The following is a 72,089-nucleotide window of genomic DNA, read 5'->3' on the forward strand; positions in this document are numbered from 1 at the left end:
GGCATAAAAACATCTTTGCTGTAAGTTTCACTAGGCATCCATTATTAGCAATTACACTCTAATATTCTGATGGAATAGTCAAGTAAATACTCAGAGTTTATGTCATTTTCTTTAAGCCTGTATGAGTTTTAGAGAGATACAACGTCAGCTGTGCTCTACACCATTACAGTTGTCCATCCAAGTAGTCAATGACACTCCATGTTTACACAAACCTTAGTGATGTTTTCCTGGTGAAGCTATAAATATATTGACTTCTTTGAGTCATCACTGCAAGTCTGTGATTACTTGGCTTAAAGCACACTAACATGGTCAACCTATCATGATTTCAGACTGAATTTCACTGTAAGTAGAGCATCTTTACTGATTTTTGGAGTGAGCTAGCAGTGGTCCATTGATAAAAATCCTTTGCTTTCAAAAAAAAAAAAAAAAGACAGTTAAAATGGAATTAATAACATGACTTAAAATACCATTTGATTCTTAATAAAACCTTCAAATATTTTTGATTTTAAAAAGTAATGTCTTCAATTACAATATGAAACAATAGCTTAAAAGATCACCTGTCTAATCCTTTGTAAATTTTTAAGAATTATTTTAAGCTGTCTCATAGCCTAGTGGGTGGAAAAACTCTCACTTTTTTTTTTCTTTTTAAATAAGGCAGAAAAAAGCACTGAAGTGATAGAGGACCAAGACTTGTTTTTTTCAATTCAGTGTTGAAATTTCCAAAGCAACTGAATTTTTTTAAAATTAAAAAGTATATGTGTTAAAGAGCAGCAATAGTCACCTCAAACAAAACATAAGCATGTACAGGTGCTACACACAGATGTGTGGATTGCTTTGAATTGCTGTAACAGTGATCTCTAACTTTCCATTAAAGACTGAGTGCTCACCCTTCCAGATGGCACCGAGGCCCACAGTAGCTAAACCTATGGCTGCTGGCATGATAAACGCTCCTAGCAATGTTCAGTAAAGCATGCAATAAGAGTCCCAAATGACATCACAGTTCATTGTAACTCTTAGCATTATACTTTGTAATGATGGTTTTAACTTGTTCTTGTTTTTCCTCCTTCATGACTATCAGCTCAGCTTTCAGTCTTTGCTTGTTTGCCTCATTTCTTTTGTTTATTTTTCCTTTCCTCACTAACTCTTACACCATTAGGACATTTTTTTTCCTTGTGCATCAAATTATTCCCTCTTTTCAACTGTGTACTTCTGTGAATCCCATCCATTCAGCACCCCTCTTTGCACCTCACTCTTGGTGTCTCACTTCATAAGCAGCTCAAGTTAGGAAGGCTAAAATGGAACTTTCTTTACAGAAACTGGGGTTTTAAAAGAGAGGTAGGCAGGAGTATTTCTAAATCTTATATGCCCAACTTTCTGATGTCAGTCACAGAGGGGAACCCTAAAGTATCTGCCAAGTCCTCAATTGATTTACCTCTTTCCCTTTTCCGCAAGTTGTGGGTATTTCTGGATGCACAGTGGCAATGCTCTCTAAGGCAAGCAATGGGGCCTCAATCTCAGTTACTCTTCATATTTCTCTAGAATTTGAGAGTTGTGAGTGTATAATTGACTGACATTAAATTGAGCTTACTGTGCCTCTTATCAGTTACAGCCTAAGGCCAAGCAGTAATCAGAGCTGAAGGTCCACCCTCCTGCCTGAGCATAACAAAGCCTTCCCCTCAGGCTGAGGCACCTGTGTCCAGGGATGCAGATAAGCATCTAAGCCAGGGGAGAGGCACAATTTCAGCTCCCTTCCTTACCTGGTCAAAGGCTGTGCTCCCTTTACAACTTTGCTAAATAACCTTCCCAAGAGCTTTACTGCTCCAAATCACAGGAAACCTGGATGGCTTTGCTATGCTCACAGAATAGCTGCATTTATGGCCCTGAGACATGTCAACACTGTTCCCAGCCTGAGACTAGGTCCCAGAAGTTAGTGAATGTCTCAAGGGCACACAGTTTCTGAAATCTATGCTAATACTGGTGTATTAGGTGCATAAGTTCAGCTGTGTTATTAACCACAGCTGAACTTACTGCACGGTAAATTTCTCAGTTTCTGAGCAAACACATGGTTAAAAAGCCTCAAAACAAAACTACTTTGTTCCCTTTTTCCAGACTGTGATTTCTGAAGAGCAAATAGTCACGCCAGAAAGTACTCAAACTATAAAATACTTACCTTGCTAAAAATAATCCATTTAGTCTGTTTTCTGCTATAGTAAATGAGATTCACCAAGTCACCATCTGTTATCAGGTACCGATGCTTTCCTGTCGTAACAACCTCCATTGCAGCCAACCTGTGCCTGATCTTAACTAAGAATTTGTAACCCCAAATTAAAAGGAATTGTCAAGTGTCTTCTGTTTTGATGGAGTTGATAGGGTGGGAAGCATTCAGCACCCTGCAGGATTAACCCTTAGAAACCAAGGACTAATTCCATCAGTAGACCATATCTAATTTATACTGCAGACTGTGGGGTAGTGATCTCTGATCAAATTCTAAATGAGAGGCTGAAGAAGAAGGAAGATTAGCATATGCAGTGTTTTGTGATGCTGCAGCTATACTCTTTCCTGTACCAAAGCAAAGTCAGATAGTGTTTGGTCAACTACTGCTGCACAACCATGCTTAACTTCACAGACATAATTAGATTTGGGTGCCTGCATTTGTCCCCTTCAAAAGATTGGAACTGGGAGTTAATGCAATGTTCAGTCAGTCTTCTTAAACCAAGGCACTCTTTAATCTTAAGGAACTAAACATAAAAGAAAGTGACATTTACAACAATTAATGAGCGTATGCAACTGTCTCATCTAACTCTGACCAAAAGCATCCCAAGCTTGTATACAACGGCCAAACTTTCAGACTCCATAAGGGTGTCTTCCTTAGTGACTTTCCCACAGTCTCCCATCCAGTGCTTCTACAGCTAAGGTATTTATCTTTTTAACTGTTTACAAGCCATCTCTTGTGGTTGTTTCTCATCTGGTAGAACATTTTTGTTATGTGGCAGGAGCTAGAGTAGCTTTTTGTCTTTAAAAATAATAGCTCAGACATAGTATTTAACATGAAAATCATAGAAGGAAGTACATTGTGTGGAGTTTTGCTTAGTTCTGTAGCTGTCAGGAAACGTACAGTTTTTGTCCCATCGACCATGTTTTTTGGGAGGTATCCAGACAATTTTTTGCAAGCCATGTTCATGATTGCCACAAGTCAAACCCATGTGCTAACTTCCCTGTTATCTTAACTCTGAAGTACAGTGTGAGCCAAGAGCACCCAGAAAGCTGAAGTCACTGTTAAATAACACCATAATCTAAACAAATAAAAATGTTCAGTCTCTGTTATAAGCCAGAGAGATTGGAACCATTAAAAAAATCTTAGGCAGAAAGTCTGTGGAGTTATAAATCAAAACCACTGAAGAATTTGGAAAAAGAAATCCATCCCCTTCTATATATTTCTGCATTTTGAATGAAATCATGCTTACCACATATCAAGTAGATGCCTTCCCTTTCAAAACCATGTGCTAACTTCAGAAGGCTTTTCAGTAGATGACCAGCTTCAGATGACCAGCTTCAGATGTCTGCTGGCTGTCTACAAGATAGCAAATAGGGAAACTGAAGAAATGGCAATGAAAGAAAACCTGAGCGCCCTCCAGCACACATATATCAAATGTAAAAGAAAGTGTGCAATATTTAAAACAAAAATATCTGTCCCAGGCACATGTACAATGTGACTGGGAATGAGAAGAAGGGGAGGAAAAAAATAACAAAGATTTCAGAAATAACTGGATAAAAATGAGTGAGATTACTTTTAGAGATAAGAAATATTGGAAGAAATATTTAGGTACTTAATTTTTTTAAAAGGGCATAATGTCAGTATTTTTGCTTCTAATTAAAAAAAATAATGTCCATGGGCATTAACAATTAATGAACACCTTGATTTTGTAAAGCACATCTAAGCTTTCAGTATGAGTAGTCCCACTGATGCAAGGCAAGTTATGAATTACAATTAAATTATTAATTAGGTTTTTAACAAAAGTTTTAGTTGTGCCATATCCATACTTTGTTTTTTTACACAGCTTTTAAAAGAAGGATAGCATTTTTTGTAAATCTAGTGACACTTTGCCTATTCCAGTAATATTAGATATATATAGATCTGTTTATCTATCTATCTTACATTAATAATAAAAGCAAGCCTCCATAAATACAACATACTATTGAAAAGGATTGCAAAGTAATTCACTGACTTTGTTGTAAAGATTCATCAATATCTTTGGAAAGGAAGTTGGGATATGAAGGATTTCAGGTGCTGGTGCATGAAAAGCTGGACATGCCCTGGCCATGAGCACTCACAGCCCAGAGAGCCAAACGTGTCCTGGGCTGCATCCAGAGCCCTGTGGGCAGCAGGGGAGGGAGGGGATTCTGTCCCTCTGCTCTGCTCTGGTGAGACCCACCTGGAGCACTGCATCAGCTCTGGGGTCCCTGCACAGGAGGGACAGTGATCTGCTGGAGCAAGTCCATAGAAAGGACGCAGACATGGCTGAAGGGATGGAGCTCCTCTCTTGTGAGGAAAAGCTGAGAGAATTGGGAATGTTCAGCCTGAACATGACAAGATGACTTAATTGTGTCCTTCCAGTACCAGACAGGAGTCTACAGGAAAGATGGAGAGAGACTATTTACAAGAGCAGGTAGTGACAGGACAAAGAGTGTAGGTTTATGTTAGATATTAGGAAGAAATTCTTTACAGTAAGGGTGGTGAGGCATTGGTGCAGGCTGCCAAGAGAAGCTGTGGATGCCCCATTCCTGGAAGTGTTCAAAGCCAGGGTGGATAGGGCTCTGAGCTACTTAGTCTAGTGAAAGATGTCCCATGGCAGGGAGTTTGGAACTGGATGATCATTCAGGTCTTCCAACCCAAACCATTGTGATTCTATGGTATAACCATTACTGAAGCAAAGCCTGTAGCAGTGTATGGGTTCAGCAGCCACAGTATTATCTACCTTCTCTGTTACTTCCCTGATACACAAAACATGCAGTAAGACCAAGGTTATATCCCAGAAGTAAAGAGATCTTCTTGTAAGCAGTTTCTCTATCTTAGCTCAGAAAGATGTCATATTAATTCAAAACCACAAAAGTATTGAGGAAACCATGCAAAAAAAGTTTCTGGATTAAGTGTGTTTCAGATCTTCTATGTGACCTTTTCAGTTTTCATTTTTTTTCTCAATTCTGCTTTGATTCTTTCTCTAAAATGAGATCTAGGCTGCCAGCAGTGAAGTAACCCATTTTACAAATCCTTTTGGAGCTCCATCTGTTTTGGTTGAACTTTGTCTTTACTTTGTCCCATCTAAAACCCATAAGCACTAATTAAATATATTACAAAATGTAGATGAGCTGTCTTGTGACTGATAAGGTTGTCTTACGAAGCTTACAGTGTATTTATAGCTTGTGTAAAATGAGACCAATTTCTTTTAACATTCACAACATAAAGTATATATTTATCTAAACAGACAAACTCAATTATTCAACCGTCCTCACTCTGTGGGAGTAGTATAGAAAAGCAGCCATAATTGATACTAGGTCATTATTAATGATTTCTAGGTGTAAACTTTAGTTATTTTATATTTTTACATAGGATTTTATGTTTTTTCTTTCAAATCTTGAAAATATACACATTTGTAAAACATTTTGAGGGTGAAAATAATCAGCTGATAATGTGTCAGCAAATTTTCTTCATACATTTGCAATCCCCTAAATCAATTACTAATATGCTCATCATTGTCTTGATTTCAGTTTTATAAATGTGCTGTATGAGGTTTGGTGTGCAAAAGAGTGATAAAATGTTACATAAGGAGATTTACCTTAGTGTTCTTGTCTTTGTGACTTTTTTTATGCCAATACAGACATTTTTGTAGTATCAACTCTTTTTTCTCTCCTTATTAAATTAGTTTTTCATCTTCCTACATAATCATCTAAATTCTGTAAACTACACAGATGTAGCTCTTGGCGCAGTATTTCATACCGACGAGAGAATGCTAAAAGAGAAATACAGATGGATAGACCTCTAAAATACTCATCTCTGATATATGCATTTCATTAAACATGGTCACAAGAGCAGAGCTGAGTAAATAGTAGGGAACAATCTTCATGGAGACATTTACAAATCCCTCCCTTGGCGATAATCCTACCCCTTATACTTGCTTATCTTAGAAAATATTCAGCAGGATTGTTGTATTGGATGATATAAATATGCAGACATGGTAATTCTGGTACCAGTATTAGCATTTACATTTAGCCAGAAAATTATTTTTTATTGTTTACATGGAAAGACACGGTATTATGTAACATAATCACAAAATGTACCATAAATAAATGATTAAAAATATTGGAGTGGACTATTTTCAAACAATATAGTACTCAATAGACATCCACAGAAAGGTATTTAAATAATGAAGAAGTGATACATATGTTCATCAAAATGGCAGGGCAATGGTCTTTGGCATTCTGAGGTCCTTTCAACTGAGACATATGCTGTTGAATCAACAAAAAAGGAAAATTATATTTGGGTTGTATCAACCTGAAATTATTTTTGTCAACTCTTTTTGAGACTGAAATAGGACATAGAGAAGTTCTGGTCCATTTAATACAAAATTGATCTTTTAAGTCTGAAACAGGAAGTTTCATTTTGGGACACTCATTTGAGGAAAAACAAGAAACCATAAAAATGCACTATGAAGAAACATCCTTTTATCCAGACTTACAAAGCCTGAGGAGACCTCATGTCGATGCCTCATATTTATGAAATGCCTCTTGGAAGCATTTCAGAGAAGGTGAAGAGCTTCAACAAAGGCCCCCCACTCTAGAACTGCTATCTCCTAGTTAGAATACCTGGCACAAGCCAGATTTGGTTTTCTTTCTGCCTTGACTGGAACAGAGACGTAATGAACCTTCAGCTCCACTGTTTGAAATCCCTCAGGAGGATCCCAGGCCCTTGTTCAATGTTTTGGTTTAGACAGAGAGAATGAACTTTACAAGCACAGGGCAAGAGCACTCACCTGAGAGCTGGGTATGTATGGCACTCTGTTCAGAAGCGTAAGATCTGTCTCCTGAAGAGGAAGGAACTCAGTTCAACTTTCCCATATCTGGAGTGAATGCACAAGCCACATTATTCAATGAACGAGAAGATTATGTTCTGCTGGGAAAAAAATAACCTATTCATGCATTTAACCAGAATAAAAAATACAAAATCTCCCTTAGAATGCATTTCTGTTACTTGATAAAAAGAGCAATTGTTCATGCACCACTCTGATACTCTCCTAGAAACAAATAAGTAAGAAGAACATCCAGGAAAATGAGGCATAATTTGAGCACCTTTGGAGTTTGCAAATCCTTAGCTTTCAGAAACTTGTTGATTGACATAGTCATTAGCAGTCTCAAGCCATGTTTCTTGAACTAGAACATCAAGAGGGCCAAAATATGATCATTGAAAGTGGCTGTAAAATACAAGATTTTTAAGCATGCAAAAATGAAAAAAAGAATAAAGAGATTAAAAAAAAAAAACAAACAAAAACCAACCAAGCAAAAAACAAACAAAAAAACCCAAACAACCAAGACTAAACTTTGAATGTAATTTTTTATGTGAATGTCAACAACAGCCACTACAACATACCACAGAAGATAGTTTCTTCATTCCCCTTCCCACTCCCTCCCCTAAAACAATGATGAAATTCCGTGAGTTCAATTCAAGCTTCCACAGTCCACTTACCTTCTGCCTTTGCCTGTGTGTTTTAAACCCCTTTGCCACGGTACCATTTGAGCTCATGCAAACAGTGAGCTGATGCAAGGAACAAAACCAAAAGTCAGGTATACATAAAAAGCAATTTTCAACAAGATCAGCTCTTGAAATGGCTTATTGCAAAACTGCACACTAAGAAACATGCTGATTCAAGAGAGGGCACAGGACCAGGGCAAACTGCACCAGTCAGTTGTAGCTACTGTGAGAAGTTTCTCAAGTCCAAATGTCATTGTGCATACACTCATTGGAGCCAAGCAGTCTACTTACCCCTTGCACAGGCAAGAACATAAACTTCATAGTCTAAAACATAAACCTTCCACTGAAGTACAGAATATGTCACTTCACATCAGGAGTCCTAAAAAATGCCAGCTGAGGTGTGCTGCTGAAACATTTGATGTGACCACAATGTAACTCATCATGAGGTGGGGTTTTACAAAACAGAAGGCCAGATAACATGATGCCAATGTTAGGTCCCTTCCTTAACACACAGGTGACCAGAGTAGCTTGAATCTGGAGTGGGTAGGCTGCCAAGTGGGAAAGAACACAAACTACACAGGAAGGAATGCTCCTCATAAACATTAGTCTCCATTTTTCAGATAGTCTAGGAACAGATCTGTGTGCTCCAGTTTATGAGGATACAGAGCCTCAAGTCAAGCCTTCTTGCAGCCTGGAACAACAAATGCACTGTTTCACATGAATAGGCACCAGCAGTTTTGATTATGTGAGCTTCCTACTGGATGATCCATAGAAGCAAACTTTAAGACCATCCCTCACTTCTGTCCTCCTAGCTAGAGAGGAGTGGCAGTACTATCCAATAAATTGTTCTAAACACCATTTTTGAAGAATATATTTCAGAAGAAACATTGCAGGTAAAAAGAGGCACAGCTACTTGATGTACAAGCGTATGATCACAAGTTCAAAAAATAAATTTCTTTAGTAGCATATGCCCCATTAAATTCTTCACATTTTTAAATTATGTATTGTCCTATGGCTGCATTACATTTTAAGAAAGTAATGTAGCATTCCTAATTCTTCAGGAATAAATGACTGTGGAGACCTGTATACTTGTATTCATTCTTTGGCTGCTATGGTATTCAACTATAGACAATAATAAATTTATCTACATTATCCTGAAATATTTTTTAATGGTAAAGACATTGTATTGGTATCAAACTTCACACTGTAAGTGCAAAGAATAAAGCTTTTTGCAGCAAATGCTCTAATTATTCTCTGTGTTTACTTTCTGATTTACATCCAGAAATAACTGGCAGAAAAGTTTGTGCTTTATAACTTCATATGACTACTAAAATGTAAAAACAATTTGGGTAAGATTTGCTAAATCCTACCTTGATATCTAACTGTCTCTGAGATCATAGCAAATAATAGACACATGAGTAAAAAAACCCCTTTAATTGTATGTAATCAGAACTATTCAGTTAGACATCTGAGACCTTTTATATTCATTATTTTTGAAAGCTAAAAATTGCTTTCTGCCTGTACATATTCTTTCAGTTCTAGGACTGCTCATCAGGTTGATTGGTAAAATTTTGTATTTCTTGGAGTCTTCTGAGATATGTGGGCAGTTGAGGGCTTTGGGAAATACAGGGGGCGTGTTAAACACAACAGATGAACAAGAAGGGAAATGTCCTAGGTACATAAGCCAAGTGGACAGCAGAAGTGGCAGAAGTGGATGGTTTAGTGTCATGGATATGTCAACTCATATGAAATGAAATGAGAAATTTGATTCCTGATGCTGTTTCAAGAACAGTTACTGAACAACATACATAAATGGGATTTAGAGTATTTCCACTTACTCCTCAGTGAGTGCTCTGGCCACATGGCCACAGATTCATGCCCTTTTTCTGTCTGCCTCTTTCACCCAATTAATTTTTAATTATGATGTAAAAAATGGGAAAGCTACTTCAGAGGGGGTGGAGAGACAGGGATGAGGCTGGAGCCTGATGTCATGCAAGAACCAGCACCATTTCAGTACCATCCCACTTTGGATTTTATCCCACTTTGGACTTTGAGAGGATGTCATTTCACAGTTTCTCACCCATCAACCAGCTCAGGTCAGGGTCAATCCCGAGGACACTCTGTATCTGCTCTAATTATTAATGTAGAAAGCGCAATTTAGTTGTGATATTGGTATCAATAACTCTTACCTTGAGCATGAAACACCTGGTTATGTATTTTACATACCATACTAAAGAGGCAAAAGCAGGTTTGTTTTACTTTCTTCCTTAAGACAACCAATATATTCTGAAATGTCTGTACAAGCACAGCAGCCAAAACAATGAAAAAAATAACAAGGCCAAATAGGTACAAAAATAAAAGCATTCTTGAACATAGGACAGGAAGGACTCTATTAAAAGGACCAAGTTCTGAAGAGTCTCATGATAAACCTGAGGGATAGGGAAGAATAAATACAATCCCTTTCTGAGGGGGAGAATGTGAGACCTGAGAAGATATGAATGATGAGAGACTACAAGCATAAAAACATATGCAAACTGCTGACTGTAGTACTGAATTCAGCATAATGATAGATTAGCAGATTTTTATGTGCGGGAGTTCATAAATTCCTTGCTTCTACAAAATAAACAATTGAGACAAAATATAGGACAACGACTGGATTGTAAACAGAGAGAGAATAGTCAAAGCAAAGACTGGAAATAAGAACATGAGTCTTATTCTCAAGTCTCAACTTTTCTCACCATGAAGAGAAATGTTGAAAACATTTAATTCATGGTGGTTTGGGCAGGCACAGAAATAGGGAAGAAAAAAAGATCAGACACACCAAGAAACACTGAGATACACAACTACTTTTGTCCCCTAAAGTGGCTTCCCTGTCTTTCGCACCAGATCCTCTTTGTTAGATGCTGTATACAGCATGAAGCATCTAGCACTCAAGATGATGTTCAAAGCAAACTTTAAACATCTGACCCAGAGTTTTGCTTTTTTTTTCCTATTTAAAAGAAATGAAGGCTCTCAAGAGCTCCTGTACTGCAATTTTTCACAATACATTTATCACTATCACTAAAACTCTGGAATTATCAACTACAATTAGATAACTAAGGCTTTGTTTTACTAATTACCAGATTACAGGAATGTCCTCAGTAGCATTTAGGTAGATATGCTAGGATTAACTGTACCATTCAAGTGTTTAAAATAATGCACTTTAATCTGTACAAGGAAGAATCAAGGCATTGTTTCTAAAACCATCTCATTTTGTACTGATTGCAACAAAAAGAACTCTTTGCCACATTCGGTAGTCAGCATCTTCTCATATTTCTAAGTGTTTTAAATTCACAAAATGCTGTCAAATCTAACCTACTATTATAATAAGTATGAGAGATTGATAATGCTTTCCAAAGTTGAGTTGATGTAGCCATAATCAGAAATAACAGCAAATGTTTTAACAGATCATATTAAAACATTCACACATCTTGATCTAGTCATATTGGTGTTGTTCATCATCCTGCATCTTGCTATCAAGAGGAAATGTGCATTCGTAGCCCAGAAAAACAACCTGGGCTGCATCAAAAGCAGCATGGCCAGTAAGTTAAGAGAGGGGATTCTGCCCTCTGCTCTGCCCTTGCAAGTGCCCCCCTGGAGCACTGCATCCAGGTCTGGACTCCACAGCACAGGAAGTATGTAGACCTGCTAGAGTAAGAGTAGAGGAGAGCCACCAAGGCTATCAGTGGGTTGGAGCACCTCTTTTATGGAAACAGGCTGAGAGTTGGGATTGTTCAGCCTGGAGAAGGGAAGGTTCTGGGGAGACCCTACTGTGGTCTTTTAGCACCTGAAGGGCAAGAGAGCTGGTGATGGACTTTTGACAAGGGTGTGCAGTGACAGAACAAGGAGGAATGGCTTCAAACTGAAACAAAGGAAGTTTAGATTAGATATTAGGAAGAAATTTTTTACTGTGAGGGTGAGGAGGCACTGGAACAGGTTGCCCAGAGAAGTTGGGGATTCCCTGTCTCTGAAGTGTTCAAGGCCAGGTTGGATGGGGCTTTGGTCTAGAGCAAGGTGTCCTTACCCATGGCAGGTTTGGAACTAGGTGATCTTTAAGGTCCCTTCCAACCAAAACCATTCCATGATTCAATATTGTCAGTAAAACTCAGGTACTAGGAACACTGGTGTAATGACCATGACATCTTATTAAGTCATTTTTTGTAACGTATTTTAAAAAATATTTTTCTTATATAGATTTATATATATATATATGTATATATATGTATATATATCAACAAGATTTAGCACAACCGGTGCCACCTGATTCTACTCATCTCCACTCAGGAAACCAAGATCTTCAAAATACCCAAACATACAGTGTCTTTCAGCAAGGACCAATAACATTTTTTTTACATTTGAAACTAGACAGTTCTTTAGGTATCTCCAGAGAATGATGACTTCTCCTTTATTCTTACAGGTCAGCAGTCAAAAACAGCTTGTCTAATTAATGAATGAATGCTGTTACCTTCATGAAAGCATTTAGTGCTTTATATAGTGCACTATGAAGTACCCTATATAAAATACCATTCTGAGCTTTTTATGACAAAACTTTATTGCAGTATGTGGAGGGCAAGCACATTGCACTCCATAGGGATAATTTTAGCACTTTTAAAAACAACTGGAATACTTACTTTTAGACATGTCCCACCTAAAAGAAGAAATAGTAAGCTCAGAGAAAATAAAGCTAGCATGAGCTGCTGAACTCTTTTTGAAGGAAGATGCCTTTAAAATCTGCTTTTAAAAGAAGATAGTTTTAAAATTAAAGGATGCAGTGAGTAAATGTGTGACTGTCCAGTATAATAACAAAACACACTAGGATTCTAAAACTGGTTGAAAACTACACACATATAAAAGTACATTTTTTATTGTAATGCCATCTGATTCTCATCTGTTTAAAATAGGATCTTACATTGTAGTCCCTGAAATTTCTCTGCAGTTTCAAATACAAACACAAACAAGTTTAAAAGTGTGTTCCCAGTGCCTACTAAGTATGGACCAGCTATGAGTGCCCTGGATCCTAACCTGCTGTTATATGGTGTCCAAACACAGCCTGGCTGTAGTGCAGCCAGGCACTGTGCTGCTGTTTGGAGCTGGAATTCAGGAGATACACAGTGAGTACCAGGGGGAGATCAAGTTATCCCAAGAGGGCTGACTCTCTTCCAATATGGATTTGTGTAATAAATAGAAGAAACAAGATGGTGTGCCAGTTTTGGACAAGAGGAATTGAGACATCAGAAGAAATTTCTTCATGGAGAGGGTTGTTAAACATTGGAGTAGACTGATTAGGGAGGTGGTGGAGTGACCATCCTCACAGATGTTCAACAAATGCCTGGAAGGGTCACTTACTGCCCTTGCCTAGTTGGCAATGCAGTGATCAGTCAAGAATTGGACTTGAGGATCTCAGAGGTCTTTTCCAACCTAAAGGATTTTGTTATTTTATTAATAGGGTATTCTGCTAGCTTATCAGAAAGAGCTGAGGTTCAGAAATGCACTTGTCTACCCAGAAAGCATAACTGCACCCTACATAAAGTGCAGCACAAAGTGGAAGAAAAAAGTCAAAACAAATCTGATTTTATTTTCCAATTTATTATTTTCTAATCATAAACATTTGTACCAAGATCTGGTGAGAACTCAGAGAAGGGAAGATTCAGTATGATTTTAAGATATATGTTATTCTTGGTTGACTTTAAAAGAAAAAGCTTTTTCTTAGTATGTATCAGTGATTTCTGTTACACACAAACAACCTACCACTGATTCACTGCAGATATGTGCACTTCTTGTTAGCTTAACAGAGCTTACTGAATTGAAAAAGAGAGACTGATTTAAAATATGTTTACTGGAAGACAGACTGTGATAAAAGTCAACTTATCTTCCAGCTGAGCAGAGATCACCTTCCTTCCCAAAATAAAGTAGCTGCCACCACCCATCTACTCTCTACTGTCACTGAAACCTGCATGCTTGCATGTCAGTATATCCCTATCAGCAGTTACCTAGGGATAATGAGGCAGAGCATGCAAAAAGGAGGGGTTTTTTTTCCTGCAGAGTTGTGCCCCAGGGCAGTTACTGGTATCTGTGAAAGAAAAATAATGACTTGTCACTATCATTCAAAAAGTTAATCTTGCATTGGAAAAAGGATTTTTGTTTCAATTTAAGCCTGATTTGCATATTCATCACTAGCTGGGTTTATATAAACATGACTAGTTGAGATATGTCTACACTGTTTTCCGGACACAGACCCAAACCTGCACTCAAGTCGAAGTTCATCCATGCCAGAAGTACATGGACTTTGGGCAAGATTCAACCATTGCCAATAGGACAGCAAATCACACACCACTGTTTAGTATGACCCCAAGCACATTCCTGCCTGCTCTCTAATCAGTACCTACTGACAGTAAAACTGCTACCTCAGAGACAACTGTGAAAAACAGTGCATGTTTCTAACAAGGCAGTTTTTTGTGCCTGTAGTTCACGTTATAAATGTATTCTACAGACAACATTTTCCCTCTAGGTCTATGAAGAAAAAGGAGTGCTAAAGGAAGAAAAAAAACACAGTATAAATTCAGCATTAGGGATGATATTCACATTTCCTATCTCATCTTTTCCAGTAAGAACAACTGATGACTGTACTTGTTCATTCAGACAATATTCACATGCACACACATAAAAAATGGCAAAAGCAATTGCAGATAGGTAACACCAAGAGAGAAAGAAACAAATGTGCAGTCAAGAAACATTCTCTAGCTTCTGTTGGAAGAGGGAAAATCTAGCAAACACTGCACAAAGGCCTTATCTGAATAAGAGACATGAAAGTGCTACTTGATAGCCCTGCTGTTCTCAGTAGAAATCTTCTGGAGAAATGCTTGCTCAGCTCCCGGAGAAATTTAGTGCTTTTGCATGAGATCTTCCTTTTGTACTTTCCTTCCTTTTTTAAAAGCCCAGAATTTTAATTTTTTGAACTACAGAGGATTTCTGTTTAGGACTAAATGTGGAAAGTCATACTGTGAATCAGATAAGCTTCATACTTGGCAGACAAAGAATTGGAAAGTGTGATGCTTCTGGCTTCAGTTGACTTCAGGTTGCTATTACGAGATCCTGTCTCTTTTGAATAGTTTCTCTTCTGAAAAATCCCTAAGTGTGGATTTTTTGAGTGTTCACAATGTTACAAAGCATGTGTTTTAGGAAAATGTAGATAGTAAAAATGTCCCCCTTTCTTCTGGTATCAATTTAGCAGCACCAAAAAGTACCTGAAAAGATATTACCAAAAAAAAAAAAATAGTGAAATAAGGTAGCTGAAAGGTCATATGATGGTCTAACCCCAGCTGGCACCTCAGCTCCACAGCAGCTCACTCGTTCCTGCCCTCACAGCTGAATGGGGGCGTGACTTAGAGGAATACAAGTGAGAAAACTCGTGGTTCAAGATGAAACCAATGCAATAGGGACAGGAAAAGCAACACGCAGAAGCGGAGCAAAACAAGGATTCACTCACTTTACATGGGCAGGCAAATATTCAGGCATCCCTAGGATGGGGTGAGGTGCAGAAAAGGTCTTGATACTGTATAAGCACTGCTCAGCAATAACCAAAACATCAGTTTAGTTATTGGTCATCCTGTATTATCAGTACTGTTTTCAGCAAATCTGAAACACAGTCCAGTAATGGCAAATGTGAAAAAATTTAACTTCATCCCAGTCAAAAGCAGCACGTTCATCACTCAGTCTGCCAATGAGATACAATTGTTTTATGGACCACATTATATTCCTTGTTACAATTCCATATAGAGATGCTCTTTCCTTGCAAGGTTCTGCTTCTCCAGTAGTAACACCTGTACTGCTTCTACCTGAGACATCAGAGAACATGCTTTGAGGGTCTGTTAAACAGTTCAAAGCTTTTTCGTGGGTAATGCATGCACAATTTTTTTTCCTATGAGAAAGGAAATATATGATTCACAGAGTTTCAGTGGGCAGAGCAACTTCTGCAGTACACAACAGCTGGAAAAATTAGTGCACTGTCATGAGAACTGCCCAAGAACTGTTTTCTCCTTCACTGTTCAAGGATGAGGCTGCAGAGGAGCTGTAGAAATAGTGATGAATTATACTACACTGATAAAACTGGTATGTACTAGATGATGCAGGAGGCTTGTCCGTATCATATAGAATCATCATAGAATGGGTTGGGTTGGAAGAGAACTTTAAAAGGACATCTAGTCCAACCTCCCTTATCAAGATTAAATGAAACAGTGACTAAGAAAGGTGTGTGAAAAGAGTATCATTTATTTTCCAACCAGAAAGTCACAAATTTCTGGTAGTGCCTTCTGCAGTCTAGATTTATTCTCTTATTTTCCTACTAATAAGTTCAATTAACTTACTGGATAGAGTTCATGGTCTCTGTGTGAAGTAAAAACTATTTACTTATTACTTTTAAAAATGTAATTAACACCTGCACTGCCCCTGGCTTGATGCATTATACTAGTGAAATACCACCATTCTCAAGAGTGTATAATTGAGAGAAGAATAAGCCTCAATGTGATTTAAAATTAATAAACTTTGTCTTTACAACTTTATGAGAAGCTTGAAATAATTTTATGAAACTTTCAAGCATGTTTAAAAGAAGTGTGTATCAATAAGAAACAATAAATGCAATTTTATTTCTGGTTTGAAAATCCCAGGACAGTTCAAATGCAGAAGTGAGCACACTATTTTTATGGTAAAGCTGGACAGTATTTTTCGTAAACCTAGAAAAGACACCCCTGTAAGAAGCTTCACCTTGAAAGAAAAGCAGTTTTTATAGCTGATACACTAGCTGCAAATCAAAGAGGTCTGTAACCATGAAGCCCCTAGAGATCTACAAACAATGAAATCCTTTGCAGAAGTTCTAGAGTATAATAAAACTTGAACAGCAGTTTTTCAGGTCACTCATAGTTGGAATCTAATTTCCAACAATGCCAATGTAAAAAAGTGCTCAAACATTTGTTTTCATTAAAATGACTGTGTTCACAGAACTGTCTGCTGCCTCAGATGCTCACCTGCAATCTGTGCTGTGTGATAGAGACTGCAACTCACATTCTTCCCAAGCCAAGTCCAAACATGCTGTCTGTACAAAGGGCATGGTTTGCTCTCTCCTAAAAGAAAGAAGAGTAATAAAGGTCAGCAGGGAATGCCTCTGACTTTTTCAGTGCACACTAAGTAGCCTTTTCTACCTACTCAGCCTTAAACTGGGAATCAAAAAGAACCTGGCACAGGGCAGAAAAAACTAGAAAAGAATAGTCAAGTGTAACCCTTTTCCTGGGTTATCTTGGGTGAGCCACTTTGTGTTTCACTGGACTTAACATTACCCACAAGGCTGATGTGAGGACAAACTCATTAAATGTTGTCAAGCATGGGAATAGGGTCCACATGGAGAGATCACATTTCCCTCAGACAGATTTGTTTCAAACTCTGTGAGTCAAACTCAGGAATATAAGCAAACTTAATAGTCAGAATGACCCAACATCCTCAAAGCAGACTGTTTAACATTTTTATCTGAAACTTAATTTTACAGTAAATAACTAAGAAAACCTTAGCAGTATGTTTTCTAAAGCCCTACCACTGTCAGATACAATTTACTTTTCTTCTCATATGAGTTATTAAAAAAAATAAATTCTTTTCTTCTAAAAAGCTGTCCTAGTGATACTAATTCTAATTTGTGACTGAATTAATCAAAATCCAATAATTACAGTAAACTAATTCTTCCACTAGAAATTGAAATGCTACAATACAGTCAAACTATTGGTTCCAGTAATTCTCATAACCAAAAGAAAGCAAAACACACTACAGAGAAAGATGGAACAATGAAAAATGAAAAGATCACTTTTTTTTTCCCCCTGGCTTTTCTGAGGTTTAAAAAACCTGAAATAAAATTCATAGATCAGCCAGGATATGTCGGTATCAGTTATTGTTGGAAAAATTTTACATTAGCTCTGAAAATTTTTCATTGCTGATATGCTGTGCACATTCTTCATTAATAATTTTTTAATTAACTTTTATATTGAAAGGTAAAACTCAATTAGAATAACTTATCTTTGTATAATCCTCCCACAGCTTCCCAAGAACAGAAGTATTTGGAAATATATTAACAATTGCTGAATCATACCGTAAATTAAAAACTATTTACGATTATTCTTTTTCACTTTGAAATTCACATTCTATACACCAATATATTTTAGGATACTTTTACTTCTAAATATATTTATGTATGTGTTTTGCCTCTGGAATATTATCCAAGTTGTAATATAACCCCGATGAATCCTTTGTGGAAATGCCTTGCAGAACAAATCTGCTGTTAAAAAGTCACACTCAGAAGTTCATCTTTGAACCCTCCTGGCATGACATAATATCATCTGAAAAAGCCATTTTAACTCTCTTATTACCAGTGTCAAACAAAATTTATGTACCTACAAGACTAAAAAGATACATGAGATGACTCATACGTTAGGAACTCCTCTCATTGATCCCACTGGGCACGTCTAATGAAGGGGTTTGCAGCTCTGGATGAAAATTATTCCCATGCAGAAGCAGAGTGAATATCACTTGCGGCACCAACAAAACTGTAGGATTATGATACATATTCAGCCTGAAAAACCAAACAAGGGAAAAATAAGTATTTCACAAATTCTTGGCATGCAAACCCTGAGTCCTGATAATCACTCTTATGGCAGCAGGCAAGTAATTTTCTTAATATTAAGGCTCTGATGGCTTTCCTTCCTTTGTCTGAACTCTGCTGCCTGACATTTTTCCACTTCTCCAAACAAAATATTTGCAGGCTGGAAAACAGCCCTTCCACATGCAAAGAACTAGAAATGTTTGCAAAGAAATAGAAACGTCTGCAGACTGTTTTGTGTTAAAATAGTGCTTTCCTTCACACATGAAGACAATTATCCAAGACCACCTCTCTCTGAACCAACATACTTTTTTTAATTAAAGTACTAAGCTATTCAGTTCTAAGTATGCATCATTTCAGAGACTATTTAAATAAATTTGTATCTGTTACATAAATGTTGAATTTGGATGAATTAAAAACTAGCTGAATTATCACTCTGGTAAGCCTTGAAACTGAATTTTCTCTTTAACAGGGGGAGTATGGTACAATTAGCATGGATATATTCCTGTAGTGTGGAAATTCCAAGGAACATTTGCTTGTGCTGTCTTAGATGGTGTTGTTCTGCCAAAATGTATATAGAGTCTTAAAATTTAGGAGAGTGAATATGCACATGCATTCAGATTCTCTACTGCTAGGTATGTCTAATGCACACAGACTGAAATCTCTGCCTCTGTGTTGATGAGGACAGAGTCATATCTTACCTGCCTTCTGCAAAGTTTTAATGTGATCAAAGCCTAGTTCCTTCCACTTCAGTTGTTTTTGGCTATGATGTCTCTGCAGTCAATAAAAATGCTGAAGATTGTCTTATGGCTTTTGCAATCTTTCTTATTTCTGGTCCCTCACTGGGAGCAGAAGTCCTGTCATAAGGGGAGAAAACAAAACCCTTAGCTTTCATTTAAGAGACAGGAGAATTAAATTGCAAAAGGTTAATAAAACTGTTTAAAATCTTTGGATTTTGGAATTACAAATAACACTTTTAGTTACATAGCTTTCTCCACTTTTTTTTTTTCAATGAAGTCCTCTTTTCTCTTTTGAAAATAATACATAAAGACTAACGGAAAAAAATGTTCAAAGTAAAAGGATGCTGTCAGAGTTTCTAAAGTTTACTGAACTTGGCTCATAAATAAAGGTAGTGGTGTTTGACTTCCCTCTATCAGGAATATAAAAATAAGACTGAGGTCACTTGACTTGTCACTTGTATTACGCTGCCTTATCTTCAGGTTTTATCTTCAGAATTACAAACCTATTTCCAAAAAAAACCCCAAACAAACTACAAAACCCCCCAGCCCAGGAAAACCATAAAACAGGTAATTTGGATGAGAAAAAGCCTACCCTCTATCACCATACTCACAAGAAAGAGAAAGCATTCACATGTTGATTACCCCAGAGAATGAGCCCCAAGTAGCTTAAATTCAATTACATAAGTTAGGCCTGGTTCTTCAGACAACGTAGTGCTCCTGCTTATTGGTGATAATTGAACAAGTACTGCAGCAGAATGGAGCATACCTTCATATATAGTTTATATTATATATAAACTTCTAATTATTTTTTTATTATTGCTACAAAAGAGAAGCTATTTTTAAAAGTCTGAAAAGTTGGAAAATGGAAAATTCATGAAAAAGAAAGATTTACCAAAGGTGGTCTTCATAGTGTTATTAAAGCAGTAGGTGAGACTCACCTGTGTGCCTTCAGCACAACCACAGTTAGAGCAACCGTTCTCAATTTGTATTCCGATTTAGAATAATTGTGCTCAAATTGTATTCAGATCAGAGGCTGCCTTACTTTTTGCAGTTACATTACAGTAATGAAGAATACTGCCTCCCTTGAAGTCTGGTCCTGTTTGAGACATTTACAATATCTTGTGCAAATTTTGAAGCACAGCTTGCAAAGCAAACCCTGTGACGAGGTGGCAAGCATTTGTATCACAGTGAACTTTAATTCTACATTAAACTAACAGATTGTAGATGATTCTTTACTTGTCTGTACATAAGATTGCAATTTAAATTGTATTTTCAACAAAATACTGCTTTTTTCACTATATTTTCCATTTTAAAAATGAAATTTTTGTTCAGATATCAGAAAGCAGGGGACTGGTGGGCAGATAGAGTTCTTTGCCAAAAATCTTGCTTGGTAGAATTTTTGGATGCCACTTCCTTATGATGGTGTGTTTGCCATGTGAACAAAGCCCTTACTGCATAATCTGCAACTGTGCACAGTAACAATTGACAATTTTATATGATCAGTATTGACAATCTCAATTATTGGTACTGGCAGAAACCTAAGATTTTCAAAAAATATGTTCCTAAAGCATCACAACCTCAATTTTTGTTTCATATAAAGTTCTTATCTTAGAACACAACAATAAACATTTGACAAATGGCAGAATTCTCAATAGAGACTGCATACTTAATGTTGCAAATTGCCTTCGTAGAGGTAGCAGGAGATACTTGGATTTGCAGCCACTGAGCAGGATGCAGAGAGCATAGAGATGGCAGTTGCAGAATATGCAGATTGCATAATCTGGGCTGTAATTTTAAATCCAGACATGACTTCTGTTTAGTTAAATCCTTAGAAGAGAGCAAGCAAAAGATAAATGTTTGGAGGAGACAATAAAATTCTGGTTTGTAGTCTTATTCTAGCAGTTAGTATATTACTCTGGCTCTCAGAAACATGCACATTTTGCATTGTTTTTTAAAATGTTATTATAACCTGACTGTTACCACAGAATAAAGAACTCATTCCCCAGTGCAGGTGTTGCATAACATCTATTTCAGCACATCCTTTTGATAGTGGTCCACAGATTAGAAACACATTATGTCTTGGCCTTGCAAAATTATTTCCTGGACAGCTTGCAAGATTTATTTCTAAAGTAGTTGTAAATTGTGCCTCCTATTTATCACTGTTTGTTTTCATGTTTTTACAATCAAAAATTTCATACACATTAAAAAATTACAATCTAGCTAGAATCTAGAAAGGTCTTGATTCAGCTTCAGATATTGAAAGCACCATCCCTCAAATAAACTTCTACCTCAAGTGGTTTTCAGTTCATTTTGACTGTTTCCTGCTTTCTCAGAGTTCTTCTCACGTACATGTTAGTTACCTTTTCACAATCTGAATGGATTTTGTAAAAAGCAAACCTCCAGCCAAGAAAACTGCTTGATCACATATGTTCTTTGGTTACTTTACTGTTTTAGTTATGAACAGAAATAAATGAATGACAAAGACTGGGCTTTGAGAACACAGGATTTGGTTGTTAGTGAAAAGGAGCTATAGAAGTACCATCCACATTTTTATTCAGACATTAATCAACATATGATACCAATTTTCAGAGTTCCATTTACTTTCCTTTTGCCATAAAAAAAATTCAGCGAAGATCTTCCAGCTGACTAAACCAACAATTTCCCTGTATCAGAGGTTTTATTAAATATAAGGGGTTTTTTTATAAGCCACAGTACGGCTCAACATATGAATTCTTGTTCCAAAACAATTGTCACATTTGCCAAGTAATCACCATGTGAGAATAAGTCAAAGCTTCTCTATGGAAGTGAGAGAAAAATATTAGCTCAAGAGAGAAGAGGAAAATATGCTGGATGTTAAGAAGTGGGGTAGAATAGACTTGGTATGTAACATTTAAATAAACTTCTCATGAAATATCTTATTACTCGCCAGACAATTGTTTCCAAATGCAAGCTAATACACTAGCTGATTTTCTATTAATAACTGAATTTTTCTACTTTATGATTGTTACCACTAACTTTACAATTTCTGAAACCTCTCACTCTTACCCTTTCAATGACCTACCAAATCCAGCTGTAGTTCTTAGGGAGTAATCTAATACAAGTATATTATCATGCTAAGGCAAACTCTGGAGCATGGAAAGCCTTAAAGGGCTGTTTGGTTTGCTTGACCACTTCCTCTAAATTCTGCTTCCTCTTTGTCTTCCTTCTGCCATCATACCTCTGTCTTTGTCTTTCTCTTTACTGTTCCGTTGCTCTGTGGCTTCTCTATGTCGTGCCATGAGTATAGGAAAAACAGCTCCCTCAGGAGCAGTCTAATAATTGTTTTATTCCAATTCAGCATTAAGTGTGGGATGTACTATTAGCAGATGGCAAGGCCTGCAGAGGAGCTGAGATGGAATCCTGCAAAGGTGTTCATCATGTCTTCCAACCGCTCACCAAAGCTAACTTGGTGGAAAAGACAGAAGCCAGTCCTACACAGCACTAAACACCAAGTCACTCAAAACAAATTGTCTCCATCAGAACCACTACAGTTTCCACTGAGCAAGAACTGACAAAGCTACAGCTAGGTCCTAGATGGGACTGCTCTAGCAGATCCATTTGTGGCAGCTGGCAGTGTGTGTACAGTCATAGATTTCTACACAGACTTGCCACCAACTAGGCAATCCACACGGATTCCAGGGGGATAGAAGCCATCTCACCAAAAGGTGCAGCATACCCAACCACTAAAACAAAGTAAATATAAAGTTTTCCCCTCACCCATTCCAGGGAGAGCTACCTGTAACTATAAACCGATCCCTTCCTTATCTTCAGGCAGTTGACACTCCTCTCTCCTCTGCCTATCCTTCTCCAGTCCTTCTCTTTTCTCTCCTTTTCCTCACCCTCCCCCACCCCCAAGAGATAAGTCTCTTCAAGCCTAACTGGTTCAGATAAAACAGCTTTCAACTGCCAGCCAATTTTTTTCCTATTAAAAGCTGAAGATCATCTACCATTCCTAAACAGCTTTATCTGAATTGGATTCTGTCCCTGAATCCCATTGCTCTGTGCAGTTTTAGCAGGCTGGCAGATTAACAAACATGGGGGCCTCAATCTCTCCTTTACAGCACATTGTATCCTGAGTACTCCTGGAACACACACAGAAAGGCCCTAACGAAAGTCCAGTTCCCAGTCTTTTGCTATTACGTGTATTTACTGAGAGTTTTATGAAAGAAAATTTTATTCTGAAGAACGCTGTACTGGTATTGGAAAATACGGCTGGAAGCATGAACACGTGCAATGCTGGAAAATCTGTGCACAGGGCATTTACTCTGCATAAACTCCTCCAGCTCTGCCAGCATGGAGAGCTAAAATGATGTAAAGCCTAATTTGCAGTGACCCTTCTCCATCGATACAAACTTTTTGCACAACTCAATCTTTGCATCAGCTGAAATTGACAAGAAGGAAGAATCATTAAGTATCTCATCACAAATGGGGTATTATTCTTTCAGAGAAGGCCACCTTGCCAGATTCCATTTTGCGCTATCAGAATTCATTTACCAAGAAACAAACGGAAATGCATATAATGCATATATATATACACACACATATACATATATGAGTGCATTTACTAGGTGAGTACACATAAATACAGGAAAAAGAGTGTAAACAATTTCACTCAGCCATAATGAAAAACCTAAGAAACTTTTGCTAGAAATGGTTCTCTGGGCACTGCTGTACAAGGTGGGAGCTTTAGAAAAAGGGATGCAAAGGAGCTGCAGCTCCCATACAGTATAACCCAGCTGCCCCGGAGCCAATGACCCTCGAAGCTGGGCTCTCCGGCAGATCAGCAGCCAAAGGGCAGCGACAGCCTGGCTCTGCCTCAAGCAATCTGCTCGGGGCAAGCCCTGCCACAGCCGTTTGCCGCCGACAGTTGCTCCAGCCCAGGTGCTCCTGCAGCCGCTGCCCCTGTGGGCCTAAAACAAGTCCCGAGCCAGTGTCCCTACCTGCCCCGCCAGCCTCTCGCTGCCCCGGGGGTCTCCCGGGAGGCTCAGGCGCCAGGGCCTCGGTCCAATTAGCCACCGGTGCGCGCCCCCGCCCTTCCTCCGCCACATAAAGCGCGGCGGGCCCACCGCGGAGCACATCCTCACGCTGAGGGGAACGGTCACGGCATCAGCGCCTTCTCGGCGGTTTTGTGGCCTCTTTTTTCCTGTCAGTGAATTTGGGGCAGGTTTGCTTTGCTTTTGACCCCGTCGTTGCTGGAGGAGCCGGCTCTCCTGCAGAGCAGCTCCGCCCCGCTTGAGGCTTCCTCAGGCGGTGCAGCCCGCGGGTGCGAAGCCGGGCCGAGCCAGAGGAGTGAGCGCGGCGGGGGCACCATGCCTGCCGCCTTCGCGGGGCGGCGGCTGCTGCTGCTGCTGCTCCTGCTCTGCACCAGCCTCTCGGGCGGGAGCCCTGCAGGTAAACGTAAACTCTCCCCGGGCCGGGCCCCCTCCGCCCTCCGTGCCGGGCGGGCCGGAGCGAGGTGGACCGGAGCACCGCCTGGGAGCAAAGGTCCTCCCTGCTGCGCAGCATCCCCCCGGCTCTCGGGGGGATGTATCGCTGCCCCGCACGGCGGCCGCATTTCGGCTGTGCCTGTGGGAGCGGCTGAGGCGACTCTTCTCAGCGGCCCCGAGCGTCGCCGGCGCCGCTGTGTCCCTCAGCGTTCGGGGTGCTCGTGGGGCAGCGGGAAGCTGCTCTGCCGTCCCCCGGCACCGGCACAAGGGCTGAGCCGCATCGCCGGGAGCCGTCCCGTGGCCTCCGTACTCCCTCCCTCACCCACGGGAGGGTTTGTTAGCTCACAGGTGCAGGACTGGGCAAACGAGGTGTTCTGTCTTATTGCTGTCCTGTCCTTACTGAGTGAAGCGTTTAAATCCTGGGGGAGGAGGGGGGGTGGGGGAAGGCACACAGATTGATATATTACATTACTAAAATAACTGCTCCTAGTGGGTTGTGAGGGTTAAAAATTTTGGTTTTACATGTAGCATTTCAAATCCATGGAGAAAGAGTGACTTGAGCCTTCTGTGTCCGGTTCCTCCTCTAGTGGCTTTCAGCAGTTCAGGAGCAGGCCAGCTGCTTCTCAGGAAATACGATCCTATTTCTAAAACTAGTGGATTCTTGTTAATCCTTTGTTGGTTTTTTTGGTTGGTTGGTTGGGTTTTTGTTTGTGTGTTTTTTAATTTTTTTAATTTGAGGCATCGTAGGATAGTAGAGAGTGGTGATAGAAGGAATTATTAGATTGCTGATGTTTGCTGTGTAGGGTGAGATTTTTAGAGCATGTCTTGCCGAGGCTTGGTTGTGTCCTGTATACATGTGCACACACATACTCTTATGAGAGCACATACTCGTATGTGAACATCAGTGCTGTGACTTCAGTTCACTGTGGTTTAGCTGCATTTTCAGTGTGTGAAATGTAAGCAGTTGTATTTTCTTCTGCCTCTGTTGCTCTACCTAGTACCAAGAGGAGCAGTGCTCCTCCTTAGGTGATGGTAGCTTCTGTAAAATTTCTAGTAGTTTCACACAATGAGAAAGGAAACATTGCCCTTCTCGAGTGTTGCTTAAAATGCATATTTATGTAAGCACACAGAGAAAAATCTACTTTGTAGTTAATTCTTCTTTAAAATATGTATGTATTTATGTACACACACAACTTGAAGTCCTTTCTAACAATTTACTTAATTGAGAAGTTTTTTGAGTGTAAATGCTCTGATATTTGTAGGAATGTGAGAGTCAGCATGTGGCTAATTGGTATTTATTTTTGATGGCTGTTACAGGCAGAAACCATAGCTGATGGTTGCTGAAGCAATTTTATGTAAAGCCATTGGTGAAATGAAAGCCTCTCATGAAAAAACCCCAAATGAATCAAACAGCAAAACCCCATTTGTGCATCCAAAATTTTGACAAATCTACCATCTTCCTAAAGTGATAGATATCATGTGTCATTTTGAGCAGATATCAGAAATAATCCACTAGTTCTAGTACTTTCCATCTGTATTGAGTGAAGCTGTTTCTTTCCTGACTGCTATTAAATGTTTTTATAGCTCTATAAACCAGATAGGGAGGCGTCATACTGTGATTTCCATGATTATTCAAATGAAAAAAAAAGTAGTTTATTCTTCCACTGGTTGTTAACTAAATTTGTATAAAGGTAGTTGAGCACAGGAACTATCTACACAGCTGCAGCAAAGGGAATTTCATGTCACCTGGAGGGAGAAGAACTAAAAACTGTTTTCCAATGAAGTCCAGAAACTGTGTGTGTTTTAGAGATGTGAGGGTTCTTCAACCAAGAGAAAATGTTTGCAGTAAAAGTAAGCAGAGGGAGCACTACACAAGCACTGAGTTGCAGAAAGATGGGTTACATAGTCTGCAGCTGATCAGGCGGATGCTCCAAAAGTCCTATTAGATTTTTTATTTTGAGATAATATCTTGAAGAATATATTTATTTTGTTGTCCATATCTTAGTCACATAACTGTTTAGTTAATTGTTTTGCAAAAATCTAAACTATTGCTGTTACTTTGCATTGAGTTAAAGGTAATTTCTAACTGTGTGTCACAGCATTGTTGTTCAGAGCTTGCTGCTTTGTTTGGTCACCTTTGTGGTTGTCTAGTTGCAGCAAGCACTGCCAGATCGATTTAGGAAAAGCAATCCCACCACATCTCATCTCTCAGCTTCTGGTCCTGACGAAATAAAGGACCTATGAGTGTAGAACACGCCTCCTTCCTTAGAAGCTTTGCTTCTGGGTTGGGTTTTTCTAGTCTGACCTGAGGGAAGGCCTTTAATCAGGACGTTTGAATAGCCTTAGTGTTGATCCTGTGGTGTCTCTGGGGCATTAGGAGGTTCTGGATGCTGGTTTTGGATGCTACTTCAGTAGCTTGTGAACTTAAAAAGATTAATATTAAATCAATAGATTAGATTGATATTAAATTAAACAGTAAAATAAAGATGTTAAAATGTATTTCAACCTTTACTTTCTCAGCTGCTTTTCTAGCTGAAAGACGGCAAATAGATTTTTTAAGCCTGAAATTGTTCTGGTGATAACAAGCATGGTACAACCATATTTTTTTCCCCCCAAAATACTGGCTGCCATATGAAGCAGAGGTACAAAACTAAATTAGTGACATAATACTCTTGTCTATTCCTGCCTGCTTGGAAATCACGGAAATGAGAACTGTACAAGCTACCACACTATTGATTAAATCTAATGCAAAACAATTATAAGCTAAGGCATGCAGCCATGACTCAATAGTTTGAGAAGTTACTCCACGTGACTTGCTTACATCATTGCCTGGGTGGATGACGCTAGTCATGCAGTGCTGGCTCATCTTGATCTCCAGTGCTGTTCACCAAGTATATATGAGAAGAAGAGAGTGGTGCAATGTTATCTGTGTTCTATGTAGTTTGACGTGTGGACAGATAAGATGAAAGATCTGGAAGTAGTGGCGACAAAAAATAGCGCTACTTGACTGCTTTCACTTGATACATGAATCAAGGAAGAAAGCCAAGATGAGAACTCTCTTAGTATGCAAACCACATTGCAGGTTATCTGCCTTCATTGCAGAGAGATAACAGAGCTGCTATACAGCTTGGCACTGGCACCTTTTAAATTTATCATCTTTGGGGATTTTAATTAATATGCAGGTGATCCATGACATACTTAGAATGCCTCAAGATGCTGCAGATACAAAAATTTGTGGACCTATCTTCAGTTTTACTGTGAATAGCAGAAAAATAATAGGTCTCCCTGCTCAATACTTCTGTCAAGCAAAGAATAAAACTTAATGACTGTCTGGGTCATAAGCCAGCACATCCTCATTGCAGATTTCTTAAGGTTTTTTCTTAGGGTAAGGGCTGGGAGGGGAGAGCTGGCATGGGACCCATGGACTGATATGAAAAAGTATAGAAAAATAAAAGGGCTGTTAAGAATCACTAATGCTTAATTTTTAAATTGTATCTTTTGACTACCGTGTTTTACTCTTGATCCAAACTGGTTGAAGTATGATGGGCAGATTGAGATAGCAGATGGTACAAGCCAGGCATGACTGTGATGGAGTAAGTGTATGCTGGAGGTGCCAATGGGAGAATCTATAGGATGTCTATGCCTATAGGTGCTGAAATGGGATAGGAGTATTAGTAGTGTTTATCTATAGGAAATGACAGTGCTTCGCCTTCTGCTGAAGGCATGCACTTCTCAAGTTTGAATGCACTTAAAATACTTTTGACTGTTAACTTAAGAATTGGACTGGATCCTTGTGGGTCCCTTCCAATTCAGAATATTCTGTCATCTGTGCATGTTTGCTGTCTTGGATGTCCAGAAGAGTTCATCATCCCAATTCCCCCCCACGCCAAGACTTTAATTACAAATGCAAAACACATGTCATTTTTTTCTTCATGTGACTAATAGCTGAATCACTTTCTCTGGGTGCAATGACAGTAGAATATGTCCTGGAATACCTTTGTCAGTGAAGATAGTACAAAATAAACACTAGTTCTGTCACCCAAATGTGGAAATAGAAAGGAATGAGAAAACGTTTCCATTCTTCTAAAATATCTAGGTATCTTGAGTTCTTAGTAGAAAACAGCTACTGAGCAAGTCTTCTGCCTCTTCCTTTGCTGTTCTTTTGCCAGTCAATAGCATAAAGCAAACTACAGTCTTAACTTTTTCTTGTAAAAACTGCATGATAGGAAGAGGATCAGATTTGCAGTGGTATTAAGGAAAATGGAAATAATTATTAATATTAGATGCTGACGTTAATGTTTGATACAGATATCTTTTCTTTTGCTTCCTTAGGTGCTAATGGAGGGAGAGGAGGTTTGTTTGTTGCATCACACTAGATTTGTAAGGTTGTAATGAAGTCCTTTTTCTATTGGAAAAATCTGCTAATCTGTGTTAAAAATAATTGACTACTGTCAGTGGTGTTTTAAGGCCATGAACAAGACAGGATTTGAGTGCAGTTTATAAAGTTGCTGGAACTTTCTGAAGAATGACTTTGCCCGGCTGTAGGCTAACTACCGGAGAAGAACTCTGTACAGAAATTGCAGATCAAATAAATATTGCCTCTGTTCTTCAATATCTTATTGCCTAAAGTGAGCTGAAGAACTGATGAAAAACAGTTCTTGCTCATTTTTTAATGTGTATGCTCAGAACTTGGGGAAAAAATGGAGGAGAAAGACTGAGGTGAGGACATTCAGCTGGAATTATTTTCATGAACTAGCTTTTTCTAACTCAAAATTTCTTTAATTTTTTTTTTGTCTTTTTACCTCCAGCTATGACAACACAAGATTCCACTCAGACTGAGGTGAATTCCTTGACTACAATGCAAGCTGGATTTACTGAATCACCTGGTAATGGTTTTATTTCAGTACACCTATAATATTTTTTCCTGTTGTTTATGATACAGAGTTTACATTTTCAGACTCAACTCTCTTGAAACAAGCTTTTGACTTCTTTGAAGAAGTAGAAGTAGATATACCATCTAGGCCTTTTAATGCCACTGCAAGAGCTTGAGTGCCATAATTCTCTCCAGGACTGGAAAATGCTATGCAACTGCCAGTTGTATGACCTGTTGCCCTTAGGGATATATACCATAAAACCAGGCAGTGACCCTGGAGCTTGGGCAGTGCCCAAACTAGTAACGACTGCAGGGAGGTTGTGTTTTAGCCTTTAGACCTGATAATTTTTAATATGAGAGCTCCATATGCCTGTATGTTAGTGAAAGGTATAATACCCTTGCATCCCTGTGCCTGCTAGCTTCATCTATCTGTTATCTTAATTATGGCTGCATCAAAACTGTCTGTTATCCTTTATACTTGAATTGTAGTTTTGACAGGGAGCAGAGAATAAGTTCCAGGCGGGACAAGAAACCAATGATTGTTTATTCTACCAATACTTTCTCCATAAAGATTAGAAAATCAGAATTTCAGCACTGTCCCAAAGCTTATGTTGATTAGTGCAAGTCAGACATGAGCTAAGTTATATTTATATATGAACCTAATCATGTTCTGGCAAGGTATTTCATCTACAAGTTGGGGTTTTTTTAAGGTAATGATATTTATCTGGTGTTTATTTTGAGAGCTTTTTGACACAATGTGAGAACTAGGAGTGCAATAACTTTCTACATACATAAGCACATGCAGACATACGTGAAAGGTAGGAAGTGTTTCATATAATATGACCTCACCTGAATATGTATTTTCACTTGATATGTGAATTGAGGAGGAAATTGAGTGTGAAAATCCTGTTTGTGTGCAAGACACTTTAAAAGCTGTCTAGTTTTTTTGTGGCTGGATCTATCATATGAACTGGCACTGGTGCCTTCTGAATGTATCAAAGTGAGGGATTTTGGTGAAAAAGCAGGTGATGCATGTACTAGGCTGACATAAATTCAGGTGATCCGTGACAGCCCTGGCATGCTGTCTGAGTGTTTGTGCACATAGGCAGGCTAAGATCTGCCAGAACTTTTCAGCCTTGACATATTATTTCCTGGGTAAACACTTGGACTAGTTTGCTTCTCCAGGGGGGCAGAGATCAAGGCTTTTTGTGTTCTTGTCTAGAGCAATAGGATTTACTCTCTACTGCTTAGATGCAGCTTTGATATCTCTGCTTAAAAAGCCATTTTATACTACCACAACAGTCTGTCAACAGCACCAAATGGAATAGCCTGAAACTCTGTTCTTCCATACCAACCGTGTTAATATACAGGTTTATTTTTATTTAAACTGGTTGAAGCTTGAGGGAAAGTATCAAAATGCAGATGGAGCAAGCCAGGCAGAAGGTTGATTGCCTGTGGCACAGAATTCCTTATGCTGTGAGCTTGACAGGATGTTTTCTGAAACTGGCCAACAACTTGAAAGGCTTGTGGCAACTCTGCCTATGCCTCTAGATGCGAACCCCTAGCAGGGGCCTCCTTCATCACAGCTGTATCTTGTCATCTGTAGCTCAGAGGCATGTGTTTAAGAGCTTTACCTGAGAGTTAAGTATTTTATGCAAGGGAAGAGAAGGAGTAATTTGGACGAGATTTAGGCTTTCAGAGATGCTGTTTCTACTGCACAGTGATCAATTTGGCCGCCTAGTGCATCTCTCAGTGAGAAGACTAAAGCTGTAGACCAATTCCCCTATCCTCGCAATTGTGGTTGGGAATCTTTGCAATTCATGAACAGGAGAGATAATCAAGCCCCTTTCCTTCTACAAAAACTAGAATAATTTTCTCTTCTGTTGTGCAACTAGGCAGAGTCAGTCTCTAATTACTGTTCATGTATTTCTGCAATGCATTATGAAATATCTGACAATAAAATTACCTTCCAAGCATGTAAAAGCACATGTGACTTAAAACATTTAGTTTATCTATTGGGGTCATGGCGGTGAAACCTGTTTCTTCTGGTTCATCTTAACTAAAAGACGATTGTTGTTGCTGGGCTACATCTGTCAGAGCTGTAGCTTATTAATTTGCTTTCTTTCTCTGCTCTTGAAATGCATGAGAACAAGTGATGGGAACAGACTGTGCTTAGAGTCGCTGTATCAAGCTTTGTGGAGCTTTATAAAATATCTCATACTCGCTGAAAAGTATATGATCCACAGCTCTACCAAAAGGGAATTTTGGTGGCCATATTACACCTTGTAAATGTAGGTTTTGCTCACAAAAGGAAAAGAATATTTTTTTTATTCAGGCATATGATGTTGATACTGTTGATAGTGTTGATATCCTTTCTTTATTTAAGGGCATTACCTGCTATATATCAAGAATTTTAAGGAGCAGTGAGGGTGTTTGACCATTTTGTAGTGGATCGCAAGGAGTTCTTGCCTCTGCATTCATTAAAGCAGTACCTAGATTCGATAGTCTACCTCTGACTTCCTCGCTGTGTTGGTAGTTTGTAGTGGCTTTGGGAATGGCAGCATTCTGTTGTTCTGGGGGTTTTTTTGTTAGCTTTTGGTGTGGGTGGTTTTTTTTCTCTTTTGTTTTGGTTTTTTTTTTTTTCAGTGTGGTGATTTGTTTTGGTTTTTGGTGGGGTTTTTTGTTTTTGTTGGTTTTTTTGGTTGGTTTTTTTATATTTTTTTTGTTTGGGTTTTTTTGGTTTTATTCTGGGATTTTTTAGGGGTCTTTTTTGGTTGGTTTTTTATTTGTTTGTTTTGGTGTTTGGGTTTTTAAAAAGTTTTTGTAAAACTTACTACTTTTCCCTGGACTATTAAACATTGATGTAGTCCTATATGAAAGCTGTAGGTGACTTATTGAATTGGGCTGTGAAATAACTATGACACTTTTAGGCTATTGACATTCACAATTGCAACATTACAATAAAGCTAGAAACTGCTATGTAAGAGCATAATTGCTGTAACAGCAACTCCAAAGCACTGCTGCTTTGAGATTATGGCTGCTAGCACAGCTCTATAAAAGGATCTCCACAGTAGTCAGCTTTTGGAAAGGTCTGTTTTCTCTCTCTAAGATTGTTATCATTAATAATTGTAATACCATATTGATACTGCTGTGTGATTACTTATATAGGGTAACATAACTTTATTTTCCTCCAAAACCTGTTAGGTCCTGATATTGCCACAGAAGGGCTCAAGCCAGCAAGCAAACAAGTCTCACAGTATGAGATAGTCATATCTCGTGAGTGTGTTATTTTTTTTGTCTTCCAATTATTTTATATTGAATGTGAGTACATGCAATCATTTGTATGAGTTGTAGAAGCATCTAGAATGGCAAGTTCTTGATAAAGTGAAGATGTTCGCAGTGAGCATGTGATGAGCTCAATAAAAGATAAATACATTTATGTTATTAACTATTGTGTTTTAATAATAACTGTTCTGCAGTGGAGAATTAGATTCCTATTTTTATGAAAACTATAAGTAAAACCAATTCGTAACTCTCTTTGTCCAAATAAATTGAAGTGAATAGTTTTTTGGCACTAGTGAATCCATTTAGAGGAACTGTCTAAGCTAGGGTACATGCTAAACAGCAGGCATTAGTTTAGCAACATTGCAGGAGTTAAAACATGGAGAACGGGAAAAACAAAACTTTGTAAAGTACATGTGAAGTTTCCAGTTGCCAAATAATATTCTGGAATTAATTTCTTGAATATCTGGAAAAAGTGGTCTAACTGAAGTATCTCTGGAAGATTTGCAAAGTACTGTTGTGATATTTTAATGATATAATTTTGCAGCATTTATGCTGCATTTTATTCTAGCAGGAAACAATGTACTGTGCATTTCCTGTTGTGGTATGTGCACTCTTGGTACAGGGATGCCCCAGCCATCAGTCTTGCTATTGGTTAATCTTCAACATCATCAGGTTTTATGTTCCATTCATTTAAAGGATGGATTTGATTTTAAGATAATTGCGAAAGGGACAGATACTACTTTTAGTTGGTGTAATTAGTCTGACTGTAAAACTTTTGCTGCTGTGGAACCAATTCCATTTGTTAAGCTACTGTGACCATAAACAACCTCAACACGCTGAGTTATGGTTGGCTCATTTATTGGCCTAATATCTCTAATAAATGAGTTTCAGTCACTGACTTTGCTCTGCAATGGAAGACTGAGGTGTTGTACTTCTAAGTATCTCCAGTTTAACAGATCTGAAGTATTTTGGCTGGGACTTGCAGTTCTGGACATGCTGTTCTTCAGGTTGTAAATGTCTCTGCCAAACCCAGTATAGTCCACTTATTCTGTGTCTGGTGTTTTCACTTCAGTGAGGCTTTGCTGCTGCTTTGGTATGACTTCATTACTATGTCAGGGAGCTGTGCTTTAAAACCTCATATCCTCTTGGAAAGAGTGTGAGTTGTGCAATACAACTGCAGGTTTTTGACCACCAAATACTACCGGGTAGGTCTAGGATTGAAGTGAGGGATGAATAAATTTTGTTGGAGTATTCAGGTGAATAACCACACTTCTGTCTGGAAGGCATGACAGAAAAGGCCAGTTATGAAATAAAATGCCAGTGCTAACTATCTAAAGTGTTTTCTTATAAAAGAAAAGATACTTGTTATTGATATCTAATTTTTGAATATGTTTATTTTCTGCTCATGAAAAGCAAAAAACTGACAGGTTTTTCTACTGTATCGGAATATTCTCCCATTGTAATTCTGTTAACTTTCCAGGAAGGCAGAGGCAGCCCTAAACGGGTTTAAGATAATTTGATGTCAATTTGAGTAACTAACATGAAAGGCCTAATCCAACAATGTTAAGGTTGTGGATTTTATCAACAGATTCCCTTACGATAAGACATACCCGTGATCTCACAGTATCACAAAAATCAGCAACTGGCTAAAATTCAGATGGTTATAGATATTTGTCTTACTTTTACTTGAAATTAATATTGTAACTTTCTATATACATGCTAAGTGCTTAACATGTTTCATTTGGATTAAATCATGTGAAAGTTTGTCTCTCTTAAATCGGTATTGCTTTCAGTGAAATGAGTATTTATGCTTCTGTGTTAGAGCCCTCTAGGAAGTTTACATACAAAGTGGAGTGTGTTATTTTTGTAAAGGATATCTATTTTAACTCATTAATGACTTAGGAAAACTGCTGTGAAACTCTGGTTTTACAGGGGTTTTTTTGCCCTGGGGAGTTTAAAGAGCACCTTTATCCACCTGTAGTCCTCTATATGTAAACACAACCTTTGAATTTTTTTTGCACAGAATGAGGGAATTTGTTTTTTCATTAAATGCTTTTAAACTTCTTATAGATGTGTCTCACACTCAGCTGGAAAGAAGTGTCTTTTTGCCCAGTGCAACTAAAGTTGAACTTATATGCAAATTAGATGAGCATTCTCCTTTGAAAAATCCTCAAGTGACTTGGAAAAAAGGAAGTGAAACAATCAGTCACACCACCAAAACTTCAAACAGCTGGAGTATTGAGTAAGTAACATTCTTTACACTGTGATGTGCAGATTCTAATGAGTTACCATGTTTATATACACTGCCCAATACTAGTAATGCATATATTGGAAGGAGGCCAGATGGAAAGATTAATCAACATACTAAAGCTGCAGGAAAGGAGAAAGGTTGCAGGTACCTCAAGCCTGGAGGAGCAGCTCCTATTCTTCCTCTAGTGCTTGAAAGTCAAAGTTGTTTTTTTTCAATGAACATAGAATAAAGAAACAGTTCCTTGAAGTGCAGTAGTCTTGTTCAGTGTGTAAAATAATAATCAGTCTGAGATTAAAATATTTTAGCAATTTCTCTTTCCATGTCCTCATTTTCCGCATGGTTTTTTTCCACCTCTTTGGTGGAAACATTGCTGCTTTGCAGAAGTCTGGAAGGCATCAACGGCCTTTTTCTTCCCTTCATAATTAACAAAAGATAGAAGTGATTTACAGTAAAGATGCTTCGAAGGTTTTCTTAAGTATTTCAGACCTCTACAGAAACTCAAAGCATTGTAGAAACCATTCTGCAATTGATACAGTTTATTATTGTTCTTTAGAATTAGGCCATTTACATATTTTAACTGGTTGGTCTCTAGTTGATTTCTGTATAGCTTTAACAGCAGTAATACTTATATCAAATTTCTGTTGTATAAAGTATGATGAGAACATAACTGTCACTTCCCTGATACACACAGAAAATCCATATACACAGCCATGTAAATTTTTTTCAAAGTGCCAGTAAAACATATAGTTTGCCAGGGGAGAGGATGCTGGACTTGGTTAGATGGAAACTCTTTAAAACTATTTTTTGTGTTGGAAGAGGTTACTTAAATGGTTTGTTCTTCCTAAAGCCCTGCATAGGATTTGCTTCATAGTTCACAGGGTGAACCCATGTCTAATTTGGTAACTTGTAGGTAATGCTGCTTAAAGGTGGCCTTCCATTAGCACGAAGGGTGAAAATGGTATTTATTTTCTGAGGTATGCTTGTGCTCTTCTGTCTTCTTAAAAATGTTATGCTCTTTCTGCATTGCACTAAACCTGAATCCTGGTGTTTTGGTGATGGTATGTTCTCTGCTCCGTTACTAATCCTTTCTGTTTTCTTTAGAATGCTGGTTAGCAGTCATTTGTAGTAGTACACAAAGAAAATACACACAAAAAAACAAATTGGTGATTTATTTTTTTTTTCTTTTTAAGAGTGACAGTCTCAGATAGCAGTCAGCTGGGAGATTACATTTGTATTCTGAAAGCTCATGTAGAAGTGACTGCTACGTTTCATTTAGAAGGTAATTTAATTAATTTGTCTTTATTTTAAATTTTTGTTTCAGCTGACCACTACAAAGCTGTATTAGTATTCTTTATGAATAGTATGGAAATTGCAACTTAATTTGATAAATAATGGCTAATATAGTCAGGCTAAGTGAGTAACTGTCAACGTAATTTCTGTAGCATGGAGGGAAGAATTTTGAACCAAAAACTAAAAGCCTTTTAAAAAAATTTCTAATAACCAAAAGAGTGTACAAGTCTACTTTTTTACCCTTATTGACAAACTGATTTCTCCTTCCATCTCTACAGCGGAAGTGAATCCTTTTCACTTTCTGGGGCATGAGAATTAAGGATGCTGTCTCAGATAAATTTCTTCAAAAAGCAGAGCCAAAAATTTGAAAGTTTGGTATGAGGTTTGGTGTTAAAAGTGAAGTAAGGATGGTTAAAATAGAGGCAGGATTTTTAAAACTTCATTTGTTTTTCTGAAACACTATATTATTCTTTTAGGGTGTCTTTTATTCTGTAATAGTATAAGAATAGCACTTAGATGAACAATTAGTATGCTTCATTGGGCAGTATGAGTGCCCTTCCTTCTGTTTTGTGTTCTCTTTTCCAATAGTGTTACCCTGGAAAGTATTGTATTTCCATACAACTTCCATCAGTTGTATGGAAGTTGTATGGAAATGAAACTTAATCAAGCTGCTGATCTGATGAATAACTCTAATGGGGGTTACTACCTTCTCTGGTCTCACCATCCAAATTTTGCAAAGAGCAAGGCAAGCATTTAATCTGTGAAGGCTGATGGATGAGACATTCTCCCTGAACCCAGGCTCTGAGAAACTCTAACTCTTCAAATCATTACCCTAACCTCACCTAAATTAACCAGTGGGGCTCCCAAATTCTGCAGCTGCAAGATGCCTTTGTTCAGTGGGATATCTGGTAATAGGACTTGAGGAGACTTGGTTGGGTTCAAATATCAAATGTTGATACCTGCTTTCAGACCTTCAGCCAGGAGAGACTAGCTTGCAGTACTGAATAAAGACAAAAATGTAGTTTATTCAGGCCTTTTAATCTCTAAAAAATAATTATGTATTTTTCTTGTCAGCATGTGGGTAAGGTTTAGTTGAATGGCTAACCAAGTCTGTGTAGATGGAAAAAAGTCCAAGGAGACCTTTTTTTTTTTTTCTGTAAGTACACAATAACTATTACAGTAAGGGCAGCAATGACTCAATTGGAAAGTCATCTTTTCCAGAACAGTGCATAGGACTGGTTGATTTATTATAAGAAGATGGGAGAATTGCTTCACGATGGTTGAATGCTGCCACTTCTGCTGCCATAAAAAGTACTGGCTTGATGGTTTTTAAGATTAATACAAGAGTGAAGGAAAGAGAAGTCCTTGAATCTTCCAGTCAGTAATGCAGGAAGAACGATTCTCAGGCTGAAAGATGAGTAATATGTTGGTATAGACTTAGTGGCTGAAGTCATCACTGCTGTAACTAACTGCAATAGCTTTTCCATTAGGCAGTTTGGGATTATTGGATGTGTTACCTCTCCTCTCCTTCCCCCCTGGTTCCTGGCCTGGCATAACCCCTCAGATATTGAGGAGGTTTGTTTTTACTCAGGTTTGCAGAAAACAATGAAATACTTGTAGGAAGCTCAAGTTAGTAAATACAAAGTATGTTCATGGATGTTATGAAATGCTGTGAAGTGCTGCTAGGTTCTAAAAGGGTAGAATAGATTAATTTTTTTGCCCTTTGTTCAGGGACCCTTAAGCAGCTTCTGAGGTATGTGCACTGTGAAATAGCTCTAGTTTTTAAAGCAGTGTGGAAATCTGACCGGTATACATGCAGGTGCTGACACCTATTTGTTTGTCTCATCAAAAGTTGGCTTCAGCTTTGTTTGTGCATCAGGAGTATTTTGTCGCCAAATTTGGTGTGATCTACTTGTAAAAGTACCTGTGACAATCCTTGCCTGCATTCAAATATTAACAACTGTTACAGAGCCAGATCCCAGCACTCAAAGTGGATATTCATATCCTTAATCATTGGTAATGTCATGTGTATTACTGGCATGCCTGTAGCTTTGCTTTGCCACTGATCAGCATGGATGAATCTCTTTGACTGCCACGTAAGCTTGTTGTGCTGAGCATATCAGGTGTTTTGTCCCAGCCTGCTCGTTTCCTCTTCTCTAAATTGCAGGGGAGATTGCAGCAGTAATTAGTGAGCTCATCCCTTTTAATGACAGCGAAGAAGATACTCTGCCAGTACTCTTCAGAAAGATAGTGTTTGGTGATGAAAACATACACATGGAGTGAGAGAACTTCACTAGTAAAGTCTTGATGTATGGTGCAGCAAATTCTGAGACTGGAAACAATATTCTTATTAACAAATTGGTTTCATATGTGTTCCTGGACAGGAAACTTAAGTTTGAATACACATGAGAAGTGGACTTATTTGGGAAAAAAATAATTTGTGCTTAGCACGTCAAGAAGGGGAGAGGGCAAGAACAAACTTAGTGTGTATCAAATTGTTCATCATAACTGCTGAAAGGAAGTACTTGGTCTGTTTAGTCTTGTGGGATCAGTAGAATCTAAAGTATGTCCTGGATCTGTACTTACAAAGTAGAGCAATGAAACATGAAGTAAAATTTAAAATAAATGGATCTGAGGAAAACATATTGGTAAACATCCTCATAGAGGGAAAGGAGGGGCAAGGGGAAATACATGCTTCATCATAATGTATTTGTTAAGACGTGACAGCATCTGTGGGATAGTCCCAGTGCATTCAGTAGCCTTTCTGAGCACATGGAAAGGAAGCTTGTGGGGCACCTGCTGTTACAATGGCTAGGACAAGCTCTGAAGTTACTGTTGTCTTGTTTCTTGTTGGCTCTATTCTGTCCTCAGTAAGACAGGAGCAAAAGTCCTTTTTGTTGGCATGCACCCAAAAGTCATTGCTTCAGCTCAGAAAATGTTTGTAACTACAAATCCTATATCAATCCGCAGTTTTTTCTTAGTTACAGTAAAGTTCTCTATATATGCAACTTGCTAGATGCACAATCACTGGTTTGGAAGAGACCTTCAAGGCCAGAGTCCAACCCATGCCCTGAAACCACCTCTACTAAGCCATGGCACTGAGTGCCACATCAAATCTTTTAAACACATCCAGGGCTGGTGACTCCACCACCTCTCTGGGCAGACGATTCCAGAACTTTATCACTCTTTCAGTAAAAAACTTCTTCCTACCATCCAACTTAAATTTCCCTTGGTGCAGCCTGAGACTGTGTCCTCTTGTTCTGTCAGTTGCTGCCTGGAAAAAGAGACCAACCCCCACCTCTTTACAACCACCCCTCAGGTAGTTGTAGAGAGTGATAAGGTCACCTCTGAGTCTTCTTTCCTCCAGGCTAAACAACCCCAGCTCCCTCAGCCGTTCCTCATAGGGCTTGTGTTCCAAACCCTTCACCAGCCTCGTTGTCCTCCTTTGGACATGTTCAAGTGTCTCAATGTCGTTCCTGAACTGAGGAGCCCAGAACTGGACACAGTACATGAGATGCAGCCTCACCAGTGCTGATTACAGGGGAAGAATGACTTCCCTGGTCTTGCTGGCCACACTATTTCTAGTACAGGCCAGGATGCTGATGGCCTTCTTGGCCACCAGGGCACACTGCTGGCACATACTCAATCGGCTGTCGACCAGTACCCCCAGGTCCCTTTCTCCCTGAGCACTGTCCAGCCACACTGTCCCCAGCCTATAGTGTTGAAGGGAGTTGTTGTGGCCAAAATGCAGGACTTGGCACTTGGACTTATTGAAGTTCAGGTTACTGGACTCTGCCTATCTATCCAGTCGTTCCAAGTCTCTTTGCAGAGTTTTCCTACCTTCCAACAGATTGACACATGCCCTCAGCTTGGTGTCATCTGCAAATTTACTAATAGTAGACCCCATACCTTCATCTATGTCATCAGTAAAAATATTAAACAAAAGTGGCCCCAGCACAGATCCCTGAGGGACAGCACTAGTGCCTGGCCGCCAACTGGGTGCAGCACCTTTCACCACCACTCTCTGGGCTCAGCCATCCAGCCAGTTCTTAACCCAGTGAAGAGTGCACCTGTCCAAGCTGTGAGCTGCCAGCTTTTCCAGGAGTTTACTGTGGGAAACAGTGTCAAAGGCCTTGCTGAAGTCCAAATAGACAACATCCACAGCCTTTCCTGCATCTGCCAGGCGGGTTACCTGGCCATAAAAGGAGATCAGGTTGGTCAAATATGACCTACCCCTCCTAAACCTGTGCTGGCTAGGTCTTATCCCTCAGCCATCCTTTAAGTGCTGTGTGATGGCACTCAAAATAAACTGTTCCATGACCTTACCGGGTACCGAGGTTTGACTGACTGGCCTGTAATGTTCAGGATCCTTCTTCCTACCCTTCCTGTAAATGGCCACATTGGTCAGCTTCCAGTCTTCTCCACATCTGCAGTCACTAAATTCCCTTCTGCACCCAGTAGAGAACTGAGATGTTTTACCCTTCCTTTTGCCATTAATATAGTTGTAAAAACATTTATTATCCTTCACAAAAATTGCCATGTTAAGTTCTAACTGAGCTTTGGCCTCTTTAATTTTTTTCCTGTGCATCCTAATGATTCCCTTAAATATTTCCTGAGGTACCTGACCCTCCTTTAAAGATGATCCATCCTCTTTTTATTCCTTAGTTCTTCATAAGTTCCTTGCCCATTCAGGCTGGACTTTTACCTTGTCGACTCATCTTTCGGCACACAGGAACAGTTTGTTCCTGTGCCTTCAAGAACTCTGTTTTAAAGCATGCCCACCCTTCCTGAACTCCGTTGTTTTTAAGGGCTGCTTCCCAAGGAACTCTCTGAATAAGTCTCCTGAATAGGCCAAAATCTGCCCTGCGGTAGTCAAGTGTGAAAGTTTTATTGGTGCCCCTCCTGATTTCGCCAAATATTGAAAACTCTATAATTTCATGGTCACTATGCCCTAGATGACTTCTAACCACCACATCTCCCACCAGTTCATCTGTATTAGTAAACAGCAGATCTATTGTAGTCCCTCCCCTGGTGGACTCACTCACCAGCTGACAAGAAGTTGTTCTCCACACACTCTTAAGAACCTCCTAGACTGCTTCTTCTCTGCTATATTAAGTTCTCAGCAGATATCTGGTAGGTTAATGTCACCTACAAGAACAAGGGGTGGTGATCCCATAACATCTTCCAGCTGCTTGTAGAGTAAATTATCCACCTCTTCTTCCCGATTCAGTGGTCGATAACAGGCTCCCACCAGGATGTTTGCCTTATTGGCCTTCCCCTTAATCCTTACCCATAGGCATTCAACTTCACCATCATTAGTTTTAATTTCCACAGCATCAAAAGCCTCCCTAATATAAAGGGCCACCCCTCCACCTCTTCTCCCTCTTCTGTCTCTTCTGAAGAGCTTGTAGCCATTCATTGCAGCACTCCAGCTGTGCGAGTCATCCCACCATGTTTCTGTGATGGTGATTACATCATAGCTCTGCTGCTGCACCATGGCTTCCAGCTCCTCTTGTTTGTTAGCCATGCTGTGTGCATTAGTGTACATGCACTTCAGCTGGGCTGCTACTTTCAGCCCTGACTGGCTTACCACCCTTGGCTTGCTTCTGCAGAGCCCAGTTGCACCCTTTCCCCCCTTCAAATATATTTTAAAGCCCTCTTAATGAATTCTGCCAGTTCATGGTCTAAAATCCTTTTACCCTTAACAGATAGATGGAGCCCTTCTGGCTCTGCCAGGCCTGGTGCCATGAAAATTGCCCCATAATAAAAAAACACAAAATTCTGTCAATGACACCAGCCCTTGAGCCGCTTGTTGATAATGCAGGCTCTTCTGTTCCTTTCATCATTTGTCTGTGCCACTAAAGGGACTGAGCAAAACACCATTTGTGCTCCTGCCCAGTGAACCACTTGACTCAGTGCCCTAAAGTCCCTTTTAATTGCCCTAGTGCTCTTTTTTTCAATCTCATCACTACCAGCCTGGAGTATTAACAATGGAGTATTAACAATGGATCAGAGGGCTGAATCAGCCCAGGAAGTCTCTCAGTAATATCCCGTAGCTGGGCCCCAGGTAGGCAACAGCCCTCCCTGTGGGATGGGTCTGGTCTACACACAAGGCCCTCTATTCCCCTCAGAAGAGAGTCACATACCATGGCTACCCTTCTTTTCTTTATAATACTAGAGGTAATGATCCGTCCGACAGACAAAGTAGAATTAGAACTGAGAGGCTCACTGGGCAGATTATTTTCTTCTGTATCATCTGTCTGACCCTCCTCATCCAGGGCCTCATACCTATTCTGAGGTGGCTCCTGGGTAGGCAACGGGGGTTGGTTGGAATTTTTATTACCTCTCTGAACAGGAACCAATTCCCACTCTCCTTCATCCACCACGTGTCCTCCTATTGCCTTATGGTGGGAGGCATGGGAATCCTCTGTCTCCTGGGGGGCTTTTTTTAAGAATGGAAGGTTGAAACTCCCCCACCAGTCTATTTTCCTTTCACTTTCTCTAATGCACCTTGATCTTTCTACTTCCTTCTTAAGCTTGGCCACCAGAGAAAGGAGAATGTTCACCTGTTCACACCTCAGACAGGTGTCTTTTACAACATCCCCTGGTACTGCTGACAAGCTCAAACACTCCTTACAGGAAGAGGTCTGGACAGACGCATCCTTTTTGAAGGGTTCTGTTTGACTAGGTACATTCTTACTAACTACAGCTTTTGATCATGTAAACACCATTATTGAAAAAAATACCATTATGTAGTCATACCATAGCTGGAATAGACTCCTAACAGTATCTGCAGATGAGGTAAAATTGCAGGAAAATTATGGTTTTTTTCTAGTGTACTAGAACTGAAGTATGTAGCTTGCAACTGCCAAGGAAGGGAAAGAGGAAATGGGCAAGGGTGGAAATCACAGTCTGATTTTTTTCACTTGGTGTTTAGTAGTAATTGGCGACTTTAAAGATCACACAGTAACTGAGAACAGGATTCCTCTAGTCTTCTGCACAGATTATCTGAAATAATCAGCCTGAAATGACTCCTCATTTTCATCATGTCATCAATGATAGAATCCATGAGGGTTTTAAGTGGAAAAAGTGAATGGAGTACTATAAATGAATACCTAAATATATTCTTTTGTAACACAAATCAAAACCTGTACCTCTCACTTGATGTACTTTTTTCTCCTTGTTCTTAGTACCAAATGTTGAAGGAAAAGAAAAAAACAAACCCGTGATTGTGTATGAAGCAGATAAAGCTGTAATGGTTTGTAAGACTGAATTTACTCCCACAACTTGGAACTGGTATAGAGCCAATGGAACTCAGCTGGTAAGGTCTCCATCTGTTGGCCAAGCAAAACAGTGTGACAAAAAATACATACAGATACTTTGTAAAGTGTAATGATTCTTTACTGCAAGCTCTACAAACTGCATTTCCATTGATTGTAACATAAATCTCTGTATGGAAATGGAAAAAAAGTCTGTGACATTTACAAGTATTCATTGTTACAGGGTTGTAGTTTTTGGTTCTGGTTTGTATGATGTTTCTTTTTGAAAAAGGCCCTGCCATACTCATATATAAACAAATCAGGTGACTCTTGAGAGGCTTGTTTTTACTGTATTTCTACTGGTTGTACATGTCAAATCTTACCACTGAATACAAAAATAATCTTACAGCAGGACATGTTTTCACTTGTAAGATGTTTTATGACTCTTTACTTCCTCTACGTACAAGTAATTCTATTTCCTAGCCTTATGATCTATCTAGGAAGCATAGCTTCCTAAAACACTTTGTTTTAGCCCTCTTCCGAGGTAAGCACTGTCAACTGAGAGGAGGCAAATAGATCTGGCTCCTTTATACTGCTGGAGATTAGCACTGACTTGTAAGAGTATCAGCATATTCCCAGTGAAGCAGAGTTCTGTCTTCCACTTCCTTGAAAGTGCATGTTTTGTGCTGTGGTGAAACCTGTGCATTAGATTCGGCAGCTGAGGATGCCTTTATCGTTGGAGAGTCAGTAGAGCCCAAGGTACCTTTTATCTGCTGTGAAATAAACTAAAACAGGTCTGACAGTTTTCCCATGAAAGTCTGTATTTTCCTCTTATGAGTCTAGAGGGAACTAGGGTGTCCAGCTGAAGTAAATCCATCCCTTTATGGTGGGCTGATCATGCTTCAGAACTGCTTTTTGTTCCTAACTCATTGTGCATATCTATACAGAATTGTATGTTGATGATACTATTTGATTAAACACATTTACATTACATTAATAAGACTTGCAATATGTTTTTTTCAGGTTCGCATTGATGCATCTTCAGGGAAAGAGAGGTTTCAAATTAAGAAACAGCCTCCCCATGGAACTCGTCTGAGCATATCCACGATCACCAAGAAAGAAAGTGGTGTATATTGGTGTGAAGCTGCTTTTCCATTAGGGAACAGGAAAGTGAGGTTTGAACTTAGAGTTCTGTCCATCATGGAACCTCTCAAACCTTTTCTAGCAGCTGTGGCTGAAGTTGTTATTCTCGTAACTACTATTTTCCTTTATGAGGCTTATTCGAAAAAGAATGGACATGGTGGAGGTAAGCTTTGGTGGGTTTTGTTGGTTGCTTGGTTGGTTGGTTTGCAGTTTTTTTGAATAATTTCCAGCTTTGTGTTGAAATTACAGCCAAAGGTGTAATTACTTCATGCATGAAGTTCATACACTTCATGTATGAAGTTCAATGTCATTTTCACATCTGTATTTCCAATAAAATCCTTTCTTCTAAAACACTGCATTATTTTAGATCTTTAAATCTTTTCCATGAATCTTGAGTCAAATGCAAAGAGTTTTCATTGAGGAACACTTATCCATAAAGGGTTTGATATAGTCCCGACTCCTTTTTCCTTACAATACAAGGGGATTTAGAAGCTATAATTTTTGGGGGTATGCTTAGGAATGGGAGCAGTTCTTAGTAGCCATGATGGGAGAAATTTCTTTAAAAGTACAAAGGAAAAATGCGTATGTTTAATATTTGCATGTATGCATGTTACCTGTATTTTAAAATATAGAAATGTATAAACATATATATATGTATATAAAATATGATTTGTATTAAAATCAGAATAATAAAACTTAATCAAAATAAGCTTTTTCACAAATTTGGAGGTAATTCCCTTGAATAGATAAAAAAGGTAATTTGGAATAGAAATTTAAGAAAACTAATAAAATAAAAAAGTATGATTTTGTTCTGATTAAGCAATGAGTAAATGTACTAAACAAGAAATTTTTTATTGTTTACTGAGACCTTGTATAAATACATCTTCTGTTCCGTAGAAGGAGAAAGAGAGTTTCACCAAATTGAACAAATGTAAGTAAAAAATTTCTGTACTGTAGTTCAATATTTGTTCTCAGGTGTATTGGTGTTGTACAAAATTGTACTTGTTGATCCCATTGGTAAGGGGGGTGATGGTGAATGTGAAAGTACAGTTAATTATTTTACTAAAGACTTCCTTATTCCAGAGTGAGCAGAACACTATTTTCTATTTGGCACTTGATTTTGAGATTAAGATTTTTTAAAATTTTTTTTTTTTTAGTATTTTTTAAAAATCTTTTTTAGGGTGTTTAAGGGTTTTTTTTTGTTTGCTTTTTTTTGGTAAAAGCACCATATGCCCTCATTATAAGCTCATTCTAGAAGAGTATAACTGCAAGGACATAACTTCCAGGTGAAAATGTGATAGAAGAGGCTTTCAATTTTTTCCAAAATGTATTTTTCCATGTTATCATACATTTCTCTCCTTCACATGTGGTGAAAGCCCTAACTCTGCTAGGTAAGCCTGTAATTGCAGGGGTGTTGGGAGCTGGCATTGTTGGCTGTTTTTAGGGATAACTCCAGCCTCTCAGAAGGTTTCACACTGTGCTGGTAGCTTGGGCTCCCTGGGCTGCACTGCTGGAACCAGAGGAGCAGGTGCAGGCACTTCTCTTGCTGCTCTGCTGTTTGAGGGTCTGTGCTCCTATGCTGGCCCCCCTGTGCTTAGGGTTGTGTATTTCTATAGGCTTGCTTGCTAAAATATGCTATACTTACCTGTAACTCTGCCTGTCCTCTAATGTCTGGTTCCCTTGTCTAGCCTGTTTACCTCTTAAAACGAGAGGAAAGTTGCCTAGCAGTTCCTCATTTTAGATGTGTCCAGTCTGCTCTAATTTTTGTCCCCTCAATCCCTTCTCTCGTCCTGTGTTTGTCTGCCTTTTTTTTTCTGATTAGCTGTCTTTCCCTCCTTGAATTTTTTTTGCTGCAGTGATCTTCTGTGTTTCCCTGTGTTGTATTAACTTCTCATTCCTTTTTTCAGTGCTAGCTGAAAATATATTCTGGTGCTTTTCCACTGATCTGAACAGACTTAAAGCTCTAATTCAATTACAGTATAAAGTGGGAGTATATCTTGGGAATATAGTATGCTATTATACTGCTGACTGTTTGGGGATATGTCTTGGGTTGAAAATTGAATAATTGTCTTTATTGCGCAGCCCTGCTTCTCATAAACATGCTGAAAATACAAGGATGGTAACAGAATAGTGTACTAAAATAATGTTTTTACGTGTGTGGGATGTGGTTCTGTTCAGCTGCTTAATTTTTACTGTGGAATTCTTACATAAACCCATATGAGGAAAAATTTTTTAACTGTGTACTTCCCTGATTTCAAGAACTGAAAGGTATTTCAACTATTGGCTGTTTAGAAGATGGATTTGTGTACCAGTGAAGGGAACACATCTGGTCTGTTATATCAAGGGATGACTAATACGGGTGTACTTGGTTGATGAGGCTATAATTAAATGTCACATCCAACAGTGTATTTAGGTGGGAGCCTACTGAATCACCAACTCTTTTTTTTAGCAAGATAACTTTTAAATTAAGTCTTTATTGTGATCCACAGCATAATAGCTAGTTGCGGTTATTCCAGAAGGAGCAATCATAGGACTGTTTCATCCATGTTCCTAGGATGTTGAGCTGTATGTTTATTGCTTGCGTATTATTTTAGTGTTCATTTTATATGCAAATTCTGTATATTGAATGAAATAATAACACAGCAGTCATTTGGGAATGCTGTTACTGTTCTAAGTTCGGTCCAGAATTTTGTGGGATGTTTAGGAGAGACTGAGTTGAGTCTTTGCTACTGAGTTGACAGGCTTCATGAGTCAGTATTTTGATTGCTTAGTTTATTTTGATCTTTTTTCTTAACTTCACATACCAAAAGACAAAACCAAATGCGTTTGATATGTACTCAGTGACTGGATTGTGGGACTGAAATGATGGTGCTATCTTGCAATTTGAGTTTTGGAATTTAACCTCTTTTTCTTGCAGTAAAACAGAAGAAGAAGTTTCTGGGCAGCAGTAATTCTAGGCAGTCTGGTTCCTTGAAAGGTACGTAAGAGATGAAACAGAGACCAGAGTTTACTTTTCTCTTGAGCAGCCTTATACTAGGACAAAAAAATCCACTGTGTCATTCCAGTCTTTTTGTTATGTAGGAGTAACATAGTAGTTAAACCGTTGTTCAGATAAAGTAAGATACAGTCGAACAAGAAAGCAAGTCCACATTGTTTTAACTCAGTTCTGTTGACATTGTCATTTACTATTTCTGTTAACCCCTGCAGTCTTTAAAATGTGACCCAAGTTAATCTGCTTGAGTTCTGATCATGAAAGAATCCAGTGAATGCCAGGGTAGGTGCTGAGATGCACAAGAAGTCCTGCTGTGTTCAAAATCTGCTCTTTCTGGCTGTGTTTTGAGTGTCAAGTGAGATGATGGAGAAAGGATCCCAGTGTAATAGCAAATGGGGAATATGACAGTGCTGGAGAGATGAAGCAAGGGATTAGAGGAGTTAGGGAAAGAAGACTGAGCTTAATAGATGGTGCTTGAAAGGACTAGTTGTAGAATAAAGAAGCAGACAGTGTGTAGCCCCATGAAGGCTATATAATGAACTTCCTGATAATCTACCCTCTTTACAGTCTGATTATAGGCTGTTTCGCTTAGTCCATCTGGAAATGCTTGTCAGAGGATGGCCTGTCAGTTGAGGACCAATCCTACACACACTTGTTTCCATTCTGCATCTGGCACTTCAATGTCTGATACGTAGATGAGAGGTGTGAATGACTTTGTATTCAGGCCACTGCTGGTTCATCCTCACTGCAGGCCATCTACCTGAGTAAAGACTGTTGCTATGCCGTTTGTTTTAAAGAACAGGAGTTCACATAAAGAGAGCAACAACTCAGAAAATAATCCAGAACGAATACTTCCCAAGATTTTATTTTCTCTGTTTCTCTTAGGTTTAACCCCAGCTGGTGACTGAGCCCCATGCAGCCACTTGCTCTCTCTGGTGGATAGGGGGAATTAGATTGTAAACATGGGTGAGCTTAGGGGCTGAGATACAGCTTAATAGAAGAAAGCAAAAGCTGAACACAGTAGCAAAACAAAGGATTCGTTCACTATTTCTCATGGGCAGGCAGGTGTTCAGCCATCTCCAGGAAAGAAAGGTTTCATCATGCTCCATCACGTAGTTGCTGCTTGGGTTAACTGGAAGAAAAAGCTATGACTCTGAATGCGTGTCCCTTCCCCAGTTCTTCTTCCCCAAATTTTACATGCTGAGTATGATGTCCTATGGGATGGAATATCCCTGCGGTCAGCTGGGGTCAGGTGCTCTGGCTGTGTCACCTCCCAGCTCCTTTGATCCCCCCAGCCTCCTTGCTGAGTAGAGGAAAAGGTCTTGTGACTGTGTGAGCACTGATCAGCAACACCTAAAACATTCCTGTCCTATCAACACTGTTCTCAGCGCAAGTCCAAACCTAGCCCTATACCAGCTGCTGTGAAAAAAATTAACTTTATCCTAGTCAAAACCAGCACACAAGGATTTATCTCATGTTGGATCTGAGGTTCTGTTCTTAAAAAGTTCTTTTGACGCATAGCACTCCCTCAATAAATAAGGATTCTTCTCTGAGTCAGAATCACCTGCTTTGTCTTCATTGACAGTATCAACAGTTTTAATGTCTAAACATGATAAATGTTGGTTGCTGTCTTACAACGCCCTGAAAGGAGGTTGTATTAAGGTGGAGGTCGGTATCCTCTTCAATGTAACAGAACAGGAGAAAGTGGCCTCAAGATGCATCAGAGGAGGTTTAGATTGGATATTAGGAAAACTTTTCTTCACTGTCAGGGTGGTCAGGCATTGGAACAGGCTGCCCAGGGAAGTGGTGGAATCCTCAGCCCTGAGCATGCTCAGAAGGTGTGTGGATGTGGTACTTAGAGGTATAGTTTCCTTCTAAAAACCAGTGGTGGTACTGAGTTTACAGTTGAACTTGATGGTTTTAGAGGTCTTTTCTAACCTAAACGATTCTGTGATTTGATTTGCAGATTAGACCATTAAAAAAATGACGTATTGATGAAGAAGGAAGTTTACTTTCAAAAAAACATGGGAAAATACTAAGCAGCAAGATAACAGAAATCATATTATAATCAGATCTGTTTATTCTTTTTTATTGCAGGAGATTTAAACCAACAGAAGTGGAAATAATGACAAAGTTACAGAAGATATATGCAGCTATGCATTTTAAACATTCACTGTGTTTTGAAGTAAAGTCCTCTACATTTGAGAAATAAGATGTTTTTAAAATAGCTCTGGAACTGCTCATTTTATGCAGATAATAGTAAGATACACTGTATTTAGACCTTTATCTGTAACATTGTTTGTCATTTTACTACTAGTAGGTGGTTTTTTACATGATTATTTTTACTGTTGGTTTATGATTGGTCCGTTTGATTTTTATCTCCTAAACTGGAACTAGTGTTGTACTCACTGAATAAATGGTTGATATAGAAAGGGCATATTATCTGAGTGTTATAAAACTGGACGTGTAAGATCAGAAAAGTACTTCCACCAAAGAAAATGCCTTTTACTAGGTGATGAAGCAAATGTTACACAGCCGTTTTTACCAAAGAAATGGTGAAAGGGGAATCTTTATCAGGATTTAAATGATATATTAAGACAGTTACAATTCACTCTGAATAGTAAAATGCCTTCATTCTGACTGTTTTTTAGCTTCATGCTGAGTTCTGCTATACTATAGTCCTTAATAAGCTAAACACTGAAGTCCTGTAGAGCTCAGGTATTTCAGAGTAGCTGAAAGAGGTAATGGGGATACAGTACCTTCTCAAACTATAACTGCAATAATTCCTTATGCTTGAACAAATTACTGCACTTTCTGTGGCTGCAAAACCAGTTTGGTCATTATAATTTGTACCAAATTCTGAATTTTCGGGTTTGTACCTGTATATGCTTCTGATCATACATACTGTCTAGTTGGTAATTCTTTCAGCAAATGGTTGTTCCTTACACTCCTTGCAAAGCACAGAGTGTGTCTAGAGCAGCTAAAATTCTCAAGATAATCGGATAAAACAACACAAATATGACCACTTCCTTTACACAATAATTGTAACACAGCTGTTAATGACCTAGGGTACTGCTTTAAAAGAGTGAGTTGCCATAATACCATTTAGTTACATTATGCCTTCAGCAATTGAGAAATGTTCAGCTAACAAGGAGACAGCTGGTTGCATTAGTTGCCTTTGTTTGAAATAATTAAAATGTCAATTTTGAGAGGAAGAAGTAAAGTCTTCAAAAAATGTCTTTTCTCAATGAAAATGTAAGGAAAAAGGCAGCATTTGCAGACTTCATAAGAAAGCGAAAGAAAAGAACAACTAAAAAACATATAAAACATAATTTCTTTGTACCAGTTTTTTTTTATATAAAGGAATTAAAAACAAATAGATAAAACAGATTTCTTTATCTTCCTTTATTTTATCTGTTTTACTGTTCTTATGGGTTTGGGAAATTCCAGGAATCCATTGGCTGTTTTCTTACAGATGGGAGACAAAGTCCAGTCTGATGTATGCTTTTGTTTTTTGTAATTAATTTTCCAGTTTTAAGAACTACAAGTTAAGGTCCAAATAAGACACAGTGAGAAGTATATAAGCATTAGGTGATTGACTGTAAGGAGTGAACACTGATAAAGATTCCCCTTGCTTAGATACTGTGATTACTATATTTTGCTGTGGAGTTTCTATGCACTATCAAAAGCAGAATGCATCTAGTTTTTTATATGAATTTCTCATTGTTAAAGCAGTGTTTTTATTGTAGCAAGTTAATGTTCGCAGTTTTAAAAAGTTTACTTCTGTATAGTTCAGCGCATTTTAGAGTTTGTAGTAATTTGTTCCTTCTAGGTAGTTGAGTTGTAAAAAAAGGTAATCTTGGAAATCTAAGAATTATATTCTGAATAAAGCAGCGTTTAATATATTTTGCAGTGAAAATGACACTAGATACTGTCTGGAAAAAAAGCTCACCCATTAATCAGAAATGGTAACATCTTTCTGCCTTCCCTTAACATTCCTACTTGATCTTGCAGCTGGGGTATGAAGCCTTGGCTAGCATAGGCAAGTCATACAAATAGATTTTTTTTTTTTTTTTTGCGTTAACAAGGGAGAACCTGAATTAAGCTTGGATTTTAGAAGCAACACATCATAGATCTATCAGGACTCTATTAGTTTGGTCAGATTGGCTGCTGAAACTGTAGCTTTGCCCTGACTTACCTCTGGCATGTTGTACTTGCTTTGTCTGCAAGGGGTTTGGTGTTTATTTTTTGGTTGGTGAGTAGTTTTTCATCTTTGTAAAGGGTTTTATTCTGTGCATCTTCCCGTAGGTTTAAATTGTTTTGGGCTGCCCTACAGAGGGGAATAAAAAATAATATTAAATGATAAATAATTGACATTATTATTATTAATGGTCAACTTCAAAGACATAAATCCTGGTTTTTTTGGTCCAGGTACCACAATGAGATCTGGAACTCTTGAAATTTGAGAAGTATGTGTTGTGTTGTATGAAGTATGTATTGGGTATGTTCAAAATGTTCCTATTACAGTTGCTTTATCATCTTAGCCTTGAATGGAACAAAAACTTGGTAACTTTAGAAAAAAACCCAGAACTCTCGGCGGGGATTTTTTTATTTCTTTTTTAACTTCATTCAAGCCAGGAGATACCAAATAAGATCCAAAATAATTCTGAAGATATTTCCTTTAAATAGCAGTTGGGGCCAAGTGTAAGGATCCACAAAATCAGTTTCAATAACATAATTTTAATCTGTAATAATTAATTTACATGGGTAGACTGAGCAATTACAGCTGTTTGACAGATCTTGTCTTCCAAGATCGAAACCTTTTCTTGCAAGAGGGGATATTTTTACTGGGTTTTAAACCAGCTTTTGCAGCCTTACCCATTTCTCAGAGGAAAAGGTTGAATTCTGCGAAAGAATGCTGAAGGGTTGTTTCCTAATGCTAATGTTTCCTAAGCTGCTTCACTGCAAATTCTTCCTGCCGTTAGGTCCACAAGAAGCTGCAAGACCAAATTGCTAAGGAAGATGGACAAATATTAGCAGAGCTTCCAAACTGGGAGTTCAAATAGTACTGTATTAATATTTCTCTAGTATGGAGACCTACACATTAACCTGCAGTGGATCAGCATAATTAATAGGCTGTAGGTGCTTTGATGCACAGAATCCTGGGGGAGAGAGGGAAAATCCACCAGTACTGATGTTGCTACTAAAATCAGCATCCGTGTGCCTCTAACTCTTTTTTCAGCCAAAGAAAGTGAGGTTTATATTCTGCCTTTAAATTGCACCCTAGAACTTCTGAGTGGTGACTCCTGAGCAGTGAAAACTGAAGAGACTGATTGGTACCTTAAGGGTAGGGGAGGTTTTTGAGATGAGTAGTCCCTTAAGTGTTGAGCTGTCCAGCACATGTAGTCTGACCACTATTAGCCACATGGTGATTCAGTTCTAGCTGGAAGGTCCCCCAAAATGGGAAAGTGGAGATAGTGAGGAAGCAACCAGCTGGGAATTGTGTAGGGACATGAGAAGGAGCTGCATATTGGTATTCTGTGGGAGTCCTGAGGGACAGACAGCAGAAGCTGAGATGACTTGCAATTAGACATGCACAGGGAAGACTGAATGCCAATCTCTAGGAGATCATGTTTTCAGTTGTACCACTCAGAGTGTGTAGGACGTGGTGTACAGCAGCTGAAAACAATCTGCCATTGCTGAACACTTGGACAGATGAAAGCACAAAGCCAAATGAGATGTGTCATAACAGAACTAGAAGTTACATGCTTAGAAAATACTTCTCGGCTAGTTCAACAGTTTTGCAGTCTTGTCGCTTCATTATACTAAAATGTGCATACATACATGATAGTGAAAAAATAAACCAAGTTCCAAACTTTACAACTTCTAACTGAAAGTCTTGATTTGTAAAAGTTTACTGTTGGCAGTTGAGTTCATTGTTGTAGTTGTATAATGTTTGTTCTGTCGTATCCAGAACTACTTCCTTACAGAAGCTTCATTTGCTTTGTTTTTGCATTCAGCTTTATATTTAACCAAGGAAAGATTTTTGGTTTTTTTATTGCTTATGGTAATATTTCTATCAAATGACTTGCTGAATTATTTTCAGATTGACATTAAAAGTTAACAGTGCCTTGAAGGAAAAAATTTGTTTACCATAGTTAATTTTGTTTTTCTCTTTTGCAATATGTTTGTTAAAAGTTTTCCTGTGAAACTTGACAGCAAAATCTGTTTTTCTAGTGAAAGATTTAAGCCTAATGCTTTTTTCACGCTTGCCTTATTTTACATTCTGATTTTATATTCTGTGCTCACTCAACTATTTCATTGTATTGGTTAAGCAAATGGAAATACCCTATTAGTTTGATGTATATCAGTTAATGAGGATAGTAGTTATGAGTAGTGTGGGTTGATACATGTACTTAGAAATAACTTCAATAAATTTAACCATAAAATGATTGTGATCTTATGCCTGGTGTCTTAGAGAAACAATGTTAGACTCCTCTGTTTTTAAAAAAAACTTTTATTTATCCATACCCTCAGATCTTTATACCCAAACCACTCATTTACTTGATTACATGGCTATCTTTACTTAGATCTGTAACCTTCTAGATGGAAATTCCCAAAGATGAAGTAAAATGTGAGTAATTCCTTTTTAAATGCACATACTGCACTGGCATAGATTCATCCTTTCTGATTTGGATGTGTAAGTTATGAATTTGCATCCAGTGTTTCACTGTTAATGGGAGGTGGTGCAAAGTGTTAGCTTCCAGTAGGAAATAGCGTAAACAGAATCTGGATTAAGCAGGGTAAATACCAGCCTGTGTAAGTCTGGATTTTTTTATAAAGCACAAGATATCAAAACACATTTACATGGTATTTGTCTTCCCATGAAGACATCTCTGCACGTGACTTGGAAATTGCGGTATACTCTGGTTTTTTCCTCGCAATTACCATTTGAAGGAAAACCTAAGGGCATTTCATTAGGTTGTCACCTTCTATGATCAAAGGCATCATAGGACATTTTGTTACTACATACGCTGTTTCTGTTAAGTAACGTATCTTTGCCGATTGCTCTCTTTGGCAAGAAGAACTCAAATGAGATTAATAAATGCACAGCAGCATGTGTAGATTTGGTCCCTCTTTTGGCAGTTCTTTTGAATGTTTGTGAGCATGTTTCCTCCTGGCACAGGACAGTTACCAGGCAGGCAGGCCTTTGGAAGAGGGTAGAGTGCTATTTTCTGTATTACTGCCACTTGAAGTTTGTTGTACAGAAGGATGAGTCTGCACAAAAATAGGAAAGACTAAAACCAACTGCTATCAATAAATGGTGGCATCCTAAGTAGGTGTAGGATGTGGAGCCCAGACCACTTGGTGGACAAGTTACTGCAGTAGAGTAAAAAGTGTATCCATGTGTTTGTAATACCAAATACTTCTCTATAGTCTTTTCAAAAAATTTGCTATTTAAAAGGCAGTATGTCGAAAATAGAGAATAATAGCAGAGGGAGACAAAGTTTGGAGTTCTTCCAAAAGACAGGAATAAGAGAATTATATCCTTTGTTGTTAAGGGCCATGAGTCTTCTAAATGCCTGAATACTTCCAAAAACCATAAAGGAATGCATGTAGAACAGTATTGTTCGAAAACCCCAAAGCATTTGGCAGCTCAAACACATACCATAGATTGGAAAGAAGACATATCCATAGTGCAAATAAAATAGCAATAGCCTTTCCATATTGCATAATAACTGTTGTTTACTTACTTTAATTCTGTTTCTGTGGATAAAGAGCTGGTAATCAAGACTGACATTTTAAAATGCATTAACCTCTATATTACTTACAGCTCCCTTAAAGTCTGTCAGACAAATTAAGGTCGTGCAGTTACCCTTTGAAACTTGGGAATTAGGGCGTTTTTTGTACATGTTTCTCTTGGCAAGCAGATCTCTGCCACATGAGCCATTGCATGCAGTTGTTCAGTCAGGACTCGGTTCAGGTGCAGTGGTTCTGCTCAGCAAGAGTTCATGCAAATCACTGTGACCGTTGACTCTTAAGACACAGAAATAAAAAAAAGAAATAATAAGATATCCAAGTACCAGGAGATAAAACCACCAATTCTGGAAAGTTGAGTGTGTGAATCAACAAATACAAGTACTCAGGGGCAACGATTAAACCATAGATGAGAAGCAGAGTAGATTTATTTCATTACCTTGCGTACAAGGCTGGGTGGCAGAGACACACAGGCTCTGTAAGGTTCAGCTCGTCCTTGTGGTGGGGCCTCACTGCTTTACCCCATATAACAAAAGGCTTTGCTCATGTCTGTGAGTGTCTTATCTCTCCATGTGATTGCTGCTACTCAAAGGATGAGCAATGGTAGGCACAGGAAATGACAGTTTCCCCCACTGGAAATTTTAGCATTCCCAACTTCAAGGTCATTGAGCAAAACTATTCCTTCTCCCTCACCAAATCTGGATTTAACTCTTCTAACCTGTCCATTGAGTGTATGTAAAAGTTCTTGCTGGGCTTTTTCCATCCATGTATGTATAGGCACTACCTAGGAAACACAGTGCAACGTGACACAGCCTGCTTTTGGAGAAGTAAGTAAAGGCATTTCTGTCAGGTCAGTTAACCTGGGAAAATGAGCTGTCTGGTCAGTTTGTTACATCACACTGGGCAAAAGGATCTACATGTGCCTGTATCCTCCTAGATGCCATCATCAGGAAATAAGATACAATACTTAAAAGTAGTTCAGGTGATTTTCACTTCTACCCAGCCTCAGTTTTTGACAGCGCAAACATAAGAACTAATGAATAATCTGAATATTGTTTCCTATCACTCTTCAGAGTTCCCTACCTTTGGAAGAATTTTACATTCCTTCTGGCTTTCTGGCATTGCTAGTAAGAGATATGTGCAAAGAAGGGAAGAGCAGGCTTTGTCCTAATACATTTTGGAAAGGATGCTTATTTCAGTTTGTAATGATAATGGAGTATATAGGATCCTAGATCTGGAGGATTACATGCTCACTTCATTCAACAGGAGCACAGGTGTTGTCAAGTTACCTGTGGGCTAGTTTAGGGCACTGTTATCTTACTTCATCAAAGGAAAATGTCCTGGTAAGTAGTGGAATAATGGGAAGAATTGTGGCCTTACAGAGAAGGGAGAATTTGCTCCCAAGTGCTGTGCAGTAGTCACCCCTGTGCAAAATTTTAATGCAGAAGACATGGCAGTTTACTTGATGAAACAGATACCAACTTTTAGGAGCAAGATGTATTTTTTCTGCCACATCTTACGTATACAGTAACAATATACATTAGGTGACAATTACAAGAGTACACTAGGAAAAGCTATCTTTGCATAATCTGATGGTCTTTTCTAAGATAATGATCATAATGTATGTTGAGTGACAGAAAACCAAACAAAACAACTGTGTAAAATTTGACTTTTCCTTTGAATCTAGAGAGTTTTTATGTGTGCTTTTGCAAGGTCACAGATATCCTTTACAAAAGCTGGATGATGTGCCTTTGATCTTGTCCTCCTAATTACCTCTCCCAAAAAAAGGTGTGTAAGTTAAAAAACTCTGTGATGCTGACCCATCACAGCATGGACAAACAGCACTACAAGCAAACCATGTGTCTGGCCATTGTTTCAGCAGCTAGGCAGGGCAAGCAAGGGAGCATAACCTGAAGAGAGGAAAAATAGTGTTACTCTTAGAACATCAGAAGTAAGCAGAGAGGCAGAAGTGACAGGATTTCAAAAAGGAGAGGCACTGAGAACAGGCGTGGGCAAAGATGTGTGCCAAAGAAATGGAAGGTGTTTGATAGATTTCAAGGGAGATGAATAGCAAAAGCTGACACTGGTGGTGAATTCAAGCACACTTTAGAAAAGTTCTTTTAGAAAAGCATCTTCCTGTTACCAAGGAAGCTCAGAAATGCAAGAACCAATAAATCAGGTAAGACATTCAAGACACCTGGGAAATCCTTTCCTCCTGGACCCTGCCCTCTTCATTACTAATTAAAGTTTGGAAACCATCTAGAAAGAAATTTTTCAGGGGAATAGACAGGTTGTCATGCTTAGATTTGTTGATACATCAGTAAAAAGTAAAATCAGCAGACATGAGTATAGATGGGACACAAAGGAAGAGTCAGTATAGGAACAGTGTCACCACACAAATGTGTAGGAGTTATTGTTAGGAAACCCTAAACCCATGGAAAGATTTGGACTTCTGAAAAACTTTTTACAGGGTCCCTATACTAGCAATGTAACTAGAAAAGTTTAGGGGGAAAAGCATCAGAGCTATTTAACAAGAAACAGAAAACCATGAATAATGTTCAGGGATCAACGCCAAATCCACGATGTTCAACATAGTAATGAAAGCAAGAAGGATGCCTAGTGAGCTGATAGAACACTGATAGTTAACTATGAATTTGAAAATGAGTTCTCAGAATTGTAGAAGAAAAACATTTTAAGCAAGATTAAGTGGCAGATAACAGACTTTGATAAAACCAAAATAATAGCTAGTTTATGTATGGATTGTTAGGCTGTAGATATCATTAAACTGAGAGCTAACTGGTACAGCATATTATGAATATCAAAGCTTAGACAAGCTTAAAAAGTAATTATGGAAATTCACAAATGAAAAGTGTGCCAGTATTAAGTACTGAGTAGAGCCTTTGTCTCAAGGACAGTCTAATCCAAGGGTGGATCAAATTGTGGCAGATACCCTTGGAGCTTATCACTGTGTGCCTGTCGTACTCTCATACCCTTTCTGGTGACATGCTGAAATATGATGAATTTTAGTTGTTCCATTACTTCATGGTTAATGCTGCAATAATTACAGAAAAAGTGCATAATACCAATTTATTTTTTCAAGAATGTGTTTGTCACCATACTGGGTTAAAACACTTTAGATAAAGGAAAGGTAAGGTACACTTCACCCATTTTTTAATTTTTCCATTTAAAAATACCATCTAGAAGCAATTTATATAACTTAATAAGGCACAAATGGTTTTACTAGTGTGACTCTTTACCCATATCACTTTGTACTTTGGGGGGTTTTCACATGAGAAGTAATAAGTATTTCAGAAGAGACAATTAAAATGCTATTGATTTTCTTTTCTGAAATTATATTTTTTCTGTGTTGGAAGAGCTGTATGAGGGGTACATAGTCCTAAAGTCTATGCTTTTCCTCTTGTTGGGTAGCTGGCTGTGGGAGTTGTTTGACCACGGCCAACAGCCAAAAACCCACACATCTGCTCAATCCCTCTGCTTCCCTGTGGGACATGGAGGAAATGGAAGGCCAGCAATAACCACTCTGGCATCAAGACAGTGACACTTTAATAGGGGAAAGCAAAGGCTGTGCATGCAAGCACAGCAAACACAGGGAGTTATTCACTACCTGCCACTGCTGGGCAGATGTCCAAATGCTTCCTGGGAACCAGGGCCTCAGCATGTGCAACAGCTGCTTGAGAAGGCAAATGTCATGTCCTCTGTCATATCTCATATCCTTTCTCTGAGGTTTTATTGGAAAGAAGGATGCTCTATGGGATGGAATATTCCTTTGGTCAGTCGGAGTCAGTTGTCCTGGCTGGGTGGCCTTCTAATGTCAAGCCCACCCAGAGCTTACTCTCTGGGGATTCAGAGCAGGAAGGAGAAACCTCGGTGCTGTGCAAGTTTTGTTCAGCTGTGGCCAAAAGACTGCTGTGTTATCAACAGTGTTTCAGCCACAGTTTTGAAGCAAGCACTGTGTGGGCTGCAGTGAAGGACACTGACTCATCCCAGCCAGACCCAACACATCAATGTTTTACAAGGCCGAGTCTCCTTTCCAACACTGGCCCTGAAACAAACCACAAAAATCTCCTTTTTGCCTATACAACTGTCACAAACTTATCAAGCTTCTTTCCCACTGACTTAATTGATAATACATGTCTAGCAAGTCAAAAATCCAGAGGCCTAAGTAATGAGAACAGTTATTTAAGCAATACAATTTCTCCCCCTTTCACTTAAAACGCAATGTAAAATATATAATTTTTAAAGCATGTATCATTCCATAGTTGTCAACAGCTAAGGCAAATGTATTTCCTTTGCAATTTTTCAGTTTTTCAATTAATCTGTATTTGCCACTGGTAATTTTCAAGATTTGAGGTGTTTCTAGAAGTAAACACTTTTCATACAAGATGAAGCAGCAATATAGCCAGATTTAGGGCTGTTTTTCTGCTTTTTCATCTCTCTTCCACAGATCTTAGCAGAAGATTAAATCTAACCTTCTGCTTTAAGGTCTAGCTGGGAGAGTGATCCTTGGTCCATCATGTAGTAGAAAATTTCATTATTACCTCTCTGTCAATCAGTCTGCACAAAAAAAGAGCTAAATTATCTATATATGTGGGAGGAAATCAAGCAGAATAAACTTCTAATAATTTTGAGCTCCACACATGGGAATTCAAGATTATAAGTTCCTTTAATAAAATTATTCATAAAGGAAAATTACCTCATGTTGCACACCACTTTGGGGACGCAGCTCGTAAGTAGGTATGTATTTATACTCTGATTAGAGTTAGATCAGAGTAAAGGCACCTAAGGCAGTAGTGCAACATGTTTGGTCATCCATTGCTTACTAGGACTTGGACATCAAAAAACAGATTCAGGCTTGGATCTGGTGATGTAACTCTGTTGACTCACTCGTCAGTCCAATGATTTCACTGACCAGTGTAGCCCATATTTAAATTAATCTATCTAGAAAAATACATCTTGACGTTGTTCTTACAGAGAAATGGAGGAAATATTTAGGCAATAGTAAAAAGGTACGAAAATTCACTTGCTCCTGCTCGCTATAGGCCTGAGTGACAGGTGAATCTCAACCCCTGAAAAGGAAATCCCTGTAGAACAATGCTGAAAGCTACAAAAGAGTGCATGGTTCACTCTGCACCCCAAAATGCAGGGAGCAAGGAAGTTATTTTAAAAAGGGGAAGCCTGTCAGGAAACATTAAATGACACTTGATGTGAATTTGTCAGGAAATTATTTATTTAAACTACTGGGCAATTAAACAAAAAGCACCAGTGAAGGAAATCCTACATCCTGTTTATTAAAACTTGTTAACTGAAGTAAAAATACTGCTTCCTTATCACCACTGTGGCACTAGCAATGGTGAAGAAATACCTGATAGCAGATGCTATCACTCAATTTCTTACTGAAATCATCCAGCATCACTTAATTATAAAGAGTTATTCATTATCGTCACTGAATGGAAGTATCATAGAAACATGGTTAGAAGAAAAAAAATGCAGCATAGGATGAGATGTAGTGCAGTGGTTTTACTGAAAGAGAGCAAACAGATTATTACTGGAAAAAATATAGCAGAAGAGATTTCTGGAAGCAGAAAATAGTAACATAGCTTTTGAAAAGATCCTGTAAGTGGAAGTGAGGTTTCCATACAGTGGTTTGGTAAATAATTGGAGATCCCCAAGGGTATAGATCTATAAGGTACACCTGGCTAAAATTAAGGGCAATGGCAAAGCACTGACATATTGAACTAGAAGCTTGATCATGGTCTGTTATTCAGTTATCAATATGCTACTAACATTGATTGATTGCCTTACTTTTTATTTTGGGGAATGTTTTTAACCACTGACATGCCCAGCCACTCAACTAATGAAAAAGTGAGGTTCTAGTATATTTAATTTTGCCCCTTTTTGTTATTACATCAAGTCAAGTTAAAGCCATTTGATTCAGTTATTAAGTTCCAGGTCACGTTTAAAAGAGTAGTTTTTTTCCATTACAGCAGTTCATAAGCTCTCAGTAGGTGTAGAGGTACAGAACTGACACAGCTGAGTCAACCAACCATAACATCGTGTTTCTCTATTTCCCCTGCTCTCGCCATCAGTTCTATTCATCAGTGCCTGTGCTGACAGACAACATTTCAGTCAAGGATATCTCACAGTGGATTTCGAAAGACTCCTAGCAAATTCAGTACATAGAAAGAATAATATAGACTAGATATTAACTAGATAAGTCTGTAATGCTTCAGACACTCAGCAGCCTAACCTGTCCATCCATTTTCAGACTGTGAAAGAAAATGGGTGTTGGAGTTTGGCACCTGTGTCACAATCTGTGGAACCCCATGTTCCACGAGAAGTTCAGTCTGTGTCACATGCAGCACTTCTCTGCCTCCCAGAGCACTAGGACAAAGTTATGATGATACCATTGCCACACATCTCTAGAGAGCTTTACCTTCTCCTCTTCCTTTGGTAATGAATATTCATTAAGTTTTAAATGAATAATCATTAGGGATTAAAAATGGTTGGAGTTGAGTTATTTAGTTCAGCCCAGTTCGAAAACACCACTGGCCAAATACCAGCAGTAGAGCATTATGATTGTCAGCATTAGGCGGTGCAACGGTATCGGTAGAAAGCAATTAACTATCAATATTTTAAAAGCAAACAGAATCTGCAAGAGAGACAACAGTTGATCTCTCGTCGTGCCTGCAGCACGAGAGCCGCAGCAGTGTTTGGGGTAGTGCGAATCTTCCCTTCGGCCGGAAGGTGTCACTTTATCACCGCTGTTTGCAGGTTTCAGACCAGCGGAGCTCCGGGACACCCTGGGCACCGGATACCTTGGGCACCGGGATGTCCTGGGCACCGTGATGTCCTGAGCACAGGGACACCCTGGGCACCGGACACCTTGGGCACCGGGATACCCTGATCACAGGGATGTCCTGAGCACAGGGATGCTCTGAGCACCGGGACACCCTGGGCACCGGGACACCCTGGGCGTAGGAACACCCCAAGCACCGGGGCTGCTGCCACCTACCTGAGGCACACAGCTGGCCCTCCTGACAGCAAAGACAAAATGGCATTTACACTGCAAGTGTGCTCATCATTCTCACTTCTGATGCTTTTAAGTGATGTTACTGCTTTCTATCTTAGAATTAGGTAATATTCCTAAATTTCTACACTGATTTTATTAGTCCGTTTTCTCTCTGTCAGCATTTGGCAACATACAGATCAAAAGAGACAGGATTTCCTTCTGTATAAAGAATTAAGTTACTTAAGTTTCTGGGTTTTTTTTTTAACTGCAGGAGAGAGTGCTGTTTCTGACAACTTACAGATGATAGTGAAGCATGAGACCAAAGGCAGCAATGTCACTGAGAAGAGAGCAGGAGATTAGAGAACAAAAGCAGCAGTGGATTCTCAGACCTGACGTTTTCATTCCCTACATTGGGCACTTCACTCAGCCTCCCAGCTTAGACATCTCTTTATCCCACTCTGGATTTCATGGAGAGATGGAGAGAGATGCTTCCAGTAGCGACTTAGAGCTAAGGTAGACATAAAGTTGGTCTCTGCCTGTGAGGCAGCCTGAGCTAAAGGACTTCTCCCAGTCCAGCATCACAGTAAAATGCTGGAAGATAACACCAGGGTGAATCTGGACCATCTCTTCTGTGCTGGCTTTTTTCAACAAGGAAGGACAAGGATGCAACCCTTGAAATATCAGTTTAAATCAGTTGCAAAAGTTGTAGATCTGTTTCTCCACGGCAAGGCTCTACCTGTGTCCACAACTGTTTTGCAGCATCACAGATTTTATTCAAAATAAACACTCTGTGAGTAGCAGATCTGTGCAAATATCCTTGCAAATGTTCTGGGGAGTAGCATTTTTTAGATAATCACCTTCTGCACAGCCTTCACACACTCTCCCTGTCAGATCCTATTACAATCACTGTGAATAACACCACTGTGTTATTCCAATATTATAGCTCACTGTTGTCAACCATGTTCGTTCATAAGACACTGTGCCAGTACAAAAGACATGATCTTCCAGATTGGAGTTAGTGAAGCATTAGGCAAGCACAATAATTCTATAAAAGCAGAAATACGCAACATATATAATATATGCAGAAAAATCACTGCTTGCTTGTTATGCTTTCACTTATTATGATACATAGAAACAAAATGGCTCTCTAAATTTCAGTTTAGGGACAACAATAAAGTTCACTGAGTATGTTTGATCCTTTACAATGTGATAAAAAGAGTGGCAAATTCTTTCTCTAACTCATACCTATCTTAAAAGGATATTAGGGAGCTCTTGTAATTCACTATTTATCTTAAATAATGCCTTATTGAAATCTTAAAAAGTGTGTAAAAAAGCAAAAGGAGAGCATTGCTCTTGTGCAGCATATTAAATAAATACCAGATTCTCATTACTTTTCTGTAGAGAATGAGGATATCTATTTTATAAGGTACAATAGGTCAAATCCAAAAAATCCCATCAGCATACTGAAAATGTATTTAGACCCCAAAGCACCCCACTAGGGAGGCTGTAAAATGAGAAAGCCAGAAGTTCCTGAGGAGCTCTTGGGAGCTTCTTCCTTCTGAGAAAGATAGCAGCTCCAAGGGGCTGCCAAAATGTGGCCGCTTTGCAGCTGTCTGAGTTCATTGGAAAATGGGCTCTTATTGTGTGTACAGCGCCTGGCTTAATTCACTGACAACTGGGCAACATTGTTATACCAATGTATATCATGTGAACTATGTACATTTTCTAGTTCATTGGCTGAGATTGTGGTATTTGAAATATCGTTATGTCAATCTATATTGTGTGAACAGGATATATTTTCTACTGCATTGACTAAGCATGTGTTATTATTTGAAATAAATCTTGAATATTTTAGCTTCATTTGGGCTTGTTTTTTTAAGTCTGCAACATCTCCAGTTCTAAAATATTTATGGATTTTTTTTTTGAAGTTTGCTTTATGTGCATGCTTCTCGGTCCCTTGAGGGACACACAATTCCTTTCCTATCTGAAGGTCTTTAACACCAAGTCTAAATTTCTGGAACAAATGAAAGCACAATGTGGTGCTTTTTTTGAATACAGCTTTTGACTTGGTTTGGGATGAGTATCCTGGCTAAAGGTCAAAATACACTGTCTTCTGGCAAAGAATTGAAATTCGCTGCCAGAGTCTTTCCTCTCTTCCCTCTTATTAAAACCCTCCTGTAGTAATCTCAATGGAACAAAAAAAATTAAACTAGTTGTTTTAAAGATTTTGATAATTTAGATGTCTATCACTTTAGATACAGGAAAAATTTATTTGTAGCTAATATTGACGAACAGTGGAACATTAACAAAGTGAGTTAAAATGTATATGAAATATGTATTTTTTTAAAAAACATGCATCTTATAAGGTGGATATTGTGGGAGCCTACTTTGGTCTTAGACATGAAATATATTCATATTTTGTTTCCATTAATTCCACTAAACCTCAGGTTTGTTCTGCCAGGTCTTATCTAGCTAAATACGTTGTTCATAGAATAAGCTCTCCTACCTCCTGTTGGTCTCCCAAATATAATCAGATATTACTGCCTTTTATCATATGTCTACATGGGGATTTTGTTTTTCTCTGGTGATTAGGCCAGGCGGAGGTTAATGAGGAACAGTGTGCACAGAATGTGACCTTGCAAAGCTGTTTTATCCCCCAGCAGCTCACAGAAAACAGTCCTTTCCAGTTTGCAGTGAGTCATTAATTTTAGCTGACAGACCTGAAGGCAGCATAGACATTAGTGTGCAGCCTGCAAGCCACCTCTCTCTGCTGACCTAACCAATGAAATCACTCTAATTTCTACTGTCTTCTCCAATTTACCAGCAGTTCAGAAAAAGTCCTCCTCATCCCCAGAGACCCCTTTTCAAAATGACCCAAATCTTACAGCAGTATCAAATCTTACAGCAGTATGTTTGTAATGGACTCCCAGCTGTCCAGCCTAATATGCAAGAACAGTAATTAATATTTTATATGACTCATCAGCAATTAAAGAGGGATATATCAAATTGGTAAACATTTATTGAAGAGAAGCTGAAGTTACTCACAGGCTTGAGGTTAAGGGTTGGGATTTTTTCTTGATACTGTTCATTCTCCATCAAGAAACAGAAATTGAATGATGAATAAGGGACTTTCACTACCATTCTGTCATTTGCACCACTTGCTTACAAGTCTGATGTCTTGTGTTCTCCTTCTTGGTGTCCCAAGAAGGACAGGTATCATATTGTCTGTAGGAAATTTTTAATAAAATTTCAACATTAATATGCATGAGACTCACTTCAGGTAGCACTGACAGCTGCAAGGAGTAGTGCACATTGATTTCCCCACAGGACTGATAGATTTCTCAATCCAAATTAATCTGAAAAGGATGAGCTGTGACAGGAAGTTGAAATTTAAGAACAAGGACATGATTTTTTGACTGCAGAATCAAGGAAGCAAGATCAGCTGACAGAGATTCATTTCATCAAAAAGGGTTCAGATACAATATTTCTAAGTATCCAGACCAAGTTGTCTGTCTGTGTTTTTGCTGTTTGTACTTCCATTTCACCATTATCTTCTCCAGCCCATGAAAAAATGGAGTTTTGTCTCCATGGGAAGCATTGTGTTATTTCAGTGTAGATAAGGCAGTAAGAACAGATATGTGTTCTTACAGGTCAGTCCACTGACACTGTGGATAGTGTCAGTTCCCAAAGGCAGAAGTTCCCTTTTCCTTACTTGCTTCTGTCCAAGTTAAACAGATTAACTTAGTTTAAATGGATGTCTGAGTTCATCTCAGTGACAGCTCATGCAGTTATGTATTTTGAATACGGCAGCAGCAACTTTCCAGGTATCACTGTCCTCAATATTTCCTAGTAGAAATCTTAATGTTCCCTATGGAGGTCTAGGTGGCTCCTAACTCACCACGATGAATTCTTCTGTAAATTTCTTTGAGGTGTGTAACCAAAAAGGAGACATTGCAACATCCAGTGCAGGGGGTGCTAAACCCTCCTGCAGTCTAAGCTGATTGCACTTCTGTGAAGGCAGCAGAAGCTGTGGCACCTGAAAGTGCTGTTGTGTAGTGGAGGTATCCTGAGACACCATGTGCTACTACAAGGAAGTGCCATGTCCTGGTCATTTGTTTAGGATGTCTCTGTCCCTGACTGCTGGGGCTGGGTAGAAAGCTCCTAAGGAGTACAGGGAGAAGGGAACGAGGATGTCTGGCTTCAGTGATGATATATAGAGCTGTCTGCTTCTCTGTGCAGGAAGATGAAAATGAAGATGATAGAAACAAGCCTAATGAGTCTGCATATACTCTAGTTCTACAATGAGTAATGATGTCCTTAACCTCTACCTTGATAGAAAATGTTTATTTTATGTTTTTAAAGCTTGTCTGTAAAACACATCTTTTTTTCTTAGGTAGCTCAGTACATAAAGCTATCCTGTACTGTCAGGGTAAATACCAGTTTCTGAACTGCCTGAAAATCTGCAGTTCAGGCTTTCTTCAGGGTTCAAGGACTAAGGCTGCAATATCCTAACATAGGGTGCCATACAGGTAAATTTGTCCAGAGAAGGGTTAATTTAGCCAGTTTGCAAATGAGAAAACCTTGGAAGAGAGCCTGAGACTCTGGACTCCCGCAGTTAGGCAGGGTGCCAGCTGATGCTCTGGCTCTGATGACCTAGCTGCTGCAAATGAAATAGTCACACCTCCCTGTTTCCAGTGACACTTCCTGATTCACCAGGTCAGAAAAATCAATCAATTTGTTTTTCAGGATTAGTTTTCTAAAGTGTCTGTGAACTGATTCACAAGGGCACTGGTCTCCAAAGTGGGGTGCATGCACAGGACAGTCTGATTTTCAGATTTGGGATAAAACTATTTCTTGTATTGTCAATAAAAGAGATTTCAAAAAATCTCCTCAAAATTTATTTTAATCTTATCCTTTTTAATCTCTATTTTTGCTCATGCTTTATAGCGTGCATCATAGTACAACAGTAAATGTATATGAATTATTAAAAAATAAATATATATAGGAGGTGTGCTCAAAACCTTTTAAATGATGGAGTTTGTGATCAAAAACTTTGAAGACTGCTGCATTAGGGAATCAGCTGATGAAAATCAGGGTAATGAAGGTGCAACCCATGTGGAGGGGTTGGCATCCCTCTTAACAATAGCAGGCTAGGTCAGCTTAGCAGCACTGTCAAATTAGTCCTCAATTGTGATAGCCAGGTTAGTGGAACAAGAAAAAAAAAGAGAAGTCATATAGGCCTTGACTTTTGAAACTACAGACTTCTCAGAGGTAATACACTCTAACAGAATAGCTTGACAAACATGTAGAAAAAACAGTCTTCTAAATTGTTATAGCATAAAAGCCTACAGCAGGTAAATCAAAGATTTTAACAGTATTTATGCAAATAGTCTTTCAAATGCACCTTTGTTTCCAAAATAATGATGTTTGTTTTGTTTCAAGCTTTCAAGCATCGGATCACAGGTACCTGTGTGGACATTATCACTCTCTCCTCTCTGGCCTGGATCTACTACACCTAGAGTGCCAATTATAGTAACAGGATCAGATATCTAATTTAAAATGGACAATGAAACAATGCTTACCAATTTTATCCTCCTGAGTTATATTTAATACCTGGATTGAAGGGATCACCATACAAACTGCAGTTTTAAGAAGACTTACTAACATAAAAATCTACTTGATGGATTCACAGCATTTTATGAATGTAATTTTCTACCTGAACAATACAACTGGAATTGAAAATATTAGGCAAATAACTATGTAGAAAGCTAAAGCTGAAAAAAAAAGACTAATACATACATAAATATGTAGCAATACCTAAGAAATAGTACAGTTAGGTGAGTAGAAATAAAAGGGATTTTTCTGTATATAAAGAAACCAGCATCTGTATCTGGATTTGTACAAAAATCTAGTTCTTGCCAGACTTACAGATAGGTTAAAATGTATCCCATTAACTTCAAAATCTTGGAAGAAATAATCACTAATGGCAAGCTGTATTTACCAGATGAAACATTCTATGCGCAAAATTCTCATTAGAAGAAAGAGCAACATTTGCTGCAGTAATTCCAAAGGGCAGTTTTGTTTCAAAGACATTACTGTCAGCATCTACGCTTCAGAGGCAAGTGACCTGGCAGAGAGAGGAGCACATGTTGCTAAAGGGATTTTTCAGTTAAGAGACCTCAAATTAACTGTGCTGGCAGCTCCTGCATCAGCTAGAGGAATATGCCCACTTTAGGGGTCAACAGTCCAAAAAATTCTGCAACCTTTAGAAGGCAATCATCATCCAAGATATCCCTGACAAAAGCCTGTGATGCTAATCTCAGTTTTCATGTTTTCTTCATTTTCACAATAGCTTACACAAAGTAAAGACAGAGAAACTAAAATGACAAACCAAACCCACGAGAGTGCTGATCCTAAGGGCTGCATAGATCGGGGTCCATCTAACACATTATGCATGCTCTAATACCTGGCTGCAGTGGATGCCTAAGGAGGAAAATTAGAACAGAATGAGCATACAGTAGTTTTTTCAACTGCACTTGTAACCTTCACAAACATGCAGGTTTAGGGCTTACTGGCTGAATGCAGTGTCTCTGTGCTAATAGCTTGCAGAGGATTTTCTTCCCATTGCTTTGATCATAAACTTCTTGAATCCATGCAAACTTTCTCTCTCCATAGCAGCTCATAGTTTAACTGAATATTATGTAAAAGACCATCTCCTTTGGTTTGTTTTCAGCCTTTCCACAATAGCTTCATTCAATGTTTTCTAGCACGTACATTGGAAAAGAAACTCTAAAATAAAATGAGCACTAAAATAAAATGTGCTCATTCTCACACAATTCACTCTCACAATTTCAAAAAACCACCATATGTCCTCCATAGGCTAGAGAGTTTTAGGCTACTTAGATGTCCTTGGTATACCCATTCTGGGTTTCTACAGTAAGAAAGCATTTTGAGTAGAAGTAATTACACTTCAGTGCAGAAGTGACTGGTAGTAGGGTTTGCTGGAGATCTGTATGTGAAAGTTTAATTATGAATAGCACAAAGGAGGCAAATACAGATCAACTATTTGTAGTCTCTCCCAGTATCAAGTTTAGGGTCACTCTAGGCAATTGCAGTTGAGCTTTCAAACTTCTAGATGCAGGATACTGCAGATGTTAAAAGCTTAGGCGGGATCTTTAAGAGATGAACAAATATTTGTCCAGGAAAAACACATCAAGATGCTATATCTCAAACAGACCTTTAGTTACAAACATTGGGAGTATACCTTGGGGAATTGCTACACAGTCTTCATACTCTCCTCCTTCACTCTCCTCGGTATTTGCCAGGATTTATTTCTTTGCCAAAGGATGAAGAAGATGCTGACAAAAAGCTATACATGTACATTTTGTGGTTATTTGTCTGTCTGGTTCTCTCAAAAAGTTGTTTCTTTTGAGAAGGAAATATCTTTGATAACCTGTATTTCAGGTTATGGGCTCTTTGGGCCCTCAATTTTTAATGACGCATATGAGTTTAGTAAATAGTGATTAACTTTGACTGGTTTTCTCTTGTTTTCATAAAGTATGCTAAACCAAGACAGGCATGGAACAAAAGTACTGATGAACTTATCAAGGGCAATAAAGGTTAGGGTCTAAGGCATCATAATTTTCTTGCTCATTTTTGAGACTGGTAGACAAAACCATCAATAAAGTTGAAATAATAATAAAGTAAATAAGTTGAAAACTCTGTTCTATCTACACTATGCTTTGTGTCTTATCAAGTTTATCTCAATAGGAGAGAGATCTTTCCTCCCTAGAAGGGTTTATGTCAGATCTCTTGTTTCAGATATCCCTGCTGAGTCATTAAACGACCAGATAGATCTTACAGATTGAAAGGTAGTAGAGAAGGAATAAAATAAGGCTTGCAAACATAACCCTTTAATCTTTTATTCAATCTTTGTTTTCAAATTTTGTTATAATTCATTTCAGTGTGAAGGTTAGACTTATACACTTTGAAGGGCAGACAATATTTTGATGCACTTTGCAAAAACAACAAAACCTGGTAAATCTTCAATTTATCTCTCCTTGCAGTTCTGCAACTAGGACAGTAAATTGTCTAGACATTTATATTTTTTTCTGTCTTTCTTTTAAAATTACTGTGTGACTCAAGCTCAAAAACAGAAGCGAACTACTTCAAATCAGAGACTTGTTTAAAAGAGATGATGATTTATATAAACTGAGTCATTTCTTTTGCCTTGTTTTTGAGGAACAGATAGAGTCTACTACAAACATATCTGGTAGTTCTGAAGAACTAAGTATTATGGTCTCTTTATTGGAAAGTATGAGATGATGAGACAAGAAATCTGAGAGGAAGATTACTGATGGCTAAATGTCCTTGCAAAAACATTTATAATTTTACCATGAAAAAATGCAAAGAGAAGGCCACTTCAGAAAGGCATTTAGCTAAATGACAAATAAATTATTTAATAACAAGTAAAGAATTCTTCTTCTATAGTTTCTCAGGTATTTATTTACAAAAAATAATAGTATATATTTAATATATATGCATAATACATATATATCTATAAATCTATCTATGCTGTTCTGTATCACTGGAATAAGATTTTAGTAATCTACTTGGTCATCTTGCTGAGGACAAGGTTGTCTTCTAAACCATTTATCGAAAATATCAATTTTTTGAGTATGTAATTCTGACTTCAACAATGCTTACTATCTCAAACCAATTGCCAAAGAACAGAGAATAATTTTAAACTTTAGCATGTACAAGTTATGGAAACTTCATGTGAGTGCACACACACAGATGCATGCAAACCACCAGCAGATCTCCAATTCAGTCAGAAAAACTGTTCTGATTTACTCATGAAAATGTAAAAAACCCATGCCAAATACAAAAATTCGTTGCCTCTTTACACAGGACAAAAACTTCAAGCATGCTCTGTGTCCTGGGCATTATCCAAGCGTCCTGCTGGAAAGATAGTAAGGATAAATGGCTCAATCTAATTCATTAAATACTGTGACAAAGTTTATTCCCAGTGTATGCTTAGAGGTACAATATCATGAAGTTATATGCCATACAAACAGACATGTGGAGGAAAAACAAGGGGTGGGTGACTGCTTTACTCTTCCAATGCAGTTTTTTCCACAAAATATAGAGCAGAGTCACAGAGGAATTTGTGAGAAATCTTTTTTCAAGCATGTTACCATATTTCCAGTGTCTGTAAAGGTTCGAGTGAAGAGCTGCTACTGATCCTGATTATCATTCCACAATTTAATCCCCTCTATTCCACAGAGCTCACACGATGTAAAAGCATCTGAAGTACAGAGCCAGCTGGGGAGTGGGCATGGGTGAAGGCCAGTTGCCAAGCTTTTCATCCATGGAAGTGGTCACTGCCTCCCAAGAGGCTACCCAGAGATGGTTCATCTGTGATTCCCCACCATCATCCAGATGGCCAGCACCTCCAGTCTTTGACAATCCACATTCCAAATAACCACCAGATGTCTCCCTGCACTATCTTACACAGTGCTGAAATCCTTAGAAGCAAGCATGTTTGGGACTGTTATTCATCTAGTAAAGCAAGGCTGCTAGACATA

The 72,089-nt window shown here is 38.6% G+C and overlaps 1 protein-coding gene and 1 long non-coding RNA gene across 3 annotated transcripts; one reads left to right on the forward strand and one right to left on the reverse strand.

Annotated features, from left to right (window-relative positions):
• Window positions 1–809: 809 nt before the first annotated feature.
• Window positions 810–3,508, reverse strand: LOC146425015 (uncharacterized). Its single transcript, XR_014846936.1, has 3 exons — window positions 3,465–3,508; window positions 2,171–2,204; window positions 810–1,535 (listed from the first exon to the last, which is right to left on the reverse strand). It is a non-coding gene; the product is annotated as an uncharacterized LOC146425015 (long non-coding RNA).
• A 20,489-nt stretch (window positions 3,509–23,997) lies between these two features.
• EMB (embigin) lies at window positions 23,998–54,167 on the forward strand. Of its 2 annotated transcripts, none has more exons than XM_085042079.1 (10): window positions 23,998–24,586; window positions 29,430–29,507; window positions 32,699–32,770; window positions 34,850–35,021; window positions 36,221–36,309; window positions 43,511–43,641; window positions 44,603–44,885; window positions 45,620–45,653; window positions 47,640–47,699; window positions 49,812–54,167. In XM_085042079.1, exons 1-9 carry the CDS (start codon window positions 24,505–24,507, stop codon window positions 47,671–47,673), a joined length of 975 nt encoding a protein of 324 aa, XP_084898205.1. In that variant the 5' UTR covers window positions 23,998–24,504; the 3' UTR covers window positions 47,674–47,699; window positions 49,812–54,167. The 2 variants fall into 2 exon arrangements, with proteins under 2 accessions (XP_084898205.1, XP_084898206.1); XM_085042080.1 differs by lacking the exon at window positions 23,998–24,586 and adding an exon at window positions 24,745–24,969.
• Window positions 54,168–72,089: the final 17,922 nt, after the last annotated feature.

The sequence above is a fragment of the Lichenostomus cassidix genome, chromosome Z (genome assembly GCF_008360975.1).
Source record: "Lichenostomus cassidix isolate B80296 chromosome Z, HeHo_3.0, whole genome shotgun sequence".
NCBI classification, from domain to species: Eukaryota; Metazoa; Chordata; class Aves; order Passeriformes; family Meliphagidae; genus Lichenostomus; species Lichenostomus cassidix.

Coding starts and splice junctions, on each gene's coding strand:
- EMB (XM_085042079.1), top strand. CDS start 24,505: ATGCCTGCCGCCTTCGCGGGGCGGCGGCTGCTGCTGCTGCTGCTCCTG. Junction 29,508..32,698: donor TGGATTTACTGAATCACCTG/GTAATGGTTTTA, acceptor AAAACCTGTTAG/GTCCTGATATTGCCACAGAA. Junction 35,022..36,220: donor TCAAACAGCTGGAGTATTGA/GTAAGTAACATT, acceptor TTTCTTTTTAAG/AGTGACAGTCTCAGATAGCA.